The 72,089-nt window shown below is 42.9% G+C and overlaps 1 long non-coding RNA gene across 7 annotated transcripts; it reads left to right on the top strand.

Annotated features, from left to right (window-relative positions):
- Nucleotides 1-43,711: 43,711 nt before the first annotated feature.
- LOC142827762 (uncharacterized) lies at nt 43,712-61,382 on the top strand. 7 transcript variants are annotated; one of them, XR_012902495.1, is made up of 6 exons: nt 43,712-43,875; nt 46,402-46,498; nt 51,215-51,331; nt 59,140-59,257; nt 59,888-60,399; nt 60,500-61,382. It is a non-coding gene; the product is annotated as an uncharacterized LOC142827762 (long non-coding RNA). The 7 variants fall into 7 exon arrangements; XR_012902496.1 differs by lacking the exon at nt 59,140-59,257 and having other exon boundaries at nt 43,715-43,875; XR_012902499.1 differs by lacking the exons at nt 59,140-59,257; nt 59,888-60,399 and having other exon boundaries at nt 43,718-43,875; nt 60,500-61,379.
- Nucleotides 61,383-72,089: the final 10,707 nt, after the last annotated feature.

The raw sequence follows: 72,089 nt of genomic DNA, 5'->3' as shown, positions 1-72,089 counted from the left end.
ATACCTGCAGACATCACTGGTTAAACACTGCTCCATTTTTTATGTTCAAGCCTTGAAAGATTGCAGCCATGTTTCTCCTATACTCTGATTTTTCAAAGTACTCTAAAATCCAGGCACATAAATAGATTGCTTTGAAAACAGCTACAACATCATAGGGGCTGATGTAACATTTGGAGTGAAAATTTAGTGTCATTTGTTGAATGGGTTCCCAAAATACAGATCCCCTAAATGAGCTATGTTCTTCTGATGTCATGATTTACAGCTAATCTAGCCATACTTGTGACCTCTGCAATAGCATTTATTTGTTTGTCTGATTGAAATTTTGAATTTTAAAATGATAAAAATTGTTATTGAAATTTCAAGAACAAAAACAGAAATCCATGCCTTCTTCCATCCATTTCAGCCTGGCCTATTTATTAATTCTGCATTGAATGAGGCCCTTCTTGCTACTGTCATAGTAATACAGGGGCTAGGACAGAGACCACTAGAGAGAGAACAGAAGTACTTGAGACAACGTGAGTTTATCCAGCAGAGGGCAGTGTTACTTACTGACACTTCTGAAAATTATAAACTGTAGAAAGATGTATTAAGGATATTAAATACCAGTTAATTTACTAAGTAAGTTCATAGGCACTTGCGCATTTACTAAGTAAGTTCATAGGCACTTGCGCATTCCTCCTTTGAAATGTACAAGAGCTCTTACAGGGGGAAGCACCCGTGTGGAGCCCGGAATCGGTGGGACTTCCCGCTGGCCTCTGGCTGCACGTGGCGTGTCAGCTTTGAAATGTACAGGACTCTCCAGTGTGGGCTCTTGTGCATTTCAAAGCGGCAGCACTGTATGGAGCCTGGGGTCAATGGGGGACTTTGAGGCTCCATGTGGCACTGCCATTTTGAAATGCCACACACAGAACACAGGGCCAGCTAGAGAGTCTATTTGATGTTACTACTTTTACTGCTTGCAAAGTGTGTTATATTTGGTTTTTGACTGGTCTGTGCATTTAATAATTTTCATTTCTTTCTTACTCTTAAATTTAATTCTTTGAGTAGTGAGTTCTAAAATACCTAACCTGTCATGGCTGGAGTAATTATCCCTGTCGTAATTGCCACTCCTGGATGTAGCTGGCATATCCCTGCAGCCCCTGAGAAAGGCAGAGCAGGAGGTCTCCACATGCTGTCTTTGCCTGCAGCCACCACTTCTATAGCTCCCATTGATCAATAATGTTGAACCGTGGCCAGTAGAAGCTGTGGGCTCAGTGCCTGTAGATGAGAAGCAGCACATGGCGATTCTTTCAGTGGTGGTGCAAGGCCAGTGCCGGAGTAAGCCTGCCTTAACCTCACTGCTCCACCACCCAGAAGCTATCTCAGTTAAACGGTGCCCAACCAGGGCTTGCTTCCTGAACCCCTGTCCTGGCCATGAACCTCCTCCTATACCCAACCTCCTACCCTATATGTGAGTCCCCTACACCTAAACTCCCAGAGCTTGCACCTTGAAACCCCTCCTGGACCCCATAACTCACCATGTTTTAAGCCCGGAGCCCCTCCCACATTCCAAACTCTTTGGCCCGTGACCAGAGCCTGCACCCCAACCTCCTACCCCAGCCTGGTGAAAGTGAGTGAGGATGGGCAAGGAAGGGGGATGTGGTGAGCAGGGTGAGGCCTCAGAAGGGGTAGGGCAGAGTCTCAAAAAAAGAGTGGGAAGGAAGTTGGGCAAGGGTATTTGGGTATATCTTATATTGCTCTTAAATTGAAAAAGAGACCTTATGTTTAAAAAGGTTGGAGACCACTGAGCTATGGCCTTAGGGTATGAAACAGAGCTAACTTTCACTGAGTTCTGCTTCTGGCTTGAAAAAGGCTTGTAATGAGATATTGAGCCAGTCATTGTCCTTCTCTATACTTCATTTCCTCCTCTGTAACAAGTGTCATGGGGTTTCCCGCAGTGATCTTTTTGAACCTTAAAGATTCCCAGAGGGAAACTGCTATGGAAGAAACTTACTGATGCTATTTCCTGCATTAGGCCTTTCAGCCACAAAAGCCAAGTCTTAATTTTTATTAAATAAATTACGAATTGGAGTAGCTTTATTTAATTTATTTATTTATTTATTTATTAACAAAAGTGGTTAGAAGCAAAGCCAAAGTTTGGCTTCTTTGTAGTTTGCTGTTTTCCTCATCATCTCTGTTAGTCACGTTTGCAGATGTTTGCAGAGCTTCATAGCCTATGACAAGATACGCAGGCCTTTCTGCTGCGATGAAACACAAGATGAAATGCAATAATCTCCCATTAGCTTTCAATGAGAGTCTTATCCTTCCAAATAAGATAATATTTTGTCAAAAGCTGATGCCTCTTTACAGCAAACGGCAACACGCGAGCATGTAGGAAATGTGGAGGGAGGCTGGAAGTTGTCCATTAGAGGTCCAAATATATGTCTGGAGGGGCACCAGAAAGATAAGCATGGGTCTGTGAAAAAGAAGTTGCCCAAGCACCTGCAATTTTCCCTTTCTCATGGAAAGCTTATCTGCTCTGCAGCACATTCCTGAGGGCACTAACCTTCAGCTAACTTGAGAGATGAGCTTCAAAAAACTTTTGCAGGACACAAGGGCAAAGGAGTTTAAATAATAAATAAGCAGCACTTTCGGAGGCACCTGCTACTGAGGTAAACACTCCAAAATATTTTCTCTCCAGAAGATGATCCAAAGGAGAAACACTTAGGAAACTGTGACTCATCAAGAGAAACTATAATTATAAGTATTCCTAGAACATTATAAACTTTTCTCTTTCGTATACAGAAAGTCTGAAGTACTGCCAAGCATTCACCTTTCCAAAGATGATAGCTAGGATACAAACAGGTGGACAGATGAGGGGATGCTGAGAGATCAGGAAAAGGAGTAAGGATGTGGTAGGGACAAGGGCAGGAGAAGAATGCAAATAGAATGGAGCACAAGGTTATTTATAGCTAGGCCAGAGAGAAAGAGGAGTACCGAGCTTGAGAGGTTGATATTACTGAAGCGTAGGTGATGTTACAAGAAAAGAAATTAAGGCAAGGAGGCTAAAGGGAACCTGTCATTATTATATTTTAAAGGGATTGTCAGCCAGGGCATCAAGACAATAATTATAAATATTTATTATTTATATTATGGTAGTACTTAAGAGACCCATCCAAGATCCAGTCTGGCACCCCTAAGAGACAGTCCCTACCATCAAAAGCTTACAATTTAAATAAACAAGACAGAAAAAGAATGGAAGACAGTAATCTTAGAAGGGAAATTGAGGCAAAGAAAAGTTAAGATTTTTTCCCAAGCATATATATAGTAGCCCGATGTCTGTGACTCTGTAATGCTGTAGCTTGCTCCACTTGCTCCCCCACGGCAGCTCAGCTGAGCTGCGCAAAACTCAGCCAAGCACCACGGCAGTAGGAGAAGGGGGCGGGGCAGTGACGTACATGGCCCCACCCCCTGGTCGTGTACATCACTAGGGTGGGGTAAAAAAAACCCGGACATCCTTGATTGGGGGCAGGAGGGGGGAGAGACTGGTTGGGAGAGGAGCAGGCTGGGGAGAGAGGGAGGTCAGAGGCAGTGTAGCTGGCCTGGGAAGAATAGGGAAGGGTCGGCCAGTGGGAAGCAAAGCTGGTCGGGTGTGGGGGTCAGAGGCCCCGGGGATGGCCAGCAGGAAGCTGGGTGTGAGTCAGGGGCAGCGAGACTGGCCATGGGAAATCGGGAGGAGGAACTAGCTGGTGGGGGGCGGGAAGCGGGAATCGGCGGGCAGCCAGACTTGCCCGAGCACGTGCATCCCCAACAGAGAAAGAGGAGAGTGGAGAGAGAGTGAGAGGTAGGAGAGGGAGAAGAGAGAGAGAGAGACGGAGCGGAGAGAGAGTGAGAGGCAGGAGGAGGAGGAGAAGAGAAAGGGAGAGTGAGAGGCAAGAGGGGGAGAAGAGAAAGAAAGAGACGGAGAGGCAGAAGGTGGAGGAGAGCTGAGAGAGAGAGGCAGAGGCAGTAGGAGGCGGAAGGAAAGAGAGAGATGGAACAAGAGACCAGAGGCTCAGGAGATAAGACCAATGTGGAGGAGAAACCTGAAAATCCCGTCTTATGACTGGCTAATTGGCTAGTTATATAAGAAGGTTCCAGCAACAATGAAAATCAAACCTTTATCACCTAGATCACAGTCCAGTTCTATAACCATAAAACCACCTTTTCTTTTTACCTGAAGAAAAATGAGATACCATCAATCATTACAGGCCTTAAAAAGAGGGTGCTCCTGCCAAATATTTCAGGATTTTGGAAACAAGAGCCTATCACATTGCAATCGGCTGTGGATGTGACTCAAGAATCTGTGCTACCGATATTTGAGCAATTGTGCCGTACAAAAAGCAAGGAGGAGAGGCCAAGGGAAAGAGTGCAACTGGCCTTGCACTATGTTATTGTTCCAATGGAAACACAGGACACCAGGCTGAGAGGGGAACTGACAGTGAGGAAGCAAGGCATAGGGACAGTGACAATTTGACATTGCTGCTCCAGAGGAGGCTAAGCCAGCAGCATCAGATACAAAGAAAAGCAGGAAACAAAAGTGTGAAGGGAGAAAGTGTTTAGAAAGGTAGGTGAACAACTGTTTTATTGTGTTGGTTCAGTGGTTAAAATGTAAATAATAATAATAATAATTAATAAATATAGTTTCGGATTTACCCTAAATGAATGATGTCTTTAATTTGAGAGCACACAAAAAAAATAAAAAAATCATTTCAAGTCAAATGAAATGTCTTGTTCCACCCAAAAGTGGTAAAGTAGATAAGGTTGAATGATTTTTTAAATAAAATTCAAGGAAATTCCAAAACAAAGCTTCTTTTGAAAATGAAAAGTCAAAATGGTTAATTTCAAAAAATGCAAAAATTAACCAGCTCAGTATTTCCCTATTTATTTAATTAATTAATTACGTATTTTGATTTTTTTTTTTTTAGAAAACATTTACTGAGATCAACCTGAACAGTTTTGGCCATCCAAATCTGCATCTTTCAGTGAAAAGCTATTACATGAAATACATCACCCAGACTGCTTGAGCAGCGGAGAAGCCATGACAAGTACTTTTTGATCAAGGTCAGTCAATCCAATGAAAGGCCCTAATACCTTCTATGCTTTATTTTTAACCCTTTTGTCCCAATGTACCAATAGCTCAGAGAGCAAAAGTCTTTCCCTTATTCTTACTCTTAGGGTGTGTCTAGACTACATGCCTCCTTCGACGGAGGCATGTAGATTAGCCAGATCGGAAGAGGGAAATGAAGCCGCGATTAAAATAATCGCGGCTTCATTTAAATTTAAATGGCTGCCCCGATCTGCCGATCAGCTGTTTGTCGGCAGATCGGGGCAGTCTGGACGCGATGCGCCGACAAAGAAGCCTTTCTTCATCGGCACAGGTAAGCCTCGTGAAACCAGGCTTACCTGTGTCGATGAAGAAAGGCTTCTTTGTCGGCGCATCGCGTCCAGACTCCCCCGATCTGCCGACAAACAGCTGATCGGCAGATCGGGGCAGCCATTTAAATTTAAATGAAGCCGCGATTATTTTAATCGCGGCTTCATTTCCCTCTTCCGATCTGGCTAATCTACATGCCTCCGTCGAAGGAGGCATGTAGTCTAGACACACCCTTACTTTCAGCTCTTCTTTCTGTGTAATGCTGCTGGCTTAGCCTCTTGTACAGCAAGTTTGAAACAGCACTGCTGCTGTACCTCTCCCTTTCCTGCATGTCACCTATTCTCACAACCTAGGGTCATTGCATAGTCTCTACTGGCCCAATAGGGAAGATGGAGAAAGGGGGTCTCCATACAGTTTGGCTATTGGAGGTGGGGAATAAATAAAACAGCTGGAGTTTGTCCCATGTGACAGTTCTATGTGTTGCTGAGGATATGAGGACAGTCAGACTCTTTCTACTTGCCTCTTCCCTTCCCCCGCACAGGGCAAGGCTGCCTCTCTTGTTACCATTCGGAGGGCAAAAGGGGGGTTGCGTTTACAACTGCCTTTGACAAAATACATCTTTGCAGCAATCTGCTGTCCTTTGTGTGTGGCCATGCATCTATTCACGGACAGCCCAAGAAGAGAGGACTTTACAGTTTATGGGTTTACTTCAGAGAAATAACAGTAAGTGTAAGGGCTGTCATTTATGCTATGTTTGTAGGGGACCTAGCACAAGAGGGCCCAGCTTGGTTCTGGCCTTCAAGTATAGCTGCTAGAGACAAACTAAGCAGTAACCATTGTAATAATTAATAAATTAGTTCAGCGTGTTTTGTTCTCTTCTCTTTACTATTATTTCCTAATGCTTCTGAATTTAGCCCAACGTGGAGGAGCAGAAAAATGACTCACTTCCTTGAGCACATAGAACATAAGAAATCTTTCCTTCAACAGCATATGCACTGTAGTTTATATAACAGTTAGTGATAAGAAGATGCTCTGTTCACTCAGTAGAAACAAACAGCAGCACATAGAACTGTCACATCAGATAAATGCCAGCTGTTCTACATATTCTTCAGCTCCTATAGTCAAACACCATGCAGAATCCTTTTCTCTGTCCCCCTATTACTTAAAGAAGGAACAAAAATTAATCATTTTTGTTTACTGCATGCGTGTAAAATCTGTTTAGAATAACACAACTACTGCTATATATTAAACATTGATGCATGAGTTAGGTTGCTGAAAAGTACTCTTCTTTATAATGTACTCATGCCAGATTTTCTAGTGAAAAAGAATATGCTATAGGAACATGTGATACGTACAAATGTTTGTTTTCAAATTGAGCCATTTTTAAAGATATTGTGTAAAATGCTAGTTGCACAGGGGTCAATGGGAGTTTTGCCACATTTCAGCCATTGGAACCAATTCTGCTCACCTTGTGTACATGAGTTTTCCTATTGAAATAAGTGGGACTAGCTGCTTGAGCAAGGTTAAAAAGATATGAGACAGGATCAAAAATAGGGGTAGGTGAACCCATTTTATGTACTTTAAACCCCACTTGAGCATTATTAAACTTATTCTGTTTGTATAGTAATAGATATGTAGCCATGTAGTCTGGTCTAGCTGAAACAAAAAACAGGACTATGTAGTCCTGTTTTTTATTCTGTTTGTGCGACACTTAGGAAAGGAAACAAAGAAGAAGACAAATAATCCAGTGAAAAAACAAGGTGAAATAATTGGAATGGAAAGTAAGCCAATGAGAAACCAAGTGTAATAAGCCTGAAAAAAATGAGCAGAGAAAGGCAAGAAACTCTGATGAAAAATTAGAAAAATAATATGTATACATGTATGTACCAATTTAGTATATCATGGGATTTTTCTATTCCTATATACGACACCTTCTTTTAGCCAGAATCTCATATGATTATGTAGAGACACAGACTCTGAACTAAATTTGATGTGTAAACTTTGGATTTTGTAAGCATGTGCAGTATTCCCAAAGTGTCAAAATTGTCATACAGGTTTGGTCCCAGAGAGACAAAGATGACCATTGAAAATTCTAGGGGCTAGGTTTTGGGTTCAAATATATGGCTGTGCCTCATTTTAAATATGTTTTAAATAAGTTTCTGGGGAAAGGGAATATTAATGAGACCCTTGAAAGAAACACACAGTACTTTAAAATATGATGCTAACAGGAGCAGTATGATTTGAAAGCTGCTTCTAATTGGACAAGAATCCAGGTATATACAATGGATAACAAAGGCTTTAGATATGTACTACATAATTCAATTTAAACATAGAACATATTTTAAAAATTAAATCTTAAATTTCCAGCAACATATTTTCTAAAATAAATAAAGCCATGGTATGAATATATAAGTACAGCCTGAAATCATGGAAATAACGTTGACATCAATGAAAGCTCAAGTTCACGTTCTTTCCAGTGTATATCTGGAAAATATCAACTTTTACTGCAACTTATCTTTAAAGGCTGGTGTATAAGAATTAATGCAAATAATAAGAATGAAAGTGAGATTAAGACCCAGCGATTTCTTTGTTCAAAGAGAAGGTTCAGACTTTGCAGACCAATGTACTATTATCGTCCGTGAGCCTGGAAGCAAATGCTGATATAAACACAGAATTCAAACCACAGAACATGACTTGTTTAAAAAAGTTAAATTCTGTGAAGTAAGGCAGGAAAGGAGATTTATCCTTCTAAGAATTTTTTGGCATGAGTCTGGAACTAGGCATGCTCAGTTCATGTCATATGCTTCATCTATCACTGCTTTCTGAAGTAAATCAATTTTTGCTCAAACTAAGGCAAGGCAGCTCAGTCACCATCTGAAATGTGTAGAAATCCCACTGTTTGACATGGCATTAAACAGAAGAAGGCAAATTACAATATGTTGCCTTAAGGATTATTGTTGCACATTTTGTGCCTGCTGGCAGTGGCAGTGTTTGTTCCTCTGAGTAAAATTAGCTGGGCGTGAGCCATTTTGCAAACATAGTAAAAATAAATTGCTTTACTTGATAAGTGAATGTTCAAGTTGTCACTCTCAGCTAACTGCAAATTGTTTAGTATCTTCAGGGTAACTTGGCAGTCTCCAATAGGAACTGTACAGAGGGTCAGTTTTCTCTCTTTGAAGCCAAGTTTAGGTTTATAGCTAGAGACACAGAGCGAACATTCTCTTCATATTAGGGTGAAGGAGCATGTGAGAAGCAGTCCAATTCCTACAAAGAATAGAAAGACTATTTCAAGTTAAAAAGCAGGGGCAATATTATTTCCTCTATGTGAAATTGAACTTAAAGGGAGAAGAACTGCTCACCCGGGCCGCAGTGGCTACACTGCTGTTTATCGCCAGCTGGCTTGGTGTGCCGCCCCCTGCTGTCTCAATTGAAGTGCAGACAGAACTAAGATGTGCCATGCCCTAAGTTGCCCCCAGTCCCACTCCAGTGACACTTGTTCAGCTTAACCCCAGACCCTCTGTGGTCTAACACCCTTCCAGTGCATCTGAGGGACACAAATCCTCCTGATTTGGGGCACAAACCAAGCTAAGTGCTGGGGTCAGGAGAAAACAGACCCAGGGGCAGTTTCCCCCCTCATAGCTGGCTGCAGGATTTCTTACCCCGTGCTCTGTAGCAGGATTTCTTACCCCGTGCTCTGTCAGAGCAGAGGACATTGTTCTACATGGAGCTCAGCTCTGGCCCAGTCTGGACATTCTGGTTTCAATCCCATCTAAAATTCAGGTTTGATCCTGCAGGTGTTCAGCGTTCTCACTTGTAACTCTCAGTATGGGGAGTAGTAACTGTAATTGGCACCATGCCTGGAGGCATGCACAGACAGGATCTAGGAGGAGCAATGTCTGTACAGGCAAGAAGCCTATGCCTCACTTCTGGGGCTTTGCTGAAAGGTGCATATTGATTATTGAACTGTCATACTGCAGCAGTTCCCAAAGGGCCCAAGCAGGACTCGGTCCCGGTCCCAAGGGGCTTCTTGGGTTTCCATCACTGCAATGCAGCACCCCCTCTCAGATGAAACCAAGCAGCTTTTGGACAAGATACAGCAACGCTGTGGTAGTTTTTGATCCAAGAAGGGGAGAAAACCTCACACAGTTTTCTGCAGCCTTAGGCATTCATTGTAACTTAGTTCAATACTGGGCTTGTTAAATTTATAGAGGGGCTGGTTTGATGAGTCTGCCTGCAATGGCCTATGGCTGATCAGCATCCACAAGTGGCAAAAATCCCCAGTGACTGGTGATGGGGTTCTTTGTGGGAAGGCCCTGAGCTACTACAAAGAATTCTTTCCTAGGTGTTTTGTCTAGTCGGTTTTGCTGAAATATGCATGGTCTACCTGAGCTCATGTCTCAGAATGGGAAGGAATTTTCCCTTGGGTCAGGTTTGAAGAGCCTTTGGGGTTGGAATGCAGGGGAAGGTTGCCTTCTGCTGCAGTATGGGGCAGAGTCAAGTAGTGTAAATGGCAGATTCTCCATAACTTGACATCTTTGAATCCGGATTTGAGGACTTCAGTAACTCAGCCTGGGACGATAAGTTTGTGACAGGAGTGAATGGGTGAGGTTCTGTGGCCGGTCAGACTAGATGATCTTGATGGACCCTTCAGCCCTTGAAGTTTGAGTCTTTCAGATTGCTCTTGGATTCCTAACCCCAGCTATGAACCATGCTTTTGACTCCTGGTCTCTACCTGTGACTATTAGACATGACTGCCCAAGCTATGAGTCTATCAGGACTTTGTTTGAGGAGGTGGCACTGTTATGCCAACAGAAAAATCTCTTCTGTATGTGTGGACTACAGCTATGTCAACATAGGCTCTGGAGTGTAAGCATGCCCTCAACTTTCATTGAAAAAGTGTTTCAAGTCCTCAAGTTTCCAGAGAAAAGGCTGAAAACATGACCTGAGTATGTCCTCAAGGCTCAGAAAGCAAAGACAGGGGAAAAGTCACTACAAAGCCTAGACAGAATATCATTGTGCCCCAGTCTTAAGCACTGGCCTGGGGTTCTTGTCATTTCCCAAAAGCTGAGCAGGGCTGGTGGTGGAGGACAGAAAACCAAGGGGCTGATGGTTCTAATGGCATAGCCCTCTCTGAGCTAGTGCATTCAGGCAATGCAGCAGCAGGATTCCAGGGGTGGGGAGGCTATCGGAGGTGAGGGGTTATAAAATCCTGACCATCTATGGCTATGGAGAAAGTGAAAAGAGAGGAGCAAGAGCAACCAGAGGAGCCAGGAACCAGCGTGTGGCTGAGTTTCCTCCCCAGGCAGAGGCTGGCTGAGTTTTCTGTAATCCAAAACTCTGTAAATAGAAGGTGGTGGGAAACTGACAATACAAGGCACAGGTGACTACACCAGAAAGGATCTCTGTCTGATTTGTTGTCAAAGAAGGTGTCTCAGGGCGAGGGGCCTGAGCGAGGATCTTCTCAAACTACTAAGGAAGTGGGAAAGTCTTCTATCATCCTGAATATATAGATGCAGAAGCTGAGGTTGTGCTCAGGATTCTCTTCTTTGTACAGCTTCTTCTGGAGGCAGCTAAGAAGCTTTGGCATCAGAGAACTAGCAAATTGTGTCAGTTGGTGGTTGGTGGTGATCCTATAGGAAGTTTATGCCAGTTGAAGATAGCCAGAGTGAATTATGTTCCTGCCATTTGCCCTCCCCCTGCCTTCAAGGGTGCCATTTCAGGTTTTGTTGGGGAGGATGATCTGTGCATGCCCTGATGGTGGGAAGGAATAGAGTGAGAGCATAGTGAACAGATTGAGGACAGCGGATTCAGCAGTGTTATTGAACATGCTCAGTACAAGCCGAGCAGTAAATTGCGGGGGACTGATTCCATTCACCCTCTACCCACATACATATCACTTCTTTTTTAGTGCTACTAAAGGCACTGGAAAACTCCAGTTTTTTTGGCTGATAACTTAGCAATTAGTTGACAGGAGGACTGCATCTAATTCCTATATAAAAGAAAGAAAAATTAAATAAATATTAATATTCTGGCATCTCGTGTCAAGTCACTTAAGGGATACTGGTTAGCCTTAAAACTTTAATATAGGTTCTTATTTTCTTACTAACTAGAGAAAAAGTCAGAGAGAGAGAGAGAGAGAGAGAGAGAGATTGTCAGGACTCTTGGGCTCTATCTCAGCTCAGGAAATGGAGTGGGATCTCATGGGTTACAGCAGGAGGAAGATACATTTGGGCTCTATATAAGATCAGAATGGCCATACTGGGTCAGATCAATGGTCCATCTAGCCCAGTATCCTGTCTTCCAACAGTGGCCAATGCCAGGTGCTTCAGAAGGCATGAACAGAAAAGGCATTCATCAGATAACCCATCTCCTGTAACCCAGGCAAACAGAAGCTAGGGACACCTTCCCTGCTCATTCGGGCTAGTAGCCATTGATAGACCTATCCTTCTTGAACTTATTTTGTTCTTATTGGAACCCTGTTATGGTTTGGACCTTTCCACCATCTCCTGGCAAAGAGTTCTACAGGCTGACTGTGAAGAAATAATTTGTTTTAAATCTGCTGCCTATACATTTAATTGGATGAGCTTCTAGTGTATTAAACTTTTCCTTATCCTATTTTTCCACACTAGTCATGATTTTCTAGACATCTAACATATTCCCCTACCCTTTAGTCATTTCTTTTCCATGCTGAAAAGTCCCAGTCCTGTTAATCTCGCCTCATATGGAAGCTGTTCCTTATCCCTAATTATTTCTGTTGCTCTTTCTGTACCTTTTCCAAATCCAATATATCTTTTTTTAGATGGGGTGACCAAATCTACATATAGTATTCAAGATGTAGGCATGCCATGACTTTATGTAGAACCAATATGAAATCTTCTGTCTTATTATCTATTCATTTCCTAATGATTCCTAATATTTTGTTAGTGTTTTTAGTTTTAGACTGCCACTGCACATTGAGCAGATGTTTTCAGAGAACTATCCACAATGATTCCAACACCTCTTTCTTGAGTGGCAACAGCTAATTTAATGTTGATCCCATTATTTGTATATGTCTAGTTTGGATTATATCTTTCCATGTGCATTACTTCGCATTTATGAACACTGAATTCCATTTGCCCTTGTGTTGCCCTCTTACCCAGTTTTGTGAGATCCCTTTGTAACTCTGTGCAGTCAGCTTTGGACTAACAATTGTGAGTAATTTTGTAGTCTCTTCAAATTTTTCCACCTCCCTATTTACCCCTTTTTCAAGAACATTTATAAGTTTAACAGTTCTGGTACAAATTCACATCCCAACAGCACAACACTGGCTGTTACTCTTCTGTCCCTCCCCCACTCCCACCCCCTAACTTTTAAATACCTGGTAATGTTTTCCTGATGCTCTATCCTTCGGTTACCTGAATGACCAGTCTTTCGTTATTCTTAATCACCTGGCTCCCTCTTTTTATAACAAACTCCCTGCCCCAAAGATAAAGTTGCAAGCAGCTCAAACTCTGTTGCATTTAAGAACTGCTTCCGGAGTCAAGGCATGCAGGCTTTAAGCAAACTTCAGGTATGAAATCCAGGGGTTCAAACTTTAAGGGGGGGCTAGTGCACCTCCTCATGCCTCCTAATTGACACCCTTACCTGCCTTCTCAACACTAGCATGGTACCTTTGCCATCCCCAATATATGCATTCACCTGAGGCTGTAAGGAAGGACTTCACCATGACACAGGTATCCCTGAAAAGAACTTGTGTGGAGTTTGTGTCATTTGAATGGGGGCAAGAATGGCCCACAGTCATACTACAGCATGTTCTTGGATTCTAGTCCCTTGCACACTCCCTTAGAACAGAACTGCTGCTGAAACCAGATGCATTCACACTTTATGTTGAGAGAGGGTTTTTTTAACGATTGAGCTTCTAGCTGTACGAAAAAAATGTTGAAAACCTTGCAGTGGTTTCAATTATTGCTCATATTTTTTAACACAATTCAAATATCAAGCCTTTTCCCCTGCACTAGTAAAATCAGTTGTAATGGTATATTGCGAAGATCCATGGTACCAGAACTGCAATGTTTAATGTTACGTGGCAGACTAAGATGCTGATATTGTATCACATATTGTGTTTCCTTGGGAGGTTCTACTTGTGCCTCTATTCTATAGGAATGACAGTTCACACATAATTTAGCAGCAGCTCTTGGTCTGTTTTTTCTTAGATTTACCAATTCAATCATCAGATACCTTCAAATTGTGGAGTGTGCTGAGGCTTCTGTGAAGATTGGAAGACCTATAATTAAAATTTTATAGTTGAACAGCCATGCAAAGTGAAAATATTGTCTCTGTTGACTGCCTTGCTAACCAGGTTGTGGGAGCTTTCAGAACTGGAAAAAGTTTTAACTAACCTTTTAAATTCTATCTTTTCCCCTTTTGTGAAGGCTTTGTAGCATATCTAATGCACTGAGGCTATTCCTGAAAGTCACATCCTAAATTCCAGAAGTCATACTGTAAACAATAATACATACGACAGCATGGCATGATGCTATCTGGAGAAGCAGGAAATACGAAGAGGATTTCAGAGACATAGTGGAGGATGGGGAAGGGGTTTTTAAAAAAGTGAAAGCTAGGTTAAATCTAGTTTATGGACTGAATGCTCCACATACTGCTATTTATTTTATTAATTGTCTGACCTTAGTGCTCAGAGGCTCTAGTCAGGATTGAACCCACATTATGCTAAGCACTGTGAATACATAACATTAACAGTCACAGCCCCACAGATTACCTAATCTAGGGTCCTGATCCTGAATCTATGAAGGCAGATTCTTTTGATTTCTATAGTTCTCCATATGGATCAGTGCTTAAATAATGAGGACAATGAGTAGTCCTGTGACACCTTAGAGACTAATAAATATATATAGACTACTCATTGTTTTTAAAGTTACAGACTAACATGACTACCCCTCTGAGATTAAATAGGGAGGAGTTGCACATAGCTCGTAGTGAAGTAAATATTGGGAAGTCACCACACCACTGCGTGTGTTGGCTAAGTGTACACTTTGGAGACTTGATAGCTCTTTTATAAAAGGACCAAGAGATCCAATGAGTGCAGAAGCTGGTTAGTGAGCTTGGTTTTTAAAGTTTGTTTTAACTTTGCCATTCACCTTCAAAGGTCTTTTGTGGGCCACAAGCTCACTCAAGTTGGGTCAATCCTGCCAGGTTCAGAAGAGAGAAGGTTTTGGATTCGAAAGCTAGCTGAAAGGATTGGTCCCCCAAAATCATATTTTAATCAATGGGAAATTATCTTTCTCTTTGAAAACCAGAGTTCCAAAAACCAGTAACATTCCTTTTCTATTTTCTTTGAGATTATGAATAGGGACAGTAAAATCCCAATATCAGGAGCAAAGGCTTTTAGTTTTAGAGAGAGGCAATTTGCAATAACCTAAGAAACTCCAAGAGACAATAGTATTTCTTTCATTGCCTGCACTCAGTGGGAAAATGATCCTCAAGGGGTACTAAGGAGGCTGAGCTTTGCTTTGGAAAGGTAGATGGGCAAATGTCCATTCAAGGCTACATAATGCTAAAACTCTTTCATTGCATACTGCCAGGCCAGTAATGAATTCTACCATGCAAACTATCCTGCATAACAAGACAAATGTCAGTAAGAGCAATTAGTTCCCCCAATCTTGTGCCTCGTGTAATCATTTACACCCATGCAAATGAGTAAAATAATACTGTTCCGACGTGGTGGCATTTTACATTTCCTTTGGAGAGACAGAAATGATTGCACATCATGTAAGGCAGAGGGGAACCAGTCCCATATATGTGATGATCTTTTCCCCTCTCACACAAGATAAGACATTTATAATGGAGTGAGAAGCAAACAAAATTCCTTTTTCCCTGCCTCTAAACATACAGTAACATCCTAGCCAAGGAATGTGAACCCCACACCCTTTATTCTACAGGCCTGATCCTAGAGGATCAGTCCCTGACACTGTTTTATAAAATCATTTACTAAGTCTCATTATAATATGCTATTTATCGTTGACTGCAGTTTCAAGACCTTTCTGTGGTAATCCCCGTTCCACAGAAAAATGGTTGTACACAAGACAAATTACTTTGTCCCAGTTACATTCATACTCTTTCTGTATGTTCAATGTAGTGCTTTCACAACGGTTCAGTCTTTCTATTGCCTGCCTATGTGTGTGAGCAGGAGGACCAACAACTCCCGCTTGCCCCTAGGCAAGGTGTGTATCGGGCAGCTTCATGCCTAGGATTGACAGATGGTTTAACAAAAAATACCGAACAGCCTCTCATAAGCAGAGGCTAGAGCCACCATTCCTATCCATTCAGGCTAATAGGCTTTGATGGACCTAACCTTCATCCTAATATAAATTGCATTATCACAGGTCAGCATATCATAGTTGTAATTAACTTTTAAGTGGTTGCATTTACATGTGGTGATCAGTCACATCTCAAATGCTGATATCAAATTCTTATTTTTAACATGAAAACTGTATACATAGTAACAAACATATATGCAGACGTTCAACTTTATTATCTCGGACATCACTCATAAGTACTATTGGTTCTATACATACTGATTGTCATGTTAATTTTCCAGTCTTCTTTCCCTTTGTTCAGTCTATGGGCTTTTTGCTTTGTCACAGCTACTTTTTAGCTGCTACTGCTGCTGTAGCTCTTTCCTCTTTCCGTGATCTCAGCTCTCTTCTGATATTTCTTTCTCCTCTTCTGCTTCTCTGCCTCATCTCATCTTGACCCGCTCAAGCCTGGCAGCTCTCTGCCTTATATGCTAGTTTTGGCATATACTGATTAGTTATTTCCTCAATCCTTGTTATTAGCATATGCATCCACCAATCACTTTAGAGCTTCCATGATTGGTCTGTTGTATGAACTAAGCACAGCTGCTGAGCTAATCTGTCAATCAAACCCAGACCTGACTGACAACCTGCACCATGCTTGACTGACCTGTCCTTCACATTTTGGAATGACCTTTAACTGCCTGTTTCTTTAGGCACAATGATTCTAAAACCACTAGCTGTAACCACTTTAAACCATCTTTACTAATTATTACATTGGATATTAAATTGCTCATTTACATGCATCTTAACATTAGGATTCACTGTCACCACACCTTTTTTACTAATTTAAAGAAGTTTAATACCAATTTTTCCCTTGCTTTAGCCGGGTGGGGTGGGGAGCAACATTCTGAATGTTGTATTCCTGACACAGCATAGAGCAACAGAAAAAAAAATCTTTGTACCAGAAGTTGGTCCAATAAAATGTATTACCCTACCCTGTCGAGCTATTGTCCTGGGATCAACACAGCTACAACAACACTACATAGTTTTAATGTTGGATGGCTTAAATAGTGGGGGACCCATTTCCCCCACAGGACTGTCCTGTTCTTTTTGCCATACTGCACACTTCAAGAGGGAGCTTCAGCACATTACAAGAGAAAGAGCTGCTGCTAGCCTGCTCTCTTGCTGGGGTACTTGGCTTTGAAATTCTCTTAACAATCTCCTTGGTCTGTAGAGGCAGAATTTATTAACCTGGACATTCATAAAGAGTATCTTTTAGCAGAGATACTTTGTGACCTTGTGGGTTCATAGGAGGAGGATTTGAAGCCCTAGAACAGGAACAGCAAACAGGAGAGTTTTGTAAGGAAGTTCTCCAGGTGAGGGAGGAGAGACTATGTAACCCTTGGGGTGAGTTTGTCAATTTGTTTGTTTGTTGTGAGCTTTCTTGGTCGTTATGCTCTTGCTTGATGATAGCATGGTCTGTTGCAAGGGCTGTGTGCTGAGCCAAGCAGCCTGCTAGGCAAGGGCTAGCCTGAGAGCTTACTCACCAGGTTCTAGACTGCTGCCCTTCGACCACTAAATCCATTGCGCATCCCTAGAGAAGGGGTAAAGCTAACTCAGGAAGCACAAGGATTGAAAATGACAGCTCCTAAGCAATCAGACAGCCTATTGAACAGAAGCAGCAAACCGGGAGTTTTGGGAGGGAGTTAAGAGAGGCAGAATGATAGGCAGATACACCTACCAAAAATGCTTTACACTTAGGCCAATAACTCCTACACAAAACAAATAAAAACAAAACTAAAAACCCTGCAAGAGTAAAACCAATGGTGGCAGAAGTCCAACAGCAGAGTGGGGGCTATCCAGTTTGTTGTATGGAATGCCTTGTGAGCAGATGGTTACATGTGTGCACAGTACAAGCAGCTCATGCCCATCAGAGACACAATATAGTCTATTGAGGCCAGAGTGGCTGAACTGGAGGAACTAAGGGAGGCACAAAGGTACATAGGTGAGACTTTTGAGGAGACAGTAAAGTGGTACCAGCCTCAGGGTATGTCTACACTACCCCGCTAGTTCGAACTAGCGGGGTAATGTATGCATACCGCACTTGCTAATGAAGCCCGGGATTTGAATTTCCCGGGCTTCATTAGCATAAGCGGGGAGCCGCCATTTTTAAATCCCCGCTGCTTCGAACCCCGTGTAGCGCGGCTACACGGGGCTCGAACTAGGTAGTTCGGACTAGGGTCCTATTCCGAACTACCGGTACTCCTCGTGAAACGAGGTGTACCGGTAGTTCGGAATAGGCACCCTAGTCCGAACTACCTAGTTCAAGCCCCGTGTAGCCGCGCTACACGGGGTTCGAAGCAGCGGGGATTTAAAAATGGCGGCTCCCCGCTTATGCTAATGAAGCCCGGGAAATTCAAATCCCGGGCTTCATTAGCAAGTGCGGTATGCATACATTACCCCGCTAGTTCGAACTAGCGGGGTAGTGTAGACATACCCTCCGTCTGACAGCCTCTGTCCTGTTAGGGAGGATGAAAATCTTGGGGGAGGAGAACATCAAGCTGGAGGGCAGGGCAACCATCTTGTGGTTAGGAATCTTCTTCCAGATAATGTCCTGTTACTCTTTCTCACTGATAATACTTCTCCTGAGGAGGGAACCTACCCCAGTTATTAGGAAGAGCCAGGTAATATTGATGGGGAATGTGGTTGTTAAAAAAATCTGCAGTTGGATTTCCAGTGACCAAAATAACCTCATGATAAGTTGCCTGCCAGGTGTGAAAGCTACAGATCTCATGAGACATCTAGACAGACTTATGTGCACTGTACAGGAGGAGGAGCTAGTGGATGTGGTACATGAATTTACCAATAACACAGGAAAAGATAAAAGAAAGTCTTGGGGCCAAATTTAGGCTTCTAAATAAGATAAGTCTGGAACTTCCCAGGTAAGCATTCTCTAAACACTTCCAATTCCTTGCACAGGGTTAGGAAGACAAAATGAGATGGACAGTGTAGGGAGGAGGGTTTCAAGTTTTATTAGGACTGTGGACCCTTTTGGGAAAGAAGTCTGTACCGGGAAGATGAGGTCCAACTAAACCAAAACAGAAATGAACTGCTGCCGTGTAAAATTTAAAAAAAAGTTATAGGGGATTTATTTAAAAAAAAATCAAGGGTTGGGAACAAGCCAATGTGAAGGTTCACAGAATCATAGAAGATTGGGGTTGGAAGAGACCTCAGGAGGTCATCTAGTCCAACCCCTAGTCAAAGCAGGGCCAACCCCAAAAGACAGGCAGAGACATCCCTGAGAGATGAATTTATTAAAGAGGGAACCCTATATCTTAGTAAAGAGGATAGGAAAGAAGCTAGTAAAGTACAAGTAGGAAATACAAGTTAGACTTTCAGAAACTGTGACTCTTTCACCCAGTAACATCTGTGGTCCAGCAGGACCTTGGGTGCTCCTGGACCAGAGAGTCCTGTCTGGGAGCCTCAATTGCAAGAGGGCTGATGGTTTCGTACCCCGGTGGGACTGGGGTTGGGACTGGTGCCAGGGCCTCGGTAGTGAAGCAGGGGCCACGGCAGTCCCTGTAGTAGGGCTGGGGATGTGGCAGTTGCAGTAGCCGAATTGGGGCCAGAGACATGGCAGCTGCAGTAGCCCCAATAGTGGGGCAGGGGCAGGAGCTGGAGATGCAGCAACCACGGCAGCCCCTATAGCGTGTCCGGGGCCAGGGACACAGCAACCCCAATAGTAGGGCCAGGTCTGGAGACATGGCAGCCGTGGCAGCCCTGGTAGCGGGGCTGAAGCTGGGGCAGGCCGAGCTGCTGGGGCCACAGCAGCATGGCAGCTCAGCAGGGAGTGCAGCTGGGGCCAGCAGTGGGGAGGGAAGGTAATCTGGGGAGTCAGTAGCAGGGGACCTCCTCTGGCCCAGCAAATTCCCTTCTTCGGGACCAGTCAGATTCCGAGGGTGCCAAACCAGAGAGGTCCAACCTGTAGCATGAAACAGTCAAACATAAAAGAGTTCTATTTAAATATAATGGACGAAGGTAAGCAAGTGCATTTTGACAAAATATAGAGAGGCTAAGTGCTAAGATGAAAGAATTAGAGTGCTCGGCATTAAATGAAGATATAACTATAACAGGCATTACAGAAACTAGGTGGAATGAGGATAATCAATGGGATGTGGTAATACCAAGATACAAAATATATAGGAATGACAGAATAGATTGTACTAGTGGGGAAGTGATGATATATGTGAAAGAAACCATAGAGCCGGATAAAGTAAAAATCTTAAATGAACCATCTATGGATGGAAATTCTGTGCTTGAACAGTAAGAGTGTAGTAGTAGGAAGCTACTATCAACTACCTGACCAGATTGTGATGGTGGCTATTAAATGCTCAGGGAGATTAGAGAGGCTACAGACACAGAAAACCCAGTAATAAATGAGGATTTCAGCTATACATTTTGACTGGGTTTGTCACCTCAGGATGGGATGCAGAAATAAAATTTCTAGACATTATTAACAAATGCTTCTTGGAGCAGATAATTCCAGAATGCACAAAAGGTAGAGGCAATTCTTGATTTAGTCCTAAATAGAGCACAGGATCCAAGAGGTGCATATGGCTGAACTGTTTAGTAATAGAGATCACAATGTAAATAAACATAATATTCTGGAATGGGAGAAAATACCAGAGGAGCTACCACAGTAGCATTTAACTTCAAAAAGTAGAACTACACAAAAAGGAGGAAGCTAATTAAATGGAAATTAAAAGGCAGTCAACGGTGAAATTTCCAATGACATCAGTGGAACCAGAGTTATGCCAATACCTAGTGTTTTTGAAAGTCCCATCTCAAGAGCACTACCAAACTGTGAGAACATAAGAAAATAAGAATGGTCACATTGAGTCAGACTACTGATCCATCTAGTCCTGCGGTTCCCAACCTTTTCCAGATGGGGACCCATTTTGACAATTCAGGAAGACTTGGTGACCCAAGGCAATTCAAAAATGGGGAGAGGAGGAGGGGCAGAGCCACCTGGGGAGACACTTGGCAACCCTTTTGAAATGTAATGGTGACCCATACTTGGGTCCTGACCCATAGGTTGGGAAACCCTGATCTAGTTCATCTCTTCATATGGAAACTGCAATATCCCTACTCATTTTAATGCCCTTTTCTGAACCTTTTCCAATTCTAGTATGATTTTTTTTAATTTTAGATGGGGCAACCGCTTCTGCATGCTGTATTTAAGTTGTGTACATACCATGGATTAAGTTTTCCAACATGCACTACATTAAATTTATCAACATTGACTTTCATTGGCTATTTTGTTCCTCAGTAGGTAACACCTACTATAAACCCCATCATTTTCAATGTTTAGTTGGAATCATTTTTGCAACATGCATTGACTTTGTACTTTTTCACATTGCATTTCATTGGCAATATTTTTAGCGTGAAGCTGAGTTCCTTAGAAAATCCCATCTTTAGTTCTTTTGAGACCATGTACTAATTGGCAAACTAGTAACTGTACACTTAATGAATACAAGCAATTGTACTGAACACATTTGATTTTCTAACTGTGTGTTAAATTTTGGGAGGTGCGTACAGATTCCGACAGCCACTAGAGAAATCAAAATAATAAATAATAGTCCAAAATTCCTTTCTGACAGCCATGGCAATAACAAGATGAGAGTATTGATGTGTGATATTAGCACTACTAAAAACATTAGCCTGCAAAAGAATTCAATATTGCTAATAAAAATACAGACTAATTTGAATAATTTTTCAAAATGACAGCTGTTTTGCTAATGAATCACTGAAATATTTTTGTTCAGTCAAACAATATTTTAGAGATTGTGGTATATAGAAAGGATATATCTTGCTGGGTAGAGTAACATAATATGTGCTCCATAGAGTAGGAAACTTTAATGATATATGCACTTTTGTTATTAAAAGTGAGATATATATTTTGCTGTACAGTGGAAACTTGTGACCCACTATAACATATCTTCACATTGTTTATAACTTGAGGAAAATCAACATTCTGGGTCCCCAGTTCACACAGTAGGAATTACATTTATTTTGGCCAAATGTAATTTATATAACTGCAAGGAACAATAAAACATGAACTTTACAGTGTTTTCTTACCTAAAAATAATATAGAGCTTGTAAAAGTGAAGAGATTATTATTTGTAAAGAAAAAGACAGTAACTTGGAAGTTGAAACTCATTCAATAGCTCTGGAAAAACTTACCCCTGCTCAAGTTGGCAGGCACCTGTCTTTCCTCTGATTACCATAATCTTCTAGTAAACCTTGCTTTGTCATTAGCAGCATGTGCTACTACAGGAAGGACTTGTTTGCTATAAGTTATCACTTACTCGTTGCTAACTAGAACTCCTTGGAGTTTTGGAGAGTTTTGTACCCTGCCAGCGATCAATAATATGTACTAGCATGTTACAAGTCCTTATAGCACTTGTATCACTGTAGTATTGGAGCTCATTCCAGTAGAGTTTTAAATTACATGAATAAGATATGCCATATCTGTTGGAGACTAGACAAAGAAAGAGCTATTATCCTGATTTTACAGATGGGGAAACTGAGGCACAAAGAGGTGACATAGTTTGCCTAAGGTCATACACAAAGTCTGTGGCAGAGCTACAAATTAATCCATGGTCTGCTGCACTCCAGTCCAATCCAATACACGACAATCTAGTCTATTCCCTTAATATAGTGGGATAATTGCCTGTAATAAGAGAATTATCTATTTAAAAAGACAAAGTGTGGTGGAGTTGGAGGAAAAAGAAAATGCAGGTAAAATAGCTTAGGTGCTGATTCTGTGAACATTTATGCATGTGATTAACAATGCTCATGCTTACAGTCTCCTCAATGGCATTACATGAGTAAAATTTAATATGTGCAATCGCATTTGAGAGAGTGGAGATTTAGGGAAAAATTCACCAGTGAACAGAGCATTTACATGGGACTTAAGTGGCACCCAGGCCCACAAATGGGGGAGAGGGGGGAAAGGGAGCAACTGCTCCCAAGGCCCAGCAATTCAAAGGGGCCTAGGCTTCCAGCCACCTACTGCAGCAGTGGCCATGGCCCCAGGCCTTTTAAAATTGCTGGTGGAGTGCCACGCCAGGCTCTTTGCATGGTGTAGAGGCCTGGGAGGGGCAGTGCCATGCTCCAGGTGGTGCTGAGGGCTGGCTGCCCCTAGGCCCGACCTTCTGCCCAAGGTGCCATCCTTTCTGGGGGTGCGGAGCCATTGCCAACCCCACTCCTTTCCTGGGGGCCCACAGAAGGTGTCAGCGGAGGTACATGATAGAGATCCCTGGTGATGATACTTAATAGGAGCTGTTGTTTTTGCACAGAGAGCCCAGTCCCCGGAGGAAAATGGAAATGAACCTCACCTACAACTCCCATGAGGCACAGATATACCTCTTCTGAATTGAAAAATTTCAGATTTCATCCTGAGATTTCTTGGGTTTGTTTGCTTGTCGTCTTGACGAATTTTGAAATTTTCTTCAGAAAACAGAGACAGTTTGCAAACATGTTATGTCTAAAACCCATTTTTTCATCAAAAACCAGTTTTGATGGAAAATTTTTCACAAGCCTTAATTAGTACATGTGCAAATTCATCTAATTAGAGCTGACCAAATAAACAGTTTGTTTTTGTTTTCAGGCAGTTCTAAAAACAAATTGGCTCGAATCTAAATTGCAAAATATTTGGAAGAATCAAAAAGCTTCTCCTTTGGGTCAAATGAAATATATTTCGTTCAACCTGAAACCATCATTGGGGGAAATTCTAAAAGACTAGATTCATAAAATAAGGCAGGAGAAGAAGCTCCCTTTTCCCCCAACAACAGCCTCAAGCTCTGATTAGAGTACAGTCTCTGCTTGGTGGAGATCCCAGTTCAATTCCCACCTTTTACAGATGTGGAGAAATGGCTTGAATGTGGGTCTCCCTTCTCCTATCCTGGAAGACAGTGCTACAGGATCTTCAATGCTACAGGAATATCCCCAAGACTACTGGATATTCTGAAGTGGGTCTTGAATAGATGCTCTCCTGTAAATAATTAAACAACCATTTCAGCAGGGATTTTAACTTGCAGATCACCCACATCTTAGAGAAATATTCTAATCTCTGAGCTCTAGAGTCATTTACCCCCTTTTTTCCTAGTCCCATGCCTACTCTGCAGGGGAATAGAAACTCCAAAATAGCTTATTTCGAAATAGCACGTTTACACCGCAAATCCCCATCAAAACAGCACAGAGCTATTTTGAAATAGAGCATCCATACTCATTGGGTGCTGAATCGCATTTAAGGCCATCAGGAAGCCCTTCAGGCAAAGCATCAGGATAGCACTCGCTTCCTGAAGCTGCTTACTGAGTCTATCTGAGGCTCAAGCTTAAGAGGACCCCCCCCTTTACAGCCGTGTCTTAGGCTCCTCTCCTTTGCCTACCTCCTTGTGGGACAGCAAAGCCTTTTCACTGCGTGCTCTGATTGCCCTTGCAGACATGACAACACTCCCAGCCATGGAGCTAGACCTGCCTCCAAGCAGTTGACAACTCTTAGACCCCTGGCTGCACCTTCTTCTGCAGTTTCTGCAGGCTGCCCTTGTGGCCCTTCAGGAAGAGGACCCCCAGCTCATTGCGGGGCACCTCCTCTCCTCTCTTCATGTGCTCCTCATGCAGTGCAACCCATCCCACCTTTTCCGGTACATCGTGCACTGCCGCTTCTGGCAACTGGACACCAGTTTCTACTGGTGGGACCAGATCATCATGGAGTGCTCAGACAACCAGCAGTGGCTCCAGAATTTTCACATGAGGAAGGAGACCTTCATGGAGCTGTGTGAGTGGCTTGCCCTGCCCTGAGGCAATGGGACACCCACATGCGACCTCCCATCCCCTCAAGAAGCGGGTCAACATCGCTCTGTGGAATCTCACCATGCTGAACAGCTACTACTCTGCCAGGAACGAGTTCGGCATGGGGAGATTGACCTTCATAGTTGTGGTCATGCAGGTATGACGCTCTTGTGCTATTGTCCCAGGAGGGTGGTGAACTACTGGAATGGGGTTCCCTAGGGAAGGAGGGGTGGAGGCTTCCTCACAGGAAGGATTTTCAGTCTGGAATAGAATTGCCTTCACAAAGCCATGACGTGGAATTGGGTTAGTCCTAGTGTGTCTGGGGTGGTGCGGGGAGGAGTTCGACATGGGGATGCCTCGAGGGCCCTGGCAACCCTGTGATTCTTTGTCTCATTCTACAAGTGGTGAGGGCCATCAACACCATCCTGCTGCACCGGCTCATCCTCTAGGGCAATGTGGACCCCCTTGTCACCGGCTTTGTCATCACGGGGTTCTCTAACTACAGGGGGGCATTGACAGCACCCACATCCCCATCTGTGCTCTTGACCACCGGGCATCCAACTGTATCAACCACAAGGGTTACTTTTCTATGGTCCTGCAAGCCCTCGTGGACTACCAAGGCCAGTTCATGAACATCAATATCAGATGGTCTGTGAAGGCACACGATGCCCAAATACTCTACAACTCCAGCCACTACAAGAAATTGCACGCTGGCAATTTTCCCCCCAACCACACAATCAAGGTCGGGACATGGACATGCCCATGTGCATAGCGGGGAACACTGCCTACCCTTTGGTCCCCGGCTGATGAAAGCCTACACCAGAGACCTGGACCAAAGCAAAGAACATTTCAATACCAGGCTCAACAGGGCCTACATCGTAATGGAGGGTATTTTCAGCCATCAGAAAGGGAGGTTCTATTGTCTCCTCATCTGCCTCGACCTTGGCATGTGGATCATTCCCCAACTGGTGGCTGTCAGTTGTGTTTTGCATAATATATGCAAGAACAAGGGGGAGACATTCTTGCCAGGGTGGAGGGCAGAGGCTGAGCAGCTTGGAAGGGCTTTTGAACAGCCATGCATGGCTACCATCCGGCAGGCCCATCAGGGGGCTTTGCGCATCCAAGAGGCCCTGAGGGAGAGTTTCACACAAGGGCCCCAGTGACACTCTTCCCTGGGCCTCCCCACAAGTGGCCTATGCAGTGCCCCAGTGTGCCTTTTCTCCCCCATCCCTCCCTTCCCCTGCCCTCCCTTCCCTCCTCCCCCCACTCCCCTTCCCTTGTTGATACAATAAAGCAGACCTTTTGATTTTGAAACAAGAAACACTCTCTCTTTTTTTTTTGTGATTAATTGAGGTAAATGTAATTGGGGAAAGTGCCTGGGAGGGGGAGGAGGAGGAAGGAAATGTGAAGAGGGAGAGGAGAGGCTCGGGGATTGGATTGGGTGTGGCACCTACCTCATATGGTCCCAACAGCATGTGTGAGGGGTCTTTGGCAGCCACGGGGGGACTAGGAGGAGAACCTGGAGGGCTAGGAGCTTGGGCAGGAGCAGACAGCAGGTGGTCAATGGTAGCAGTGTAGGCCATGCACATGGTCCGGGCCTACTGCAAGAGCTCCCGCCATGTTGTGCAGTGCAGCTCCATATCCATGTCAAGAGACTGATGGAGGCCATGCAGGCCAGTGATGTTCTCCCACTCCAGCTCCTCTCAGGCTCATCTGCAGTGGTGGCTCCCACGGGGTCAGGAAGCTGGCATGGTGGGTGTTCCAGGCACCTCACTCACAGCTGCTCTAGCTGTGAAGAACAGAGGGAAGGGCACTCATCCCAGGAGACAGGGAGCCTGAAGCCTCTCCCTGATCTCTGAACTGATCCTGCAAGGTCTTGGGTCTCACGAAGGCAATGTGCTTGGATCAAGGCCATTAGTGGCCTAGATGTGGGCCCCTTCCTGCAGGGGCACAAATATCCCCAGTGGGGAGGAGTCTCGCCACTCCCATGTCCCAGGGACAAGCAGGCGGGCCTGCGGGCAGGAGGGGGGCAATAGTGGGGCTTGGTTTTCCTCTGTGCCAGGCACATACCAGGACTGGCAGTGGCAGCATCCTTCAGGGAGAGGACTTGTATCCCTACCCATGGGAGGTGGGGGAAGGGTGTTGGGGAGAGATGTGAGTGGCAGATGCCACTTGCCAGGGAGGGTGCTGCTGGGGTCCCCTCCACTTTTTCCCCCACCCAAAAGGCTCCCCTAGCAGGGGCTTGGTGTCCTGTTACTCACCATGCTTGCCTTGGGTGTATGGGCCTGACCATGTGCCATTTGTGACACTATCATATATGTATGTCCATGACCTATCCTCCTTACTGGTGGCTTGTGGTGGGAGGGTGTCCCACCATGGGTTTGAGACTAAGGAAGGCCTGTGCAAGAAACCTGTGAGCAGGAGCACAAGGGTCCTCTCTGGTAGCCTCCTGGGGCTGAGGGCACCAGACCAGCACTCCATGTGCACTGACATGCACAGTCTGATGCGCAATGCCCAGGCCCAGAAGGCCGGGCGAGGAGCACACAATCCCTCGTTGCCCGCTGCCTCCCCACGGGTTTGTCTAGGGACAGTCATGGAGCTCGCCTGGTAGCTTTCCCCTCTGTCGTCTGATACCTGGGCGACATCCTGGGAGGGTGGTAATGGCTTCAGGGACAGGGTGAAATCCTGGTATACTCCTCCTCCTGATCCTCTTTCTCAGCTGTGGGCCCAATGGGCGTTTCCGGGTCAGAGTCCACAAAGGGAGGAAAGGGACTGACTTACCTGTGGCCCAGAATGCAGTGGAGCTGGTTGTAGTACTGGCAGCTCTGGAATGCTGCCCCTGAGCGGGAGCTGCACTCCCTGGCCTTGGTACAGGCCTGCCTCAGCTTCTTCACTTTCATCTGCACCTGCTCCTGGGTGCAAATGTGTCCCCTCTGCCCCAGGATATCAGCTGTCAGACCATAAATTTCTACATTCTTGCATCTGGTGTGGAGATCCTGGAGATTCGCCTCCTCACACCAGATCTCAATGAGATCCAGGATCTCCGCACCACACCAAGAAGGCACCCACCTCTTCTGCCCCCAGGCAGGGGCTTTGGAGTTGCCTGCAGCTGTGCTAGCAACTGTGGGGTGCTGAGGTGCAGTGCTCTGGTCTGCCATAGCATCAGGAAAGGCAGGGATGGATGCTGCTGTGTGGCACTGTGTGAGCTAGACCTGCTGTGTACCACACACTGTTTTCCCCCTGTGGCTGCACCTTTAAAGCCTGCATCGGAAGGGGAACCATAGAGTTCCGATGAGTGTGGCCAGAGTGGCCAGCAGCACACCTGTGGGAAGCTCTAGAGACCCCTTATTTCGAAATAACCACAACTGAGCTGTCTACAAATGTCGTATTCCAAAATAACTATTTCAGAATATGGATCTGGACTTATTATACTCCAGTCATCTGAAGAAGTGGGTTTTGCTCACGAAAGCTCATGATACCATCTACATGTTTTGTTAGTCTTTAAGGTGCTATTAGACTGTTTGTTTTTTAAGTTTTTCCTATTTCAGAATAGGCATTATTCCTCGTAAAATGAGGGTTATGGATTTTGGAGCAAGACGTCCATCATTTCTAAATTATTTTGAAATAATGGGCTTGCTGTCTAGATGCTCACTTAGTTATTTTAAAATAACACAGCTGTGTAGATGTGCCCTATATGATTTTATAGTAGCAACCTTTTCCCTTCCACATCCCATCCCCTTCCTGTTGTTATCCACTTTGAGCATGTTGCTTCTACAAAATTAAAACCTGATCCTGAAAACACTGACTACAGGTCATAGTGTTTAGTACCTTGGGTAGTAGTACTGAGCACTTCGGGGAACTTTAATAGCAGAAAACACCATCTTTGTTTTTGTGTCTAAATTCCCTATCCTTTTTTTTATGGTAGATCATTTTTAATTTTCACTAATGATGGGAAGACCCACTGCAAATTAACTAACTTTACAAACAAACAATCACTAATAAAAATGGGTAATGGATAACAAAATGTCCTTTCTTCATTTATTTGACAATTGTGGTTTAGTTTAGTTGCTTTTGGTGCTTCATTGTATCCCAGTAAATAGTTCTGTGGTCTATTCTGGAAAAGATGATAAAGTCTTGGTAGTATGAGTCCTTGTTACATTCTTTGCTATTAAATCTTTCCTAAGAAGTGGGGAGAGACACATAAAATTTTATATGGTGGTTATACAGTTTTATGTAGTGAAAAAAGCAAAACACTTTGTAGGCAAATATACAAACAAGGAGCATGATTCACAAATATGGTAAGGCCCACTTACACCATTGTAGCAACTTAAAAAGAGGCTTAACAAAGTGGATGTAAAGAGCTCTTGATGTAATTTAGTATTGAGGCCAAAGAATTTACTATAAAGGGTCCTCCTAAAATGATTCCCAAATGCTGCACAGGCTACAAACATAGATTAGAACTGAAATGCAATCAACTCTGGTGAGGATAAGGGAAATCAATTAACACATTGCATGCAGCATAGACAGGAAGGGAGAGGAAAATTCTAACCCACAATGGGGAAAATGCATACTTTGGGGCCAAATCTTTCTGACTTTGGTTGGACCACTTACTGAAGCCAATGGGACTTTTACCATGTAAGGCCTGCAGCACTGGGCCCCGTTAAAGAATGCCAATAGATCTTTAATATTCAGGCAGAGCTGCTACAGCCCTTGTGCTACATTTTACCTTTGTGGGGAACAACTCTGTAGAAATGTGAGACAACTCAGTACAGTTTGCTTTGAGTTATCCTGTTCAAGGCATGGGGGGAGATGAAGTGGACAGAAGATAAGCCTGTGGTACCCAACAAAAAAAACCACTGAGGAAGTCTTCAGAGGAATCGCATGGATGTGGAGACATATACAGAGTACTCAGTCTTTAATCTAAAAAATTTTTCTTTTCTTTTTTCTCTCCCCACGCCCCGACAACCAGAGTCTTATGGAAAGAGCAGTAAACATGTAGGAATGCATAGTTATGTTTCCCATATGAATGTAATAAAAATGTTGAAAATTCTTATTAAAATCTTCTTGTGATAGCCTACAAGTGCTGTATATGAAACATTGCTCTGGAAAAATGTGGTTAAAATATACTTACTTGGGGGTTCTGATAAGATAAAACACTGCTCAGACTTTGTTTCCCATGATGTGGTTTGTGTAGTCTTGTTATACAGGCTTAAATGCTATCTTGCACTCTAGTTTTCAAATATAAAATCTTGCAGACTGGAAATGGACAGTACTCTATTAAGGGTTTAGACGCAAATACTTATGTCTCTGTGCATCTCTATGGATGAGTTACTCATTGACTTAACATGAGTACAGCTATGTAGATCTATAATCATACAGGGTATGTCTACACTACCCTCCTATTTCGAAGTAGGAGGGTAATGTAGGCATACCACACTTGCAAATGAAGCCCGGGATTTGAATTTCCCGGGCTTCATTTGCATAAGCTGGGCGCCGCCATTTTTAAATCCCCGCTAGTTCGAACCCCGTGCCGCACGGCTACACGCGGCATGGAGTAGCTAGTTTGGATTAGGCTTCTAATCCTAACTAGCTGTACTCCTCGTGGAATGAGGAATACAGCTAGTTTGGATTAGGAAGCCTAATCCGAACTAGCTACTCCGTGCCGCGTGTAGCCGCGCGGCACGGGGTTCGAACTAGCCGGGATTTAAAAATGGCGGTGCCCGGTTTATGCAAATGAAGCCCGGGAAATTCAAATCCCGGGCTTCATTTGCAATTGCGGTATGCCTACATTACCCTCCTACTTCGAAATATGAGGGTAGTGTAGACATACCCACAGAGAGTTTTTATAATCAAGTGTAGTAGTTTAGCTATTTCTATTAAAACCTAGGGATAATAGCAATACCCAGTAATGGAAAGGCGGTGTTTGCTATTGACCAAGTGCCCAGATATCTCTGTTCAACATTAGATCTGAATTTAAGGTAAAAGCATAGATTTTCTAAGTACTCATTGGGAGAGTAATGAGACATAAGGTGATCCTCATTCCCCTGTATGAGCTACCAGCTTTCCAGGTTACTGTTTGGAGGAGCCACTGCTTATCCCTGCTGTTCAGGTATGTGTGCAAGGATTGGATGGGCAAGGGAGAGCAGTGATCTGGAGGCTAATCTGCACTCCCAAAACATGCCAACCAGCTGAGTTGAGCCACTACAACGGGGAGAGTAATCTCTTATTGTTGACACAGGCCAATAGCAGGTTACTCCCTGCCTGAAACAAGGCATGGGTTAAGGAGCAAATTATGGCTCATAGTCCCTCTCCAGAATGATCATGGGCATCACAGATGTTCATTGCCCGTTGACAAGAGCAATGTAGAGCTTTAAAATTAAGCTCTGAATGTTTTGTAGATTTTTCATGGGTCTGCACAGCACATGGTACACATGGGTCCAGAAGGAAGCTTAGATATGTCCTCATCATTTCTCCTCTTGTTCAAGTAGCCAAACCTCTGGTATGTATCAGCAGGAGCATGCAGTCTTCACAGTGAAGTCAAGTGAAAAATATGCATAGATATTAAAAGAGTTTGGGCAACATGCGAGCGGGAAGCATGCATGTTATGTAGAATTGTTATTACAATAACTGCTTCCTATTCATTATTACAAGGAACAGACTCATCATCTGGGATATATTGTGTACAAATATGCTGTAATGAAAACCCAGCTCACAAAAGTAGCATAAAATAATTACTTTTGTTTTTTTAAATACAATTTAATGGAATTTATATGAATATAAATATGGTTAGAAAGAGAGTGGAATTAGACATTTATGAGACAGAATAATAAAAGCTATTTCACCATCTAGGATTAGTCCCTTTTTTATCTTTACTGTCATATTTTGTAACTTCCTTGAACTAGTAAACTGATCTTGTAAACGTCCCTTTGGGTATCCATTGGGTTGGTGCAGTAAACTCTCCCACACAATTTTTGCATAAAAAATTAAGGTAGAACAGCTAATCACATGACTCGGTTGGCAGAAACCTATGATACCCTGAATTAAGGCTGACACGTCCAATGGATTTGTTCAAAATCATGAGTTTACTGACCATAAATACACGACAACCTCCAGGTCCTCCCACAGGTAACAACAAATGCTAGAATAATGTATCCAATGGGAAGACTGTGCACTTAGATGGCATAGGTGAATTTGTGCCAAGCAGAGAATGGGCTACCTGGAATTAAAGAGATCAAACACCCCCTTGAGCCTGTTGGATTTTGTACCAGAATTTAAGCTATAATTGTAAATTATTCTGCAAAACGGGGCCCAGTTTAAGTACCAAAACCCCGTTGCTAGATGAAAGGGGCAGTCAAAAGAATAAGTATTCAGAAAAGAGGAACAATCTGCAAGACTGGAAATGGAATAAAACATTGTCTACTAATGAATTCTATGATTTTTCTGTTCAAAATAGGACCCTGTTGAACTGATGGGACATGCAATCACACTCTTTCTCCCTATTCTCTTTGAGTCTGACATGCTTAAGTATGTATTTGTCAGAGATCTGTTTTGGAAAGAATTTCTCTTGCTTCTATTTTAAGAGACTGTGTTTCTAAGGGCCCCTTCTTACAAGGTTCTTAACATCCTCAATTGCTGATGAAATCACTGGGAAATGAGGACACTCATTGTCTCATGGGACATGCTTGCAGGACTGGGTCTTTATTAGGAGGGACATCAGTTTTATCTTCTCCGACACTGGTTACTGATGGAGTTTGGATGCATCTGTGTAGAGTAGAAAATACAGACCTCTTCTGAATATAGCTAGGTATCTCCATATGTTCCTCTGGCACAAAGGAACTGTTAAAATGCTCTTTTTAGTGTTTTAGTTCTCAGTGCACTGCCTTTTCCATAGAAATACACAGTTTGTCCTCTCTGGAAAACAAAAAAGGGAGAAAGAAAAGTCTGGTTCATAAGTGATCGGCTTGCAGTGCTCTCCTTCGAAACGTGATGTTTTGTTTTAGTATCACTTTTGGACCTCGCACAGCTTGCAAACATTTCCTGCTGTCTCTGTGGCTCAAATTTCAATGTTGTCTTCAGGGATCACTCTTCACACTGAACCTACTGGAAGCATTTAAAGCTGGTAGGGCAGAGCAAGCATATGCAGTATATAATGAAGGACACAAGCCATTAGAATAGTGTTCACTTAAGGTTGCAAGTAGGGAAAAGAGGTGACTGAAGTTCTAATGTATGCCTGAAGGACCGACTTTCAGATGTTATGTACAAGATTGTCATTGCATCCAATGGAAGGAATGTGCACATATCCAATGGCAGCGTTCACAATGATTAAACATGCAATGCATTATAAGTCAAATCCAATGTCCACTGAAGTCAAAGGAATGATTCTTATTAACTTCAATAGCAGTAAGATCATGTCTTATAAGCCATTGAGAATCATCTCTTATTTAGAAAACCTAAATCTCGATTGTCTCCTCACAGCACCATTGTAACCATAATGTGTTACTCCCTGTTTACACTAATGTCTGTAAGAGGAAAATTGAGACAATTATGGTTCTCACTGAAATTGTTAAGTGTTTGAGTTCATTTCAAAGGGGAACGTTCGCTTTAAACGTTTAAGCCTGAATGAGAGTAAATAAATTACCTAATATACCTGGCATTAGCCAAACACTCCCCTGTTTTTCTGTGAGCTATTTTAAATCTTTGTTTTAAGCCCAAGTCTGAGAGTTCAAGATCATAAAAACATATAGTTTTGCATTTTTGTTATGATCAAGTTATTTAAAAGTAAAGCCATGTGAACTGAAAAACATTTTTCACTGCAAGAGAGGTATTACAGTAAGGAGTAAATATTGTACACTGTAATTTATTGCAGCTCCAAAGAGGTAGTTATCAAAAAAAGCTCCTAAGGAATGTGCACATAAGCATAAAATTCTTTCTCGTAAGATTTGATGGGAAGCTATTATTTGAAAGGAGAACCCTGAACCAGTGAAATGAATTCTTGGGGAAAGACTAGTAGTAACTACACTTCCTGCCACTTAGTTTTTCAAGTGATCTTACTCTCACAGCAAGGCAAAAATTGCAAAGGGATGATAAAATGTCATGAAATTGAAATGAAAAACACAAAAAGTTGCAGTTGGGTTTGATTTTAAATGATTTGCTTATTGAAGTTGAGGCTAATTGAAGGTACTGTGCCTGGAAATCAGGATGAAGTCTTAGTGGCCCTGTCATCCATAAAAACATGTGATGAAGTTTGTCAGTAGAAAGGGGAAGCCATCTTCGAAAAGCCCTGCCCTAAGCACTTGACACTCACAGGGGTGAAATCCTGACCTCATTGAAATTCATAGTACAATTTCCCCTTGACCTCAGTGAGCCCAGGTTTTCGCCCAAGCTCACAGCAAATATTAACTGTCAAACATCATAGCTGTAAATGTAATTTACCTTTATGTATATATGTATACTTAGAATTGTAATTAAGGTGCTGCACTGAACTCAGGAGATTTGGTCTCATTTCCCAACTTTGTGCCTTCTCAGTGTGATCGTGTGATCTTAGGTAAGTTGACTAATCTGAATCTGCCTTATTTCCATCTTTCTTCTATTTATTCTTTGCCAGTGTGTGGTCTATGAAAAAGGTAATTTCTTCAGCGGAGATTATCTTTTACAGTCTGTATGTATAGCATCTAGCACCCTGGGGCTCCAATTTTTCACGTAAACGATAACTGTGTGATTTGTTGAAGATGAATATTTTTATGTTGATTTTGAAAGAAGTTTGCAGGATTCTTGAACTGAGCATGGCAAGAATGAGTCAGGTCACAGCCTGTATTTATGTGAGTCACAAGTAGCATTGCTGACAAATGCCAATTAAAACAGAAATTAAGAGGTAAGGATTAAATAGTTTAATTTATATGTCAATAAATGTTGCATTCTTATTTGGTTTAACTGACCGTACACCTTCATGAAGTAATTATCTAATTTCAAATAGAGATTAACTCCACCATATGATCAGGAATAATACTTGTCAGTTGATTTCTCTCCTATAATCCTCTCATTAACATGTAAATTACACATGTGAGGGGACAACAGACTTGCCAGGCACAGTCGGGAAGGCAGCTCTGTGCTCGTGGAAGGGGCAGGGCTGAGGGTAGAAGGAGTAGGGCTGGGACAACCAGCCCTCAGAGACACCTGGAATGTGCTATGTGGTGCTCCAGCAGCAATTTAAAAGGCCCAGGCTGCTGGCCACCACTGCTTTGGTCCCTTTTGAATTGCTGGGCCCTGGGGAAATTGCCAAATTTCCCGCTTGCCCCACCCCTTGACAGCAGGTCGGTTATGCAAATGGAGACTCACCTAAACTCACTAGTCCAAATATGTATGTGTAATGAATTTGTTCCTTGGTAAGTAGGTGTAAATGTAAAGGTGTAATTTACAAGCTGAAAATTCAGAAGATTAAATCAACTTCACCTTTCTTGAACTCTCTTTTGAATGTGGTTCTTTGTGCATAAATCATTTATTGCATAGATGATTGAACGGTTTTAATTTCAAGAGGATGGTAAACATTTTGTTTAGTTCTTTAATCAGTTTTTGACTTTCTATATACAGTTTACCCCTAGTCTATCTTTTACCACAGAGTTTTCTCTAGTCTCACTCATTCTTCTTAAATGTCATAATAATATAGATAAAAAAGGGGAGGGAGGAAAAAATAAACTGTATGTGACAAGTTAGTCACATCACTTAATGCACTACAGGGAAGTGTTCAGATAGTAGGGTAATGAGGTGAATAGAATAGAAAGCAAGATTGCTTGACTGTTTGGACACTCAAACAATAACAAACCAGAATCCTTAAAGCAGAAAGGATGCATACAGGTTAGATAATTCCCCAAGATTCTCAAATGAAAAATAGACAAAATTTTTTTGGAGGGTGTCTACTTGAATAGCAATGAGTTAGAATGAAGTATAGGTTGTCACCAGCAAAGCCTCTTAGTGCTAAGTCACTTTTTTTTTTACAGAACAATTTCATTGTGTGAGGAGATGCACTGAGACTAGAATTCATTTCCCATCAGATCCTTTGGAAATTGATAATAGCAAATAACTACAAAACTCAGCTCTTTGGTCAGTACCCTCACTCTTACAGATTCATTACTGACAAAAAAACAATGATACCAAAGCCGTTCCATGGTATCAGAGAAAGGAAGGAGAGAGTGAGAGAAAGAGAAAGAGAGAGAGAGAGGCCACATAAAGAGCTGGATAACAGGCTCTTTGACAGGACCCTGTAAATTGCTGCCAGAGCCCCGCAAGGTGTGCTCTGGATGGCTATTAGGGCTGCCAGGTGGAAACATGCTCTGAGTAGCTATTTGGGCTCGGGGGGAGCATGCTCTGGTTGACTTTTAGGGCTGCCAGGAGGAAGGGGCGCAGTTTAGCACGCTCCAGGCAGCTCTGAGGGCTAGTTGCCCTCAGCCCCAACCATTCTGGGAGAATGAAGTCAGGCCTTCCCCTGCCTTGCCCAGGGGCTTGGCAAGTCTGTAGTGTCTGTAACACCCCTCCTACTCCCCCCCCCCCCGCTGGATGGACATGTAGAGAGAATGGCAATGGGCTGAAACAATTCAGGATCTTCTTTCTGTGCTATAAGTGGAGTTTCACTTTTTTATTAGGGCCTAATACTCAAGACAGTTGAATTTGCTAGTAAGACAAAATTCATAGATGATTTAAATGAGTCAACTTTAGTGGAGCTGCATGCACTTACAGCAATCATAAATTTGACCTAATAGGTAGGGTAGGCTCCATTCAGTACTTGAAGTAGGGGTGTAGAAGTCATTGTTACAATGTGTTTTGTGGGTACAGAGCCATTAGAGAAATATAATTCTGCTAATTGTGTACCTTTTCCAGGGTTTAGGTTTCAGTCATGACTTATTGGTAGTCAGTGACCTCTATGGGAGCAGGAGTAGATCCTAATATTGTGAAATAATTAAGTACAGGAAACCAATGCTAAATTCAGTATTTTACTTGCAAATGTACTAAGAATGCTGTAACTGTGACAAAATCAGTGATTTGAGCGTTGAAAAATCTTACCGAGTTTTATAAAACTCAAATCAGGATCGTTTGGTCAATACTTGATTTATACTTATTTGATTTGGATCAACTTCCTAAAGTTCAGAGAGTTCAGTTAAATTAAGGCCATTTTACACACAGGAAATAGAGACAAAGAGGTGTTAAATTAATTACTTGCACAATGTCACATAGGATGTCCTATAGCTAATCTGGAACTGTGCTACTAGGGATCAAATCCAGCCCAGCACCAATGACTGGGCTGATTGAAGCTAATCAAGAGTCCAGACTAGATGATCAGAATCATTCCATGTAGGCATCCTGTTCTATGTCCCAATTCATTGTCTTTACTACAGGGTCATTTTTCAGTCCTGAAGACGGAATGTTAGAATCCCAGGTATAAATGAAAATACACATTACTTTTCTCCAGAAAATGACTAGTAAGGAGCCTGAAATGTTGTTTAGGGGAAAAAATCCATGTAAACACAGAGCTCATGATTCACTTTAAGTTTATTCAGAAGTACTAAACTTTTATCTGATGAAGTCAGCAGCTCACAGTATGTGTAAAGCATGCTGCTAGCCTTCAAAGCTGCAATGATTTGGCATGTGAATCTGATCACTGCAGGACAGCCTCCTTCTTGCATCAAAGGAAGAATGATTTTAGAAGTTCCCTACACTCCTCTACACCAATAATTCTTGCCTAAACAAAGATAATGCAGGCCTCTTAAATGAGTATTTGTATTTAATATTGAATTAGAAAGCAGTTATTGATAGAGGATTGTTATATGGTCAGCTTAACTCAATACTGATCTATATTTTTAAGTGTGCATGGCCACTTGCATGCATACAAATGTGTATAGTGATTTGTGCTCATGTAGGGCTCAGAGAGCATGATCAAATCAGGATTTGCATGAACGCTAGCCTGTTCTAGGTTTACTTGGTACTGCCTCAGCACAGGGGACTGGACTTTCTTGAGGTCACTTTCAGCCCAACACTTCTACGATTTTGTCTATATTGGTTCATATATTTTCAAATTCTTCCTTATTCAAAGCTGGTGGTCTTTATACATTTAAAGTATAAAAGTGCACATGTATGTTTCTCTGCGTGCATTTGAAAATCTGAGTTATTTCTAGTTGCATGGAAACTGCTGATAAATAAGAAAACTTCCTTCCTGGTTGTCCGAATGCTACACTACTCTGAAAATAATGACTTTTGTGTCAGTCTCTTTCTTGAACTTATAAAAGAAAGTGGAAGATGTGATCTAAGAAGTCTCCTTAACCTGGTGGGTCATTAACCACCATGAGATCCCCAGTCAGTAGGTCACTATGCTGTAATAAAAGGTGAAAATTTCAAGGGGTGAAGAAAAAAATCACTTTCTATATAACACTTAATTCACGAACTTAAGGATTTCATGGATATGGTGTTTGATGTAGACTACGAAGGCCAACTTCTTGAGCTGCCCACCCTTGTGTGCCAGGGCTGAATTTGATCCTTAGCAGTGAATGAGCATCACAATTACTAACAGAAAACCAGAATTACACCGCCAGCATTCCACTATGTTGAAAATGTACATGGGCAATAAAAGGAGTGGTTTTAGTTCTTCAAATGCCAAAGTGGGACTGGTATGGATCCAGGTCCATTTTTACAACAACCCAATGGTGATTCTGGGTTTGAAACATCAAAGATTAGAATCAGGGCAGACCATTAAGAAACAGGAAACTACACGCATACTGTTTGGGAGTTCTCTACTTAGATTTCACAAATCAGGTATCAAGTCCTCAGGCATTTTAAGGGTGCACCATTATTTCAAGACAAGTAGAATTATTTTGAAATAACAATGTGAGGGTCTACACAGCCATTCAGTTATTTTGAAATAATTTTTAAACTAACGGACGGCTTATTCCGAAATCTGTACACCTCATTTTACGAGCTATTCTGAAATAGCTATTTCGAAATAAGGCGTGTGTAGACCCTCCACTGCTGCCATTTCAAAATAGTCCCTCACCACGGCCATACTAAGTTATTCCTCCCCAGTGCCTTCTGGGGCTCTAAATCGAGATAGCACATGCTGTTTCAAAGTAAGCTATTTCAGAATAACTGTTCTGGAACAGCTTATTTTGAAATAAGCATGCAGTGTAGACATACCCTAACAGTGTAACCATGTGTCACAGAGGGTATCCCTAAATAGCATTTTCTGTGTCTTGTCAGCATGCTTATTATTATGAAATAGCTTTCGAAATAATGGGTGCGCTATTCTGACATCCCTGTAAACCTTGTTCCATGAGGATTAAGGGACGTTTTGGACAAGTTTATTTAAAAATTTAACAAGATATTTTGAAATTAACTCAAAATAGGTTATGCAATTTGCATAGCTCAAATTGCATAGCTTATTGTGAGCTAAGGGTGCAGTGTAGACTTACCCAGATTGTCCCCTGGTTACTCTGGTCTATCTTGCCATCTACAGAAGCTTGCCTTTATGAAGATGGTCCCTTACACCAAAAATCACAATAATCTTCAGGTTACTCTTAATCTCATAGAAGTGGTCACTTATCCTAGATCAGTTGCACTTTAGACAAACTGTTGTAGCTAATCCTGCAATAAACACCTAAAGATTTATTAACTAAGAAGGTTAAACCAGATAACATACACCACACGAGTAAAAAGAATGAAGGTCCTGTGGCACCTTAGAGACTAATAAATTATAGATATATAGGCAGCCCCCGATTTGCGACACAATCAGTTCGGGAACTGATAGGCATCGTAGTAAATGCGGGCCGAGGACGTAAGTCGGGGGGTTTTGGCCCCTTCCACACTTACACAAATGGTCGTAAGTGCAGGGGTTTGCAGCTCGGACCCCCAGAATCTTGGGTTTCAAACGTTGATAGAAACTACTGTAAAATGGATGCTCTATATAGAGCTAACCAGGCTAAGTTGCTGGAGATCCTTTGATTATGCCTCAAAATCTTGTCTTCCTGAAGTCCAAGCAGCACAGTGATCCCACTTCTTTTAGCTATGGACTTTTATCCCCTTTCCTCCAGAGTTCAAGCTGTTGTGATCAGGTGCATGTCTACTCTTAATAGGGTAGAGAGAGGAAAAGCAATTAACAAAGCGTTTGTTCTTTGATGTTTCGCAATGGAACATTTAATTTCAATGGAACTTCTCAGTTTACAGGACGTAACCCTTCCTGTAGGAGGCCAGTCTTTACATTAATTAATGCTCCTTCTCTGTTTGATGGCTTACTCAAAACAGAGATTTATAATGCAGACATGCAATATAACCTTATAACACAGATGTTATAAATGAAATTACTACTTGCAGCATCCTACAAGCATTTTATCAGGTTGAAACACTAATCACATTCTTATCAACTGAGCATCTATTTTAACAATTTGCCACATATGTGAGCCAACCAGGTTTCTAGCTATATATTTGTCAGGGTTTACCTGAAACCAATGAACCTTAGCATGAGCTGTCTCCTGGTCAGCCAGCATCACTGTGATATCCCGACAAGCAGTCCTCTCGCTTCATGAAAGTGCCTACCACATTTAAAGATTCTGATATTTACTGTGCAAAGAATGGGAATCTGTATTTAGACAAATTATTTATATTCATGAATGACATATTTATGACTATTGGCATTGTTTGATTACTTTTGTCCAATTCATTGCATCTGTTCAGGATGGATTAATGGGGAACAAAATAAGAGCTAGAAGGATGAGATGTTAGAGTCAGGACAAGAGCCTTTGAGATGAAAGCATGGAAGAACAGATGCAGTATGGAGATTGTTGAACCCACAAATCTTTCTGAAAACATGAGGGGGGATAAATCAAAAGAGGAAGGCAAGGCTATGAACTTGAGTAGCAGAAGGCAGGATAAATAGTCAACAGGGAAAGAGAAAGGCAGTGGTGACAGAGGTGTAGGAGAAAATATGACAGATCAGATCCTCAGCTAGTATTAACCGAGTTTGAGCGGGTAGAGTTGTGTTTGGAAATAATGAGCGGAGAGAGGTAAATATATAACTCACTATGAAAGAGGTGAAGCAAAATGCAGGACTATGTAGCACTTTAAAGACTAACAAGATGGTTTATTAGATGATGAGCTTTCGTGTGCCAGACCCACTTCCTCAGATCAAATAGTGGAAGAAAATAGTCACAACCATACTGAAAGAGGTGGTTCTTAATACCTTTTAAATGGGTGAGGCAGCCCTGTACTTGAAGAAAATAGTAATTTTTAATTAGTCATCACAATAAATAATTGCTTATCACTTTGTGGTGATTGTGGGGGTAAACTGAGCATTTGATATACATGTAATAATACTTAATTGCTGGTACATACTAAAATAATTACTTGTTCCCGTAACTGGCATTTTAGTGAGAGCACCAGAATTAACTCCTACCCTCATTATTTGTTGCACAATTTAATCCTTCTTTTTCTGCAACAAATTACAGTGGATCAGTATTTGATTTTGAAAAAAATGATGTAATACCAGGAATACAGGTGCTAGATTCCCTTTTGGAGCATTAGATACATATGAAAAGGAAAATCCCATTTCTGCTTCCATGGCTGTGGAAATAGAGTCAAATCTTCAATCCCTTCTTTGGGGTCAGTGAACCAAGGTCACTAGTACTCTTAATCTAGTCTGGGAAAGACTTCTAGTCATCTATTCCTCTGTTTACATATGATCCCCATCACAGCACCAGCCCCTTTTAGCAGCTGGCTCTCCATTCACAGCATTCGCTCACAGCTTCCCTCCTCTCTCTCACCCTCCACCTTTCCTGTTGCTAGTAGCTAAAGGAATGCTGGGAAATGTAGTCCACTCCCTGCTCCTGTGCTAGTTTTCTAGGCAGGGAGCTGGCCAAAGAACTACTGCTCCCAGGGTACCTTTGGCTCCCCATCATCAAACAGAGCACTTCTGAGCTTGGGGGTACAGCCAGGGAACAGTTGGCCCAATGGTAAATTCACCACTGACCAAGATCAAGCCATGTTCAATAAGGGGTGGGGGTTGGATGCACTTAGTTTTCTTGGAGGCATTCCACTTCTTGACAATTTGCCTCTTTAGGGTAGGTATAAATGCCATCTTTGTCATTTGCAATTTTCTGGGACAATCAATGGGACAAGCAAGTATGATTGACATTGTAAGTACACTTTGGTATCTTATGTGGTGCCAAGTTAAAGGGTGGCCAGACTGGAGTGTGGCTTTCTCCTGAAATGATGCAATGTGGTATGTCCTGAGCGTTCAGATCATTTGAGAGTATGTCTACTAGTTCAGTGTTTCTCAACCAATGGTATGAGTACCATTAAGGGTACTTGAGAGAAGTAGGGTTGCCAAGTGTCTGGTTTTGAACTGGACAGTCCAGTATTTGAGCTTTCTGTTCGGGAAACAAACTGAGAAAATATAAGTGAGAAACTATCAATGTCCGGTATTTTCTAAATAAGATGTAATGTAGATTGTGATGTCATGTCAAGTGTGTCCGGTATTTTTGTTGAAACCATCTGGCAACCCTAGAGAGAAGTCTGGGGGGTACACCAACACAACTGAAATTTGGAGAGAACTGAATTTTTGTTTTAAGTTTTACAGCGCTTTATTATTTTTGTACTTTTTTACACCCAAAATTTTAATCACCCATCCAGCTATGATGAAGTTGTTTAAACAAATGTGTTGCAATGGTAGAAAAAAAAGTGTGTTTGAAAACTGTAGGTACTGGGGGTACTTCTTTTTTTAAAGGGGTACTTTATAAAAAAAGATTGAGAAACACTGTTCTAGTTCATCAACTGAAACTGCTCAATGATTTTTCAGCTCTAGAGTGCCTCCCACTTTTGCAGAAAAACAAGTGTGTTCAAGATTAGGGGACATAGACGGCTCTGTTGTCGTCAATTTAACTGCTGCTTCATTGAAAACTGGATTTCAGAATGTTTGGATCTTGGTAGGAAAGTAAGCCATGAAGTCAAGAAGCTGCTTCACAGAATAGTCGTTCCAGACACCACTTGAAGCAAAGATTGGTCCTTATTAATAAGCAGACCATAACAGTGTCATGAAGGGTTCCATTGCCATAAGCTATATCTTCAAGAAAGTCTAAGTTATTGGCAGCACAAAATATAACCCACCCGTGACAAGATCTGGGAGAAAGCACAGCCCTTCATTGAGTTCCATGGATTAATTGCATTTTCCAGGCAAAGTATTTTGTTGTAATCAGTGGGAGACCAATGCTATGCATAAGCTGCATAGGGTTTGGAATGAACTGCTAAATCAACAGCTACTTGTAGTGGTAGATTGTGCATATGCTGCACAGTTGTCATGCATGTGCTGGAAACTTGCCTTTCATTCAAGTACTCATGCATGAAATTATGTTTAGTGTCTTATTTGCTGGTGCTAAATCCAAGCAAGATTGGGGCATGATTTCAAGCAGTGACATCTTAAAAAACCACAGGTCACTGGGTATTATTTTTTCAGGTTTGGCAACAGTTATGGATCCCTGTAACTCCCATATATTACAGGACAAAATGCTTTTCCACAAAAGTGTAGCAGCTACAAACAGAATCTTAAAGTTTCTGTTAACGTTATCCTTTTCTTCCACTTATGATAGTGCTGTGTCTTTTGCAGATTTAGGAGTATGTGCTGCTATTCATTTCTGCAGAAAGGATTGCTAAAAACTACATCCATAGTTCCTGTCTTCAACAGGTGCTTTAAGAGCATTCCTGCTATGAATTTGTTCCTCATCATGCCTGTTCAGAGTACATATTTTTCTATGCTTAGCTTCTTCATTGACCATTGCCACAAATTTTCCATGAATTAGATCCTCTGCAAGGCAATCTATGAACTCGGGCTGTGTCATACAGTTTGCATTAGTAAAATCAGTATTTGTTTCTGTTGCTTGTACGTTACATAATTCTTGATGTGATATGTAAAGTTGCTTGCTTTACTTTACTTCACATGCAACATTCTAACTAAAATTGACTGCTTCCTACATTTTCTCATCTAACTCATATGTTGAAACTGTGTTTAATGGATGTGTGACTGAGTGTACCAGCCCTATCCTGGGGAAGCAAGGCCTAACCAGGCTCACCTGGCTGGAGAAGTCTCCTCCCCCTCCCTGCGCCCTGCTGGGTATGCTTGGACTGCAGCCCAGGTATAAAGGCCTGGAGAGAGGCCCAGTGTGATCTGGCTGCTGAGGAGGGAGATTCTGCCCAGGCTCCTGGAGGCAAACTGCGATTGGGCTTGGATCTGGGGACCAGCTAGCAAGACACCAGAGATACTGCAGAGGATCTGGAGGAAGGACCCTGGAAGGAGACCTGCGGAGACTGGTAAGAAGTAGCTAAGGGTGGGAGATTGTATCTTGAGGAGCTCAGCATGTTGCAGTGTGATTCCCTGTTGAGCGAGTAGTGGATTGTGCCACTGCTAATAGGGATCAGGGCTGGGACCTGGTGGAGTAAGGGGGGCTGCTCCCCTTGCCCCCTCCTCAACCCATGGGGCCTGAACCTGCTGCTACAGGCTCTAGCAATTAGGCCCCACTGCCCCAGCAAGAGGGGCTTCTGCTACAGACTCCTGCTTCTAGGCCCCATTGGGAGGGAGGTTTGCTACAGATTACAGCTGCTAGGCTGCATTGCCCCAGCATGGGATGCTTGTTATTGACTCCTGCCACTGGACTGCACTACCCTAGTGAGGAGGCTGTGGGTTTAGAACTGCAGTTGAGTTACAGTATGTGCAGGGTTGGTGCTTGATTTCAAAACCCCCAGGGATTCGACAGCTTCTCCTGAGGGCCGTGGGCACCACTGCTCAACAGGATGCCTTTTGGCTTACCACAGAAGCAGCAAGTGTTCTTAAAACATGTGCCATGGGACCAAGTATAAGGTGAGTCTTGGTCACAGTTTGCCACTTGTCCTGACATCTTCAGCTTTCTCTTAATGCTCCGTGAACTTCCTCTCGGATTTTGCCAAGTTCACTGTATGAATGTATTTCTTATGGAGTGTAAGAAACTACCAAGCATTGTGTTTAATCAGGGCCTCCACAGTGATACGTGCCAATGATTCAGCTACTACATTATCTCCCCATTGATGCCAAAAAATTGTCAAGACCAAAGTAAAAACAATGATTTCGTAATTAAATTACCTTGGGGCTGTAATTAATTATCTTATGCAATGTCTGTGATGTAACTGGTGCATACCTTTTGCAGATGGATTCCTGTAATTACCAGCAGAGTGTTGACATCTTAACCACAGGCTCTTTAGAACTCATTTGGCATAATAAACAAAGCTGATAACCAGTCCCTAAACTTCCTTTTTTGTCAGTGATGGCAAATAGACCTGGAGCAAATCCTTTTATTTATTGTAACTTGTAACACTAAAAATATGGATAGGGTATGCTATTCTGAGCATTAACTGATAACTCAGTACTGTCTGTTGAGGGTAACAATTTTCCTTTGAAAGGACTGACAGTTTGACATACTTATGGTAAAGTACAATTTTAAAAAGGTGTTTTTCAAACATTTTCTTGACTACATATGTGATGGGCTGTTAACCCCCCACAGGAGTGGAAGGGGTTCAGCTGGCCAGGCAAATCAATTAACTCTATTACTGCTGGAGGAGAAGCCATAGAACAGGGAATTAACTGGAAGCAGGCTCATCTGTACAGGAATAGTGTGGCTTGAATAAAACCAGGTGGTAGGCAACAGAAGGGCGGGGGTGGGAAGTAGGCTGTAGTTCAGGGCTACTCAGCACGTGGCTTACAGGCCACATGCGGCCCGCAGCCCATTTGTTTGCGGCCTGCAGTGTGGTTTGGGTTTACACAGAGCTAAGGAGGTAGGGGATCCATTGAACGTGGCCTCCACTGGGGACACTCTCCACAACAGCAAGGCATCTCCCCAGTGAGCATTGAAAAACACAAGCGGATGGCCTGCCTAGAACAGACGGGTACAGGGTGTCGGCATTTCTAGCACCCAAGAAGGAGGTGCCAGGAGCACCAGGGCATTGTGGGAAGTGCTTTGTAATCCTGTCTGTGAAAGAAGCTATTTTCATATATATTTGCATGTATATGCAACCACACTTAAGCTGTGGGTCTTGGCATGTGCTGTGAGCATCATTGTGGCCCCCGTGGTGTCCAAAGTTGAGTAGCCCCACTGTAGTTCTCCCTGAATGGAGGGAATTGAGGGGATGGAAAATCCCGAGGGGAGGGGAGAAGTCAGGAAGGTAGGTCAAGGCTCAAGGGAATAGCAACAAGGAACAGGAGTATAGACCTTGGCTGTGGACTGGAGAGTCCCTGAACTGGAAACCAGAGTACAAAGTGGACTGGGTTCCCCTACCAGCTTATGGCACAGGTCAGGCAGAGCACGGCAGACTGCCTGAGAGTCCTGGCAAGATTCTCAGCTACTTCAGAAGGGGAGGAACCCATATGGAGACCAAGTCACTGGGTGAGCAATGACAAGTCAGCTGCAGTTTCTGCAGTTAGGGATCCACAGGGTGAGAAGATGATGGGGGGGAGGGGGAAATACTGCTGGAGGGGCAGAGCAATGCCTGGCTGGCACTATTCCCGGGATGGCCAGCAGGAGGTGCCAGTCTTACATGAACCCCTTGAGATTATAACTGTTCTACGTTTGTCATGTTTGGTACCATTGTATTAATGGAAGAAAGGGCTTTCAAACGATACTCAACTCAACCCATTTCCAATTACATCAAAATTTCCATCAATGAAGGATCTGGTGCTGGGAACTCATGAAAGCGGGTGAAAATAGTGAGTCCTCCCTGCCATGCTTCAGAGGGTGATTCTATAGAAATTATGATTCTATAGAGTTATCTGAGTTGAACAACACTTTTCTGCCATTGACTTGCCAACAGAATTACATATGCTCCCAGATTATCAGTTGGAAGATGGCATCTCCATGTGCAGATTCAAAGGGAATCTCCTGCTGAAACACAAGACTGCTTTCCTGGGGTACGTAACTTTCCATTCTAGTCCCAACCTGACTGAGCTCTGCTTACCTGGTGAAACCCAATGGAACCACAACACAAAATGGAGACAGCGTAAGAAACAAGAAGTTTACTGCCTTATTCTTGTGAGAATTGGTTAAAATATATAATTTAAAGAAAAAAAAAGCCACCTACCTACAGTTCATTCAAGAGTGTGGAGCCTATATTTAGTCTCACACTTAACTGGAATAGCTAAAAGCTTAACATATATTATTCTAAATGCCCAAGTGGATCAAACTGGAAACAATCACTGGGTATCGAACTACAAGTAAGTACAGATGATCAGCCAAATCTAATGACCTTGCACCAACGTGCAACTATCATAAAATTTTATTTTATCCTGTATTTTGGTCACAAACACTCTTCATTAGCAAAGGCTTGGAAATAAAAATGTAGTTGGAATTGTGGAAGAAAACATTGTCCTCACTCTGAGTTTGTAAGCAACAAGTAGCCAGAGGCAGTTTTATTACGAGCTGCAGCAAGGGAAAAACTGGTTCGGATAGGAGTCCCCCCCCCCCCCCTCACCGAGGCAGATCTTCGAATACAAGCAATTATGAAGCAGTTTATATACTGTCTATTAAATATAATAACAATAACAATTAGTCTCCTTCCCATTACAAACACCAATGGCTAACAGTTATTTAGTTCCACCCAGATGCTCCTTATCTCAAGGTCCCTACCAGAGTCAGCATTCTATCCTTATCTCTGTATGGAGGCGAAGGCAGCATCTAATTACAGATCTCGTGTTGTCAGGCCACAGACTTAGCCTGACTCTTGCTCTCTTGTTAACAAGACCAAGATGGCTGCACACAAATTCCCTTATTCCCCTTTCCTGCCTCCACAGAATGAAACATGAAATTTAAGTCTAAGAAGCATAGGCAAATTAAATTAATACTGTTGCATAGGATGCTGGTACTTCTGATTAACAAATCCTATGTAATATATTAATTTATAATAGCCAGACATTCAGAGAATTAGGGGAAACAAAGAACAGCATTATCTACAAAATTTGGATTGCATTGTATATGTCAAACAGGATAAGCATACAGTATGCAATTGAAATTACTTCAAATCATTTTGGCTATGAGTTTTTAAGAGAACAGGAAGAAAGAACATTGCTTCCATGAAAGGAGCTCTCTAGTTTAACTTTCTTAAAGAGAGATCATTCAACTTTGTAGTTATTCACCAACTATGCCATAGAAATTAATGATGGAAAAGGCCTAGCACTATGGTAGTTCACCAAATCCAGGCTGATATCAGGAAAGGATGACCTATTGGGACAATTGGAAGGGATGGCCAAATCCTGTTCTTAGATGCAGGTAAACCACTGATGAATTGTACATCTAGGTGTGAGATATTTGGGCAAGAATTTATATAATGTACGTGGAGAAATGGTTCTGAAATATGGCTATTTCAACAATCTTCTTATATGAAATATCATCTGCTTTCCATCTAGTTATACCTATGTCTTACAGGGCCTCATTATTGCTCACTTTCCATGGTGCACAGAATTATCATTCCACACTTAACTATGAAAGTGGCTCTAAAAGCCCTGTCAAGTCTCTCCCTGACAAGAGTAATTGTTAAGGGACTCAGTGTTGTTTTTACATTTAAATAATGGAAACAGACTGCTATGGTAGCAGGTGTTTTTGAAGTGCACATAAAATGGACAAAAGAGATGGGGAACCCTGAAATGTTTTTTCTTTTTTTTTTTTTCTTGTTTCAAAATTTCAAAGCTCTAGGACTGGTTTAAAAAAACAAGAAAAAATAGAAAAAATCCTGAATCTCATCAAAATTGTTTCAGGTTTTTCTTTAATTTTTGACATTTTGGAATTTTATCCAAATTTCAACCAGCTTAAAACATTTTTTAGCAGCATGAAAGAGATGATTGAAACCATTATATGCCTTAAATAAGAACATTACATCACTTCAAGTTTCCTTCCCTTCTATTTTGTACCTGTACAAGCTGGTGATGTACTTTATTAGGAGTTACTTGCACTCAGAATGTTTGATTTTTATTGGGAACTTAAGATAACATAAGATTTTTATCCATGCTTAACTAGTATAGGATTGGCCTTGTAAGATATCTTTGCCTCTGTCCCTTATTCCTTCTGTTTCTGAGGCAGGGACAGACATATACTCCTTAAACTTCCCATCTCTCTGTATTAGGGACACGTGATGTAACTTGAGAGTCATTCAGCAAAGATACCGTACCTCTGCTTATTCATGGAGTGGGCCAAGTGTCTAATGTTGGAGCACCTTAAAAGAAAAACCACAAGTCCTAGTTAATTGTCCAAGAATCTGTCACCCAGTTAAAACCTCATTTTTGGGGAATTCTCTAATACATTAAAAAGCCAATGTTTCACATTTGGATCTTTGAGGATTGATATTTATATGTTAAGACTTGGGTATTGCCTGTTCAATTTGGGGGAAAAAACCTGTGATCTTTTTCTAATCCAGTCTATTTCATTATACCATGTCCATCAATGTGTATGTCTTTGCTGGGTATGTATCCGCCTCTAATTGCTCAAAGGAAAAACAAATTTTTGAATTATTTTCTTTCTCTCCTCTCTCTCTCTCTCTCGCTCACGTTTTAAAATTAAAAAAAATAAACCCCAAAATTAAGAAAAAAAACATTTTGGAACTTCAAAATAAAAAGGTTTGGAAATATTGGGAAAATTCCCACTATGTATCAAATTGTGGGGATATTTTTTGGCTTTTGTTTTTAATCTTTTGCCCATATGGAAATAGTACAAAGTGAAAGTAAGCGGAGAAAACCTCTTTTTAAATATATTTTCTTGCTTCCCACAGAAAAAAGTAAGAATGTTTTTTCTTCTCTATTGCTTTCCATTTTTGCCCTTAAAAAAAGTTTTTAACACACCTCACTTTCCCCTTTTTTCTGTGCAGAAAGGGGGGAACATAAGAAAAATGGGTTTCCCTGCTTTCTCTGACATTTAAATTTGTTTACCTCTTTTTCCCCTCCTACTAGCTTAAAATAGAGAAGTGGGAGATGGAAATCTCAAACATTAGAAAAGATTTTTTTTCAAAATAAACAAATTTGAAAGTTCGAAAATGCTTCATCTGAAAAATGAAAAGAGTGAAAATACTCCAAATAAAAAAATACTGTTCATTTCCTTTCAACATTTTTGCTATAAAAAGACACTAATTTTGGTCAACTCTGTTATTATACACATCTTGGTTTTTGTTATGGATCACTCGCAGGGCATGTCTGCACTGGGGAGTTATTTCGAAATATCTCCCCTTATTTTGAAATATGGCGAGTGTCCACACTACCAAACCTACTATTTCAAAATAATGGGCGTATTACTTCGAAATAACTCCTGGGATTCGTCCTCACTGCAGCTGTTTTCCGGGATACTAGAGGTGTCAAAGGAAAGCTATGCTGCATCCAAGGTATGCGCCTGCTTTTCCGCAAAAAAAAAAATTGGAAAAGCAGACGTTTTCTACCACCATCCCTATAAACCTCATACAAAGAAGAAGGCAAGTGCTGAAAGAGGTGGTTTTCCAAAACTTTGCACCATGTAGACCAGTATTTCTTAAACTATGTTCTGCGGAACACTGGTGTTCTGTGAACAACTCCCAGGTGTGCCGCGACCTCTTCTTTGTTTTTGTTACTTTGTTTTTGTCTTTTTTTATCTGACAACAATTTTTTAAGAGAATTTTCATATGTATTCCGCATAAAAAAAATACTTTTTTGGTGTTCCGTGGTCTCGAAGTTTAAGAAGCACTGGTGTAGACTCACCAAATTTCAGAAAAGCAGAAAAAAATACGCAAATTGTGGTTCGCAATTTACGTATCTTTCTGACTTTTCTTTGCGGTGTAGACATAGCCCTGCTTATCAAGAAGAATAGCTTATTTTAAAATAGTTATTTCAGGAGTTGTTGTTTTGAAATAACTTCTTTCAAAATGATGTGGAAGTGTAGACGTAGCATCGGGCACATTTGTTCTGCAATTCTTCCCATTAACCATACAAGTCCATGTGTGTATGTCTAAGAGAAATGCAGTGTGTAAATTTACAATACTGTAATTTCATATTCTAGCATTTTACAAAGTCATTCCATTTAGGCCTGCCATATTAGCTGTAGGTAGGCTTAGAGTTTACATTTAGTTCTTTATTTTCATTTAAAATGTATGTATTAACATTTGAAAAATTCCCATTCAGTATTCGTAGTGCACTGCGGCTAGAGCCAGGAGAATAAAAATATAAAAATAAATAAATTAATGGAGATTGCCTATCTCTTAGAACTGGAAGGAACCTTGAAAGGTCATTGAGTCCAGTCTCCTGCCTTCACAGCAGGACCAAGTACCGTCCCTGACAAATTTTTGCCCCAAATCCCCTATATAGACAACAAAAACTGAGTAATCAGGTTCAGTCAATTCTTCATCAAAGTTTTCCATTACTTTGTAAAAGAAATCCACAACAACAGAAGGAAATTGTAACAAATATGTAAAGATGGAGGATGTAAAGATGGAGGAGGGCTATAAATATAACCTGATTCCTGCTTCAGTTAGTGCAATATGTTATCTTGTTGCAAAACCCCATCATTATGCACCCAAAAATGCAAGTGGGAAAAAATGGGCCTAATTCTAGTCTAACATACACTGTTTAATGTTACAGATTTTAATGGAGTCGCTCCTACTTCCCTTCGTCTTTTCTTAGGAGGATCGTGAATAAGGAGCATAACTTAATACATGGGATAACACAGAAGATAGCATGGAGACGAAAGAGGAGATGGTGCCTGGCATCTTTGGTGCAGGATAGTCCAAACGCTGCAAGGTGCTGTGCAGCTGCTGACAGCAAAGTTTGTTTTCATTCCAATATAGGTCAAGCATTCATCTTGGTCTCTAATATTTCTCCTAATCCTAGGCCCTCATCATTCACTGAGCTTCCTGTAGGCAGGTGCTTGCAATTGTGTGAGGCCATTGACTTCAGAGGAGTTCTCTGTGGTTGTAGATGCCCATCTGCATGGTGTTTGTTTTTATCTTGATTGATAACTCCCAGACTGGGGAAATGGGAAATGCAAATGCTAAATTTTCAAAGTGTTTGGCAGCACTACCAGAGTTTGAGTAAAATCCTCAGAAGCGACTTAGGTGCAGAAGTCCAATTTTTTTCAGCAGTGATTTAGACTCGTAGTTTAACCCCCACGCCTAGTGTGGTCTGCTGTCCCATGTAGTGGCACTTAGACCACTTACAGCCAAAAAACAGGGGAGCTTGACAGCCAAAGCTGAAAACCAGCTGGCTTTGTAGCTCAATCTGAAGAGGCTCCTATACGAAGTTCCAGAGATCCCAGGTTCAAATCTAACTGGTGGTAGTTACATTAGTAGCCTATGGCCTTTCAGTGAGATTTAGGAACCTTTGCACATGTGATGCTTTTGCAGCTAAGCTGCTATGTGTATGGAAGCTTTGCCCAAATGGGGAAAGCTGTTTCCTGAAAACAGGTGCTTTTGTGGAAGAAAAACAGAGGAAGAAGGAAAGACTTTTCAAGAATTCAGAAGACAAATATTCACCCCACACAGTCAACTGAGAGAAGGGAAATAATCAAATAGTACACTAAAAAGGGGCTCATTTTACTAAGAAGAAGCTGCTTTCTGTAACATGACCTTTGAGTGACCCATAATATCCCAGTCTGTGGTCTCCATAATGAAATGAAAAGATAGGGATTTCTGCAGAAAGCTGTGACACATCCCTGCTGGCTCAGAGACACTACATTGTGCTGATTATGCTGATGCTTCCCTCATAGTGCTGTGCTTGGCACAGGATCACAATGAAAGGCTGCAGCACTGTGTTCTGCTGGCTCAGAGCCATAGCTTCAGCGAGCAATAGGATAGAGAATCACTTTAAGTTATCTTTATTCTTTTTCACAGAATAAAAGACTAGAACAAGCTCTACATTTTCCAGTGGGCTCCTCCTTACCCCAATAAGTAATCATGTTAGATGTGTAATTTTCAGTATTCTGCATGATAAAAGAATCACTGCTAGGCACCAAATCAATAATCAATGTATCCAAAATATACATGCAAATAATTGTGCATGCAAAATGGGGGACTTCATCTGCAAATTGATATTTTTTTGGTTGGCATTTGCAAAACAAGGAGAATGAGTTCCCTCTCCTAGAATATTCATGTAAGTGGTAAAAGCTTTTGTGCACATTTATGTCTGCATCTATATATTTTGCAGAGGCAATTTCAGACCAAAGTTTTGAGAACCTATTCCTTGTACAGTATGCTTACAACTTGCATTGTTTTATATGTTATGCTACACTGTGCTGCATTAACTGGCGATGGGTGTTAGCTGAGAAGTTTAGATTGAAATAGTATTCTTCCTTTCAGATCCATTTACAAAGATGGACCTGAGATGAGAAGTTGGAATCTGAGTTTTGTCAAAGTTTGAGGAGGTTCAGATATGCTGTTGCACATTGGGCTCACTTCCAGTGTTGACCTCTCGAATTGAAAAATGGAAGAGGTTAAAAACAGACTGCTTTTGCTGAAGCACAGCGTTGCTTATTCCAAGGGACAGGCATGTGTTTTCTTTTCTAGTTTGAGGGTAGTTTACATTCAGTGGGCCTATTTTTCCATCAGTTCTACTGTGATACATAACAGATATCAGCCAACTAACAGCAGTAATTGGGGCTAGCTGATTTTATTTAGTAGTAGTATTAAGAAATGTTTATTTTAGAGCATTGGCCAATAAGAATCAGATCTCCCTGATGCTGGGCACAGTCCCACCAGTTAATGAGACAACCTTTCTACTATACAACTTGTCATCTATTTATTTAATGAAAAAACTTTCAGATCATTTGGAAGCATCATATTATGTATGTTTGCTAGCGGAGGTAACAACATGATTTTTTTTTTTTACCATTATTTTCTGTTCCCTCTTCCCTCCTAGGCTATGTCTACACTGGCGCGATCTTGCACCAGAGCTATGCAAATGAGGCTGTGTGGAATATTGTCAAGCCTCATTTGCATATCTAATGAGCTACCATTTTTGCGGAAGAGGATCTTGTGCAAGAAGGAGCTGTCTACACTGCCCCTTCGTGTGCAAGAAAAACTCTCTTGCGCAATGCCGTTATTCCTGAAAATAATCAGCATAACAGCATTGTGGTTAGCCTCATTTGCATAGCTCTGGTGCAAGATCGTGCCAGTGTAGACATAGCCCTGGTGTTTTGTCTGTTTTGCATCTTTGCTAAAAAGAGACTGTAAGCTCTTTAAGATGGACCCAGGGCTGTTTTGTGTGCTTGTATAGCATCTGGGTATAATGGGGCTTTGATCCTGATCAGGCTTGTTAGGTGCTGCTGTAATACAAATAAATAGTAATGATTTGGTGGGAATATATGCAGGCAATATCTATTAACAAAGATAGCTTTGCATACAAATCCACAAGATAAGGATTCGTTAACTGGTTTATATTTGTAAAGCAGTCTGAAGTTGCACAGTGTTATATAAGTGCTAAGAACAGACCCTAAAGCCTGCCTTTCACATGTTTAAATCCACAATTGTTGTTTTTAAAAGGGAGAAATTTTACGAAAAATTACTTCTGCCCTGAATCACTCAGACTCCATTCAGACAACTGTTAGGTCTTATTAAAGAAACAGTGGGAGTATTTAGGTATCCACAGAAGTCAGAAAATGTATGCTACACCATCAGTCACTATAAGACTAAAACTTTTTTAATGACAATTAACTAAAGAAACAATTTTATACCACCCTTTTCTTATTGATTATTGCAGAGATCCAGCTGTCTTCCCGGGAACACCATCCTTTGTCATGCTGCCTACTTTAGCATTGCCCTGGGAAAAACATTTTTTTCCAGCATGCCATCCTGGGGCTGGTCCTTTAAATTTAGCAAAGCCAGTGCCATTTTGCAACCAACTGCTGCTTACAGATCCAACCGCTGCTTACAGATCCAACCGACAAGTACTCAACTCTTTATATTCCCCCTCATTGTTGTAGGGATAGCACCTTCTCTGTCAATGAACTTAACAATTGCTCCTGGAAAATCGTAAGCAGATCACATTTTTTATTCCATATTTCCAGAGTCAGATTGTCTTTGCATATTTATTTTCACCCGCCATTGGCTTCAGTTAGAATTGTCCATCTGTTACTGGAGAGCAGAATGGGGACAGAGTTCAGAATTTGGGACCCCCAGTGGTAAAGTTTGTGCAAAAAGCAAAAAAATTACAAAAATTGGCTAGGAGTTTTGGATGTAGCACACGGTTGCTGCAAAATGAGACCATCTCAAGGCACAAAAGAAATGTGGTCACTTATGAAGCAACAGAAAGGAAATTGTGTGTGGCCTAAGCGGACCACTCTAAAGGAAACTTTATAAGCTCACAGTTGTGGCTGGTCTTTCAGGCTGGCAGTCAGATGACTGTCTGGCATCAGGCCTCCCATTCATTTTTAATAAACAAAAGGCAAATGAAAATGTCCCAGTTATTAACACTGGAAAAGTTGGCTACTGTGCACGCACAGTATATTTCTATTACATTTTTAAATCAATCCATAAAGCTGCTGGCCAGCATTCCATGGATATACTGCTGGCCATGAATGACACTGGCTTAATGTGGAATATGGAAAACGCACTCTGCGCACAGAGGACATTTTTTTTAAAATGCTAACTGAGACATTTTTCATTTGTTTTGGTTTATTAAAAAAAAATAAACATAGTAACAAAAGGCATCAGTGCCAAGTAGGGGACTTATTAAAAAGAGGCTTTCATTTAAGTGACTGAGTCCTTCTAGGTTAGCCTTTCTTCATAAAATGTAACTTCTTTTTGGCACCCTCTCTGCTGATTCAGTTGATCTTTGACTAAAAGACATGAACAGTGGGTCCATGTCTGGGATAAAAGGATCAGCAGCATAGACAATCAAAGCCCTCAAGAACTTAAGTGCCATTGTTTTGCTGTTGAGTTCTAGGAGGCAGTGTCCTTCCTCAGAGAGGGAGAGGAGTCTCTCAGGCTATGTCTACATTACAGTTTTTTCAGAAGACAGCCATTTTTCAGAAAAAGACTTTCCTTACATCCACACGCAATCACGTTCTTTTGAAAAAGAATTGAAAGAACAGAGGGGTTTTCCTGACATTGGTAAACCTCTTTCCATGTGGAAGAATCCTTTTTTCTGAAAGAGCTCTTTTGGAAAAAGGCATGTGTGGACATGGAAAAGGGAATTCTTTTGAAAGAAGAGAAAGCACAGGTGCCCTAGTGGCCACTCTGTCCATAGTACTCACAACTGAAATGTGAGATAGCGTCCACACTGAATGGACGCTATCTTTTGAAAAAGCAGAATACTTTTTTGATGCACTTTTGCTGTGTGGACGCTCTCTTTCAGAAGATCTCTTCTAGAGAAGCTTCTTCCGAAAGAAGCTTGCACTCTAGATGTAGCCTCTGTGCTTACCCCTCCTAGAGTATGCAGAGAGTGTTTCCCTCCACAGAGGGACAGCTCTGTTAGCCAGTATAGGTGAGCAACAAGCCTTGCCTCCTCCCCACATCTTTTGAGACTGCAAGTAGCAGCACTAACCAAGACCTGCCCATGAAGGTGTAGTATAGACCTGTTATGTGTTTTTGGGGGGAGGGGGGCATGCAGTGTCCTTACTCCACATCCCATCATAAGCATAAACATAATCTTGGTGTCTGCTTCTTTGCGTTTGCTTCCTCCAATATTGGCAAAACTGTAACATGTTCTGGCAAAGTTGGAGAAAAGAATCAGTGGAAATAGGAAACTAAGGGGTTTGCTTTAACTACCTGATGGACAGACATCATCAGGATGAACAATTGACATAATATTTATGTGATGGACCATGCTGACCTGTAGCCCCCAGAAGAGCACAATAGCTTAGTTACGTGGAAGACAGATTCCATTTTGCAAAGGATTTTGAGATTTTAAAGTTTTCATTCTGATTCAGCAAAGACAAAGTTCAATATTAGAAGAAAATAAAAAAAAGAATTTGGACTGATCAAAACATTTCATTGTTTTCCACTTTTTATTTTGTATACAATATGTAATGTAAATGAACAATTTATACCATTCTATGAAGATTTTGATTGAATTGCACTTCGCGATAGAAAGTGGTTCAGTCCAAAATTTTCCAACTGGCTTTACGTAGAAGTCTGGCCTCACAGCAGTTTAGGAGAATCAGGGAACAAAGTTTTGATACACCCTGCCATACCTCATCAAATAGACAAAGCTTTCTTCATACAAAGCTTGGAATTCCTGTACAGAGGTCTCACCAGGATCCTGGTGTATTTTAGACACGTTCAGGGAATCAAAGAGGAAAGATGTGCTTAGACTTGGTGGTGTGAATTGTTATTTTCTTCACTCATTGGCACAGCAATGCATTTCTTTCTTCAGAAACTCCAGTGAATTGTTTGAACATGTCTCACTTCTCCTTGCCCCTCTGCCTGTGCTCCTGGAAACATGGAAAGCTCTGGAAAACTCCTTCTTGACCTCAGATATGGTGATCCGTTAGAGCCAGTGGGCAAGACCCATCAGCCAGACATCTAGGCTGTGTCTACATTGGCACCCCTTTCTGGAAAAGGGATGCTAATGAGACCAGTCAGAATTGCAAATGCCGTGGGGGATTTAAATATCCCCCGCGGCATTTGCATGAACATGGCTGCCGCTTTTTTCTGGCTCGGGGTTTTGCCGGAGAAAAGCGCCAGTCTAGACAGGATCTTGAGGAAAATAAGCCCTTTTCCGTAAGATCCCTTATTCCTACTTTTACTTGAAAGTAAAATGAACACGTGTTCATTACAACAAAGCCTCTTTATTGAACAAAACTGGTGTCGGGAGGAATGAAACTGAAGTAAGACTGGGAAAGAAAGTGGGGGAGGGGAGGGTGGGAGATGGGAGGGGGAAACCTGGAAGGAGGGAGCTGGCAGGGGGAGGCAAGGGGAAGAAGGAGGAGGAGAAGCTGAGGGTTGGGGGTTTTGCTGGCCCAACTATCTCCCAGTACCATGGGTGAGGAGGCTTTGGCATCCCTGGGGGGGGGGGGGGGAGGAAGAATCAGGAGGGAGAGAAGGAGTGGAAGGAGGAGCGGTAGCTGGGGAGGCAGCAGGGGCTGGAGCAGCAGGAGGCCGCAAGCTCTGCCCCAGGGTCAATGACAACCTGGGAGGCACAGACCATCCTGCCCCCCAGGATGCAGTCCATGGCATCAAAATAGGGGTAGGGGGTCTGGGTCTGCCTCTGGTTGGGAGCTGCCCCCTGTGGCCCTGGAATATTCCTGCCACCGCTCCTTTATTTTCATGTGAACCTGTTCCTGGGTTCGCATGTGGCCTTTGGTGGCCAGGCTGGCAGCCATCCGCCTGTAGATAGTTACGTTCTTCCGTTTAGGGCGGAGATCATGGATGTTGGAGGCATCCCCCCAAACCTGACTTAGGTCCCTGATCTCCGCACTGGACCAGGCAGTTTCCCACTTTTTCTGGCCCCTGGCTGGCTCCTGGGAGCTGACAGACTGGTCGTGGGGAGTGGTGGAGGGCTGGCTAGCACTGGCTGCCTGGCTCATGCTGGGGCCACTGGGTCAGGTGCAGTGACTGCTGGCTCTGGGCTGGCAGGCTTGGAGGTGGCACAGGTGCTGTGGCCAGAATCTACCTCTTCAAGGGCTCTGGGAAGAGAGGGAGAGAGAGGAGTTTTCTTGGTTGTGCCCAGAGTGTCCACCAGGGCACCCTGGGCAGGGCTGGAGGCCCCCTATTTCAAAAAGTGTCTACACAAAACTTATTTTGAAATTGAAATTGGTGCTATTCCTCGTGGAATGAGGTTTACCAATTTTGAAATAAGCCCTCCACTATTTTGATTTAATTTCAAAATAGCGGTTTGGCTGTGTAAATGCTGGTAAAGCATTTCAAAATAACTATGCTGTGTAGACATACCCTAACATTGTGATTAAGCACTGGCTCAGTGGAAGAAAGAGAGCCACTTAATGAGTCTCCAAGAGTTTTGAAACACCCCACTTCTCTTTAGTGGCTTTCCTTCTAATCCAGGGGTGCTGGGCTATTGAGTTCTTACAAATTCACAGCCCTATGTGATGTGGCTGCAGGACACTAGCATGGAAACAATAGGACAATAAAAAAACCCCACAATTCTAACAACACCCTTTTCTTTTTTTCCCCCATGGCTCTGTCTACATTGGCGCGATCTTGTGCAAAAGCAGTCGCTTTTGCACAAAACTTGCTGCCTGTCTACAATGGCTGCGAGTTCTTGTGCAAGAACACTGTTGCACTAATGAATGAAATCAGTGCTTCTTGCGCAAGAACTCTGATGCTCCTGCTCAGGACTAAACCCTCTTGTGCAACTGTTCTTGTGCAAGAGGCCAGTGTAGATAGGTAACATGAATTTCTTGTGCAAGAAAGCCCTATGGTTAAAAGGTTACATGCCAGTGTAGACGCTCTCTTCTGGAAGAGTTCTTGCGCAAAATCATACCAGTGTAGACACAGTCCATATCTTCTTCCCTTGCCTCCTGTTGATTCATGCCACAGCACAATGATGCTAAATGCCAAAGAAACACTATTTGGAACAACATATTCTCCTTCTAACATTATCCATATGACACTTCCTCATTTAATACTAAGATAATCTTTTTGTTTCCTCTTTAGCTTGCTCACTTCATGGGGGTCTGCTCCTCCACAAATACAGTCAGTGTCACCTTTTGCCATTGACATCCATGCAAAATTAAGCCCCAAAGTAATTTAGATCCAATATGAACGATGGCTGGTGAGTTTATATCCTAATTAAAAAAAAAAAAGCAAAGCACACTGGGCCGCTTTGTCAATTTAAATTGCAAAATGTGTGTGCCCTTCAAATCCTCCAATTCTGAGTAAATCAAAGAAGCTAATGAATGCAGTGCCACTGGCAACTGGGTAATATAGCTGTGTGCCAGGATACTTTTGTGAGAGGGAAAATATTTTCAGTATTTTATCTTTAGTAGTAATATTTGCAGGACAATACACAACGGCTGCCTTTGAGCATGATCTGCAAAGCCAAGTCCAAGTAAGGAAGTAACTCTTTACACAGGAAAGGCAAATTAAGAAAAATCTCCAGCTGTATTATCCTCTCTTCAACCCCAACACATGTTTTCTTAATTAATGGTAATAAGATAACAGAACTACTGTAATTATGCCTATGCAGAAGATGCTGCAGGCATTTGCTTTCAGTTAGCTAAAATGTAATCAACTGTGTAAGAATATAGTGCTAATTGCACGCATTACATGCAGCTAATAGAAGTTGGAATCACTTTCAAGTAAATATTGTCTTTAAACAGTACATTTTCTGCTACTATACAAGTCAAGGCCAGCAAAGCAATTACTATTCGTTGCCTGTTAACTTTTATATCTCTGAATTTAGACTCGTCTTGGATCCAAAGCCCACACAAGAACTACAGCAGATTTTACAAGAGTGAGAAGGAGGTGTGGAAGGTGCTCAATTGCCCCAAATGATGGAAAAACCCTGGGCAGGTTGAATTGTGCATTCCTTCACGCTATACACAGATAGCTCCTTTGGTGCAATACTATATTGGCTGAATGCAAGCCTTTGGAATTTAATCCAAATGGATCATGGAAATGTGCAAAGCCATTCAGCATGTAGTGATGTGATACTTGGCAGTGCAGATGTGAACATACATCATTTTCAGTCAGGACATTCCCTACCGATCCAGATACTGGCATCTAACCTGAAACGTATGGAAATAATAGCACATAGTTTAATGGGTGTCTGCAGTACCTCGGTTACTGCAGTCTTCCCATCATGAAGTTGATTTCTGTGGAGAGTTTGGCAGGCTTATTTTCAGCTATAACCATGGAAGTCAGTAGAAAAAATTAATCTAGATCCCTGGAAATAAAAGCACAAAGTAGCAGCAGGTAAGAAATACTCTGTTTTGAGAAATCCCTTGTCAGGCTGAAAAAAAACAACCGTTTTAATCCTTAATGGGTTATATTTCCTTATTCCCATTCATTGTAGGAAACTGCATAGCTCAAGTGAGTAGAAAAAGGCTGCTTGCTGCTTCATGTTACCCTTTCAAATCCATCTCAAGCTGGTAGAGACCAAAAGCTATTCCCATCTGCAATGATTATACAGAGACCTCTGTGCAAGAAGTTTGGTCTCACTGTTCTTCCCACAAGCAAGATGTCTGTATTTATTTAAAACCTGCACTTCAGCTGGCACCATTGTTGACAGTCTCAGGAGAAAACCCAAGGACCATTATTTGGGCCACGTGGTTAAAATGGAGCTCCTTGTTCCCTCCCATGTCCATTGTTCACCTGTGTCTGGCTCAACATCATTGCAATCCCTGGATCAGATCCTCAACTGGTTTTTGTTGGTATAGTTCTGCTGGCTTCACTAGAACTCTGACAATTTCCACAAGTTGATGGTCTGAAAGAGCTGACCTTTACCATTTGAAGTAAATCTAGTACTGTATTTAAATGTCAGATTTTGCTCTGTTGTTGATTTGTCATGTTACATCCCAAAGTTTAATTTTTGAGAAGTTCTATGACCTTATGCTATGCAGGAAGTCACATAGATAACCACTATGGTCCCATTTGGCCTTGGAATCCATAAAAGTCCCCAGTTGAGTTTTAACCCCTATACTTACTGGCTCTGTATAAACACAGAGGCAACCCTTACCTCAAATAGCTTACCAGCCAGTGGAAGAGACAAAATGGTGGGAGAGAAGAAACACATTAGTATTCATGTCATTTAGGATTTGCACTGGTGTAGAATTTGCCTTTCAGAAATTATCCATTGTTTCAGTATTTACTGCTACACAATGCTATCTTCATCTGTAAATATTGTTTGTTTATAATACAGGGAAATATTTTGAAAGAAAACATCAAATGCTCCTGCTTTGTCTGTCTTATTTAGGATGAATGGATCTTGCAGGATTCAGGAAAGGAGAACTAACTTCAGTATCCAACCTGAGGGTTTTTTGGCTTGGTGAACAAGTGCTTCTCTATTCCTGCTCTGAGTAGATTTGATTTCCTTTCTGCTGAGGGGAGAGGGACTTATCACCTATGCTGGGCTAAAATAATAACTTTGGTTGACCTTGTCTCTACCATTTAAGATTATAAATGCTGCAGCTGTGGATTTTCTGATCCATCTACCTCGAGGCTACACAGATAAGTTTTGTTATATCCTGTCGTCATCACCAAAACTGCAGCCAGAAACATTCAGTTAGGAGAGAGGCCCATAAACAAAATCAGCCCTCGTGGGTATTAGCAGGAATGACATAGAATCATTTAGCTATATCTTGCCAAGGAAAAGCAAATATTGCTTGGAGTAGGAAGGGGGAACAGAGAGTAGAAATGGATAGGAGAAGCAAGACTGACAGTGGGCTCCTTCTACTTGGCTTGAGGCCTGGTTATCATTCAGTCTTCTGCTCCTGAGAGCAGTCGTGTTTCCTCCTTTTTTTTTCCTCTCTCTTCCAAATGATACATTAGTTTCCTTTCAGGTTTGTAACATGTTGCCACAAGCAAATGGGAAATCCTGAAAAAACTTGTAGCAGATTCACTCCCAGGCACTGATTCCATGTGTGCTCTGGGGCTGGATTACCACAGGAAAAAAACAGTAAGTAGGCGCTCAGCACCCACCAGCCACAGTTTTTAGGTGGTGCCAACAATCATCTAATCAGTTGTCAATTGACAGGAGGCACTGCCAAATAGCTGTTTTGTGTCTCGGAAGGGGTTTGGGTGAGGCTGGAGAGCAGTGAGGGGTAAGGGCCTTAGGAATGGAATGGAAGAGACAGAACAAAGGTGGGTGATGGGGAGGGGGATGGAGTGAGGGTAGAGCCTTGGGGAAGAGGTGGGGTGGGGAGGCAGGCCTTAGGGCAGAGAGAGAGTGGAGCATCCCAGAGGAAAAGTAAAAGTCAGTGCCTATGTTTTCAATTCTCAGAGGGAGGAATTCAGCACTAATGAAGCCTGGGCTCTCACTGCCTGAAGTGTTCAGTGTCTGTCAGTTCTATGCAGTGTAGTATTATGCAGAGCAATGGGCTGGATATGGATCGTATGAACAATTTTGGATCAAATATTTTATGGGCGAGTCTCTCTGCAAGGAGGCTCTTCCCATGTGCATTCCCCTATTTTGCAGCCCAAAGAAAGGACTGGACATTAGTATGCCTACTAAGAGTATCCTCATTTACATTAGAAGGAATAGATTATTTTTAGTAAGTGATACCAACCATTACATCATGGCAATTAGAAAAAACTTCTGCAGTGGACAAGGTATTCCATAATTAGCATTTTTGGAATTTAATTGGAATGTGTTCATTTTCTTCTGAATTACCTGCTATGGAAGTGTTTCTCAAATTTGTGGTGGAAATGTAGCCGTTTTAGTCTGGTGCAGCTGAAACTGCAGTCCTGTTTTTTGTTTCTCAAATTTGTGAGAAATGAATCAAACTTGCCCCACTCCTATCATACTAGTCATGTGGTATTAGAGGCCTATGTAGAATATATGGTCACTCTAAGTAGAATATGTAAGTCTTCATAATATATGCCTCTTCTTTTCTTAAGCCTTGTTTATACGGTACTGGTATCAGTACAGGGATGTGATTGGAAAAAAGGCTCTAACATATAGCACTCAAAGGGCATGTCTATACTTACTGGAAGAGCGATACTCCAGAGGTTGATCTTCTGGGCTGTGTCTAGACTTGCAAGTTTTTCCCCAAAAGTGACTGCTTTTGCGCCAAAAACTTGCCAGCTGTCTACACTGGCCGCTTGATTTTGCGCAAAAGCACTGACGTTCTACTGTCCGAAATCAGTACTTCTTGTGCAAAAGCTTTGACGTTCCCGTTCGGGCAAAAGCCTTTTTCCAGAAATGTTTTTGCGCAAGAGGGCCAGTGTAGACAGCTAAAAACTGTTTTGCGCAAAAAAGCCCCGATGGCGAAAATGGCGATCGGGGCTTTCTTACACAAAATCGCATCTAGATTGGCGCGGATGCTTTTCCGCAAAAAGTGCTTTTGCAGAAAAGCGTCCGTGCCAATCTAGATGCTCTTTTCTGCAAATGCTTTTAATGGAAAAACTTTTTTGTTAAAATCATTTGCGGAAAATCATGCCAGTCTAGACATAGCCCTGGTGTTCAATTTAGCGGGTCTAATGGAGACCTGTAAATCGAACGGTGATGGCAGCTCCTGCCAGTGTCCAGTATTTTTCCTTCTTCAAGGAGTAAGGGAAGCTGACAGGAGCATTTGTTCCTACTGGTTTCCCTCATAGTGGACACTGCCCAGGCTCAACTTAAGGCAAGCGGAATCCAGCTACACATTTTGTGTAACTGGGGTTGCATACCCTTAAGCTGACTCTCCAGGTCTCGTAGAGATCTGGCTGAACTGTCCCTTGTAGACTTTGCTGGCATACGCTTCCTAGTTTGCATTAATGTAGATCTGTTTCAGATAGAAACTGTTATTACAAGCTAGATTTCTTTTATAGTGTGCCAACAGGGTTTATACAGGGCAGGTAAAGTGCAACACACTTTACAAATCACACCCTTGTACTGCTCTTGACCATGTTGTGTAGACAAACTCTTTAGCCGTGAAATAGTTCACAGCTCTTGAGCAGTGAAATAATCCACAATGTTGACATTTAAAATATCATTACTGATACCCAAGTTAAAAGCCATTAATATAAATGTGTCAGTTCTCACCTCAGAGCAATTGTTTCTGGTTTTCCACTAATTCAGGGAGAGACAGTTGCATTATGTTCCCTTGGGTCAGATTCTCAAAGTTTGGCTTTGCATTGTTTTTATTGCAGCAAGACCCTCAAGGCCCTCAGTGTCACAACACTTAACCGATTTTGAAGCTCAATTATCATTTTCTAAAGGAATTTAATCACTTAGAGGTTTAAATCCCATTGACAGCTAATTTTAAAATATATTGAAATATCTGGGCTTTAGGCCTGAAAGCTAAAAATGAGTTATGCAGCATATCACTGAGCATTGTGATGCCTAACTTTTAGGTAGCTGAATCATTGCAATTCATGAAGTCAGAGTTAGGCACTTCAGCTCGTATACAACGAACGAGGAGAAATAGATGATTGCAAATCATAAAATCCAGCAGGGTAGGCAGGGAGTCAGCTAATCTAGCCAGTGGAAGATGCCAATAGTGGGTATGTGCTAAGGGCTTTAGGATCATCTGATGTGGGTTGCCTCAGTCTCTACTCTTGAACTCTGGATAAATAAAGTCACTGGAGCAGGCGTACTTGATCCTGGCACACCCACATCCTGGGTGAGTGGTCCACTCACCAGCCTATACAGTAATTCTCCTGCTTATATTCATAATCTCTCTTTCTCTGTCTCCTCCTCCTTCCTTCTCTTTCTCTTCTTCCCCCGCCCCCAAGACTTTCTAATCTCTTTTGAGTGCTCCTATCAACTCAGACCTCATGCTAGTACAGGGCTACTCAACGTGTGTCCCGCAGGCCACATGCAGCCCGCAGCCCACTTGTTAACTGTCCACAGTGCAGTTTGGGTTTACACAGAGCTCAGGAGGCGGGGGATCCATTGAACATGGCCTCCACTGGGAACATGCTCCACAGTGGCAAGACATCTCCCCAGCGAGGTGAGCATTGAAAGACGCAAGCGGACAGCCTGGCTGAAACAGACGGGTACAGGGTGTTAGAGTTTCTAGTCCCCAAGGAGGAAGTACCGGGAGTGCTGGGGAATTGTGGGAAGTTCTTTGTATTCCTGCCTGTCAGTGTGAAAAGAAGCTATTTGCATATATATATATTTGCATTTATATGCAACCACACTTAAGTTGCAACCCTTGGCATGTGCTGTGAGTATCATTGTGATCCCCGTTGAGTAGCCAAAGTAGGCTTCCAAAGTTGAGTAGCCCTGTGCTAGTATAACCCACACACCTTCTGGGTATGGTGTACTGTCCCTTTTTTCATTGTATTCCTTTGGTATATATGGTCATGCCAATTCTCTTCCAGAATATGATCTGAGGAAGTGGGTCTGGCCCACGAAAGCTCATCACTTATTAAACAATCTTCTTAGTCTTTAAAGTGCTACATAGTTTTTCCTTTTGTTTTTGTCCCATGTAGTGGCACTGAGATAACTTACAGAGAAAATAATAAGCCTCCTTTACAGCCTTTGCTAATAGTGATTTGGTGTTCAGCTTGTACAGTAAAGAGTCACGTTCTAAGTTCTAGAAGTTCCAGGTTTGATTCCACCGGCAGATGACCAGGGTTGGTTGGTGTTACATTAGGGTGTCCAAATTCTATAGGGACAGTTCTGATATTTGGGGCTTTATCCTAAATATTGTCCCAATTTTTCACACTTGTTATCTGGTCACCCTAGTCCATGTACAACTTAAGTAGCCAAATACCCATCTGCCCCTGGTTTGTGATTTGCTCTGGGGCTAGGCAGATGATTGGCTCCCAGGTACCTGGGTAGAGGCAACAGTGTCAAGTTCAAAGGCAGAAACATAGATTCCTATGGAACTGTAAAACTTAGGCACCCAGTAAGTTTGACCACCATCAATGTTCAGTGGGAATTTTGTGTCTCTCAGTGGTCCTGAAACTTGACCTTCTGCATCTACATTTTGTGCCTTATTCTTTTGTAATTAAAAGTTAGATTCTGGAGAACAAATGAGAAGCCTGCTTGTGTTCCTCTACAAAGATCATCAGACTCCACAGGTGGTACACCATAGCTGGCAAAACGCTGTAGTATAAAGATAAGATACTGGACCACTGATTTACTACAGAATATAAATTCTTATTGTCTCTTTTCCTTGCTATCACCTTTTCAAATGGGAATTTGCCCTGACGGTGTCCCATTCTATACCGAGAAACCTCAGACATTTTTATATCATCTCTGAACTGTTTGGGAGAGAATATTTCTCCTCCCCCCACACATCAGAAGGTCACTCAGCAGTCAGAAATTCTGCTACAAAGGCAGGGGAGTTTTTTTGGAATTACATTTTGAAATTATGGCTTCTATGGCACATGATGTGGTTATCTACCCTCAACCCCCTTCATTCCTTCCTTCTCTTTTCTCCCTTCTTCTTCTCCTTGCCCTGGCTAATATTTAGTCTCTGAAATTTAATTAAAACCACATTTGTTTCCTCTGCTGGATATGACTTCTGCTACTCATAGTTTGAAGCTTTCTTTGCTTCTTCATACCCAGTAAAAATATTATTAGATAGTTATCTGTTGTATTTAAAACTTGAGTTCAAAATTGAATTTTAGAGTTCTGCTCTGCAACAACAACAAAAAACATAAACACTTAGGCATACACTGATTGTGAAAAAAATTATATGAAATCCAAATTTGCTGTCAAAATAATTTGGATGGAAAATGTTTGACCTATTGATGTGTCCCAAATTTCAGATCCAGCATCTTCCCAATTAACATACTAAAAAAAAGAAATATGACATAGCTTTTGCTGCTCAATAACAAAGAATTAATTTCATAAAATGATGTTTTCCTTATAAAATATAAAAGGGACTAAAGGAAAAGTGCAAAATTCACTACTACTTACATTAATTGAAAAAACTGTTTTAAAGCAATTTTCATTTATAAAAGAAAAAAAAGGTAAGATTCTCAGAATTTCTAGTTCAAAGCTTAGGATATACCTACATTGCCAAAAAAAGGAGTCTTTATAACTTGGGTAAGCTAATTTGGGTTCGAAAAGAACTTAAAGAAAATCAACTTAGTTTTTAACTTGCTCAGAGATTTGTAAATTTTAAGGTCAGAAGATATGACCATGATCATCTATAGTCTGACTCCCTTGATATCTCAGATCACAAAACCTCACCCACCCCCTACTGTAACAGGCCCATAACCTCTGTCTGAGTTACTGAAGCCCTTTCATCATGAGTTAAAAACTTCACCTTCAAAGGTGTCATTTTGGGATGGTGGGGGGAACAGCCGTATGTACTGGGACACTGCTTGCTTTTCTTCCTGCTTTTCTGACTATCAGAGAGCAAGGGAAAAGTATACGGCTTCTCTTTGTGTCTCTTACTCCTGGCTGGTGAAGGGAGAGGGCAGAGGAGTAATTCACAAAATCCATGTACTTTTCCCTTGCTCCGTGATAGTCAAAGAATGGGAAGAAAAGCAAGCTACTTTCTGATATGCACAGCTGCCCCCCATCCCTCCTCCCCGCCCTTCCAAAATGGCACCCTTGTTCACCTCAGAGAACCCACCATTTACTCTAGTTTAAAACCAGTGAGTGACTTGTGCTGTATATTGAAGTAGGCAACACAAAACAAAAAGGCTCTCTGCCAATCTGACCTGGGGAAAAATTCCTTTCTGATGCCAGTCACAGCAACCAGTTAGACCCAAGGTCTGTTGGCAAGAGCCACCAGTCAGATAACTGGGAAAGAATTTGCTGTTGTAATTTATTATCCTTTGTATCTATTATCCCATTTCTGTCTATTGTAAATATATTCTATTAGCAGTCAGAGATGGGCTACAAGTCATCATAGGTAATCTCCTCATACCATTCCCTGCATAAATGTATCAAGGTCGGTCTTGGGGTTTTTGCTCCCATTGCTCTCTTTGGAAAGCTGTTCCAGAATTTCACTTCTCCGATGGCTAGAAACTTTCATCTAATTTTAAGCCTAAACTTGTTGATGGTTGGTTTATATCCTCTTGTTCTTCTGCCCACTAACTTAACTTAACTCCTCTCTCTTCCTGAAGTATATCTCTCTGATTTATTTTCAGAATACCATCATATTTCCCCTCAGCCTTTGTTTAAATAGGTTAAACAAGCCAAGTTTCTACATAATATTAGGATTAGAATTGGAATTAGAATTAGAAAAGGTTCAGAGAGGGCAGAAAAAAATTATTAGGAGTATACAACAGCTTCCTTATGACCTGGGCCATTGCACCCTAGGATTGCATTAGCCTTTTTTTCACTATTGCAAAACATTGGTGACTTATAATGATCTTGGCCATATCTACACTAGGGAACTATTTCAAAATTACTAAATTCTACTTAAGAACTCTTGATTTAACACATACAAACTAGCATGTCCTCACTGTGGGGAAGTCTCAAATTAGTCTGAGGCAGGCTCCATTAATATGGACATGCTACCTCAGACTTAAAGCCCCAGAAAGCACTGGGGAGCTGCGGAAGAGTATGTCTTCACTGCAACATTACTTCAAAATAACAAGCATTATTCTGAAATAACTTAGTCCACGTCAACACAGCAGGCAGTTATTTCAAAATAGTGCCAAAATACTGTCATGCCGGAGGACTTCTTACTCTGATTCCAGTAACCCTTACTGTACGAGGAATAAGGGAAGTTGGAGGAAGAGTGCTCTATTTCGAAAAAAGTGCTGCACAGACACTTCCTATTTTGAAATAAGCTATTTTGAAATAAGATATGCAATTGACATAGCTCAATTTGTGTAGCTTATTTTGAGTTAAGCCCTGAAGTGTAGATGCAGCTCCAGAGGCCAATAAGTTTGAAATAGGGGCACTGGAGCATCTACACTAAGGTTATTGAAAATTATTATTTTGGAATTAGTGTTGCTCCTTGTGAAAAGCAGGAGTACAGAGTTCAAATTCCACAACCCATTATTTCAAAATAACAGTCTTGGTAGCGTAGACGTACCGCTTATAAGTTCAAACTTAGAATAAGGTCCAAGTGTAGACCAGAGCGTAGTGTTTGACGAGTACACCTGGGTATGTCTACACTACAAAGTTAGTTCGAACTAACATCCGTAAGTTCGAACTAACTTTCATAGGCGCTACACTAGCGCTTCGTTAGTTCAAATTTAATTCGAACTAACGGAGCACTTAGTTCGAACTAGGTAAACCTCATTCTACGAGGATTAAGCCTAGTTCGAACTTACTAGTTCGAATTAAGGGGTGTGTAGCCCCTTAATTCGAACTACTGGGAGGCTAGCCCTCCCCAGCTTTCCCTGGTGGCCACTCTGGCCAACACCAGGGAAACTCTATGCCCCCCTCCCGGCCCCGGACCCCTTAAAGGGGCATGGGCTGGCTACGGGGTTTGTGCCCGTTGCAAGGCTGCCAGCACCTGTGCCAGCACACCCAGCAGCTGACACCCCATGAGCCAGCCACCTGATGCCCCCCACCCCTCCCACTCTTCCCGGGACCAGCCTGGCGGCTCCCAGGAGCCTGCCCGGGGCCACAAGAGGCGGGCGCCTGCATGGTCTAGTGCGGAGATCATGGACCTCATCGAGGTTTGGGGGGAAGCCTCCAATGTCCACGATCTCCACACTAGCCACAGGAATGCGGCAGTGTACGGCCACATGGCTGCCAGCCTGGCCTCCAGGGGCCACCAGCGCAGCCGAGAGCAGGTGCACTGGAAAATTAAGGACTTGCGGCAGTCCTACTCCCAGGCCTGCCTGCCAGGGGCCGACCCGGAGGCGTGCCCCCACTTCCAGGCTCTGGACCACATCCTGGGGGCTCATGCCATCCCTGCCCCCCCGGGAGGTGATAGACCCCGGGGCAGAGGGACCGCTCCCAGACACAGAGGAGGAGGAAGAGGAGGAGGGCTCCAAGAGCTAGGAGCCTGCCGGCAGCCTGCCCAGGACCCAGGACCCCCGAGGCACCCCACAGAGCCGCTTGCCTGTGTCGTCTGAGGCCGGGGAGGCATCCACATGTGAGTACCATCACGCTCCCCTTATGTGTATGGGGGGCTGGGGCGAGAGGGAGCCCAGGGACCGTGTGCCTGGGCCTTGCCCACCACGGAGCAGCAGCTGGGGATCCTGCAGGGGCCCTGGCCTTGCAGAGGGGGGCTGGGTTTCACATACCTGGGCCCCTGGGGTAATTGACCGCTGGTCTTGTTTCACCACAGCCACAGCACCTGGGCCTGCAGGGCGCACCACCCCGCCTGCAGCAGCCGCCCGCGCCCGGGTCAGCAGGAGAGCCAGGAACCAGGAGTACCACCAGCGGCGGCACCTCCACTTCCTGGATCACCAGCTCCGCATCCAGGACCACTGGGTCCAGGAGGACCTGAGGCTGCGCCGGAGGAGCTTGGAGGCACTGGAGGAGCAGGGCTGTGCCCTGCGAGGCCACCTCCCAATTCCTCCTGCTCCGGCTCCTGCTCCCCCTGCTCCTGCTCCCCCTGCTCTTGCTCCTGCTTCCTCCACACCCCCGTCCCTCCTGTCCCACCCTCCACAACCATTCCCCACCAACGCCCCCAGACCCACAGAGTTGCAAGACGGGAGAGCCAGCTGGACCTTCACCCCTGAGCTTTCCTTTCCCTTCCTCCCTTCCCTCCCCTTCCAGCTCCCTCGTCCCAGGGTTCCCCCTCCGCTCTCCCACTCTTCCCTCTCCCTCCCCCACCCCAGTTATGTTAAATAAAAAGACATTTTTGTTTGAAAAACAGGTGTCTTTATTTGACAGTAGGTAGGGAGGGGAAAGGGGAAGGGGGGTAGGGTGGAAGACGGCCCCAGTGGGGCATGCAAGGGAGAGGTCAGTCCTCCTCCTCCACCAGGAAGCTCTCCCGCAGGGCTTCCCAGATCCGGACGACCCCCCGCTGGGCTTCCCAGACGGCGGCGGTGCGGGGCTGACCGTAGTGGCCAGCCATGAGGTCAGCCTCAGCCATCCAGGCTGGCAGGAAAGCCTCCCCCTTTCGCTCACATAAATTGTGGAGCACACAACATGCTGCCACCACGGAGGGATGTTGTGCTCGGCCGGGTCCAGACGGGTGAGGAGGCATTGAAAGCGGGCTTTCAGTTGCCCGAAGGCCCCCTCCACCACGATGCGGGCCCTGGTCAGCCTGGCATTGAAGGCCTGGCGGGAGGGATTGAGGTGCCCCGTGTAGGGCTTCATGAGCCACGGCTGCAGTGGGTAGGCGGCATCCCCCACCAGGCAGACGGGCATGTCCACGTCCCCGACCCTGATGTGGCGGTCGGGGAAGAAGGTCCCGTCCTGCAGCCACTGGCACATGGAGGAGTTGCGGTACACCCGGGCGTCGTGTGCTTTGCCGGACCAGCCCACATTAATGTCCGTGAACTGTCCCTAGTGGTCACACACAGCCTGCAGGATCATGGAGAAGTACCCCTTGCGGTTCACGTAACGGGAGGCCTGGTGTTCTGGGGCACGGATGGGGATGTGCGTCCCGTCGATGGCCCCCCCCGCAGTTTGGGAAGCCGAGGGCGCCGAATCCCCAGATGATGGCGTCCGGGTCGGCGAGGCGGACCACCCTGCGGAGCAGCACCCGATTGATGGCCTTGACCACCTACGGAGAGACACAGCAAAGCGCCAATCAGTGGGGCGCATGGGTGGCTGGGAGCATTCGTGCCCTGGCAGTGCCCCACGCCCCACTCCGGGAAGCAACCCCCCTGGTGGCGTGTAGTACGGCCGGGACAGACTGACCCCTCCAGTGTGGGGCACTTTCGCCTCCTCCTGCCCTCCCTTTGTCCCTGGGGCAGCCCATCCCCTCCTTGCAGCCCCCCTCCCCCCCCGGCGCAGTGGCCGATGAGTGCCATACCTGCATGAGCACCGCTCTGACGGTGGATCTCCCCACGCCGAACTGGTTCCCGACGGATCGGTAGCTGTCTGGTGTGGAGAGCTTCCAGAGGGCAATGGCCACCCGCTTCTGGAGGGGGATGGCGGGCCTCATGCGAGTGTCCCTTCTGCGCAGGGCAGG

The sequence above is a fragment of the Pelodiscus sinensis genome, chromosome 3 (genome assembly GCF_049634645.1).
Source record: "Pelodiscus sinensis isolate JC-2024 chromosome 3, ASM4963464v1, whole genome shotgun sequence".
Taxonomy (NCBI): domain Eukaryota; kingdom Metazoa; phylum Chordata; order Testudines; family Trionychidae; genus Pelodiscus; species Pelodiscus sinensis.
The sequence above is the reverse complement of the archived record's forward strand: the minus strand, read 5'-3'. Positions and strand labels throughout refer to the sequence as shown.